The sequence below is a fragment of the Scomber scombrus genome, chromosome 23 (genome assembly GCF_963691925.1).
Source record: "Scomber scombrus chromosome 23, fScoSco1.1, whole genome shotgun sequence".
Lineage (NCBI taxonomy): Eukaryota > Metazoa > Chordata > Actinopteri > Scombriformes > Scombridae > Scomber > Scomber scombrus.
The window spans coordinates 2841505-2912620 of record NC_084992.1 but is presented as its reverse complement, the minus strand read 5'-3'; the positions used below and the strand labels follow the sequence as shown (position 1 = coordinate 2912620).

The 71116-nt window shown below is 37.0% G+C and overlaps 6 protein-coding genes across 7 annotated transcripts in view; 5 read left to right on the top strand and 1 right to left on the bottom strand.

Moving 5' to 3' along the window:
* Positions 1 to 15943, top strand: part of LOC134006308 (CD276 antigen homolog) — an 18106-nt gene extending 2163 nt beyond the window's left edge. The window contains exons 4-12 of the mRNA XM_062445394.1: positions 11509 to 11637; positions 11868 to 11986; positions 12257 to 12379; positions 12638 to 12667; positions 13148 to 13246; positions 13951 to 14049; positions 15159 to 15275; positions 15549 to 15656; positions 15803 to 15943. Coding sequence (XP_062301378.1) covers positions 11509 to 11637; positions 11868 to 11986; positions 12257 to 12379; positions 12638 to 12667; positions 13148 to 13246; positions 13951 to 14049; positions 15159 to 15275; positions 15549 to 15656; positions 15803 to 15943 — 965 coding nt within the window. The remainder of the gene's footprint in view (positions 1 to 11508; positions 11638 to 11867; positions 11987 to 12256; positions 12380 to 12637; positions 12668 to 13147; positions 13247 to 13950; positions 14050 to 15158; positions 15276 to 15548; positions 15657 to 15802) is intronic.
* Positions 15944 to 24229: 8286 nt separating this feature from the next.
* On the bottom strand, positions 24230 to 29706 carry LOC134006160 (type-2 ice-structuring protein-like). Its single transcript, XM_062445252.1, has 8 exons — positions 29653 to 29706; positions 27000 to 27075; positions 26834 to 26912; positions 26136 to 26177; positions 25924 to 26024; positions 25397 to 25543; positions 25195 to 25294; positions 24230 to 24729 (listed from the first exon to the last, which is right to left on the bottom strand). Exons 3-8 carry the CDS (start codon positions 26892 to 26894, stop codon positions 24653 to 24655), a joined length of 528 nt encoding a protein of 175 aa, XP_062301236.1. The 5' UTR covers positions 26895 to 26912; positions 27000 to 27075; positions 29653 to 29706; the 3' UTR covers positions 24230 to 24652.
* On the top strand, positions 29699 to 35544 carry LOC134006105 (selection and upkeep of intraepithelial T-cells protein 5-like). Its single transcript, XM_062445186.1, has 6 exons — positions 29699 to 29745; positions 31013 to 31097; positions 31238 to 31579; positions 32394 to 32672; positions 32767 to 32910; positions 33235 to 35544. The coding sequence occupies exons 2-6, from the start codon at positions 31022 to 31024 to the stop codon at positions 34227 to 34229; spliced, it is 1836 nt and encodes a 611-aa protein (XP_062301170.1). The 5' UTR covers positions 29699 to 29745; positions 31013 to 31021; the 3' UTR covers positions 34230 to 35544.
* A 1224-nt stretch (positions 35545 to 36768) lies between these two features.
* LOC134006307 (low affinity immunoglobulin gamma Fc region receptor III-like) lies at positions 36769 to 39476 on the top strand. Its single transcript, XM_062445393.1, has 7 exons — positions 36769 to 36793; positions 37066 to 37155; positions 37844 to 37900; positions 38070 to 38330; positions 38592 to 38843; positions 38925 to 39059; positions 39469 to 39476. The coding sequence occupies exons 1-7, from the start codon at positions 36769 to 36771 to the stop codon at positions 39474 to 39476; spliced, it is 828 nt and encodes a 275-aa protein (XP_062301377.1).
* A 9044-nt stretch (positions 39477 to 48520) lies between these two features.
* LOC134006106 (selection and upkeep of intraepithelial T-cells protein 6-like) lies at positions 48521 to 56520 on the top strand. 2 transcript variants are annotated; one of them, XM_062445187.1, is made up of 6 exons: positions 48521 to 48555; positions 50672 to 50756; positions 52291 to 52629; positions 53644 to 53931; positions 54026 to 54169; positions 54498 to 56520. In XM_062445187.1, exons 2-6 carry the CDS (start codon positions 50681 to 50683, stop codon positions 55475 to 55477), a joined length of 1827 nt encoding a protein of 608 aa, XP_062301171.1. In that variant the 5' UTR covers positions 48521 to 48555; positions 50672 to 50680; the 3' UTR covers positions 55478 to 56520. The 2 variants fall into 2 exon arrangements, with proteins under 2 accessions (XP_062301171.1, XP_062301172.1); XM_062445188.1 differs by lacking the exon at positions 48521 to 48555 and adding an exon at positions 49250 to 49304.
* Positions 56521 to 57436: 916 nt separating this feature from the next.
* On the top strand, positions 57437 to 67309 carry LOC134006111 (butyrophilin subfamily 3 member A2-like). The gene is made up of 10 exons (XM_062445192.1): positions 57437 to 57467; positions 59257 to 59351; positions 59920 to 60261; positions 60884 to 61168; positions 61258 to 61386; positions 62216 to 62367; positions 63899 to 64006; positions 64469 to 64552; positions 64712 to 64807; positions 66618 to 67309. Exons 2-10 carry the CDS (start codon positions 59258 to 59260, stop codon positions 66789 to 66791), a joined length of 1464 nt encoding a protein of 487 aa, XP_062301176.1. The 5' UTR covers positions 57437 to 57467; position 59257; the 3' UTR covers positions 66792 to 67309.
* Positions 67310 to 71116: the final 3807 nt, after the last annotated feature.

The following is a 71116-nucleotide window of genomic DNA, read 5'->3' as shown; positions in this document are numbered from 1 at the left end:
GTACATATTTAGTGAACTCTTAATTACTTTTTATAAAATTGTTATGATCACTGTAGTGTATGGTTAAACTAATAATGTAGAAAAGTCATAAACTGGCTGAAGAGGACAAAACAAATATTCAAAGTTTACTGCAGGCAGGGTGAAACACTGCAGAACTCAAAGTTCACTTTAAAAATTGGTTGAATGACTACTGCACAAATGGGGAAAAAGGTTTATACATTTTTATACTGTGTGTACATTTTTAGGTATCTGCCTTCTTTTGTATGCCTTTATTTATGTGTCCTCAATTACATGGCCTAATGGTCCTGCATCCTGTCTCTTTCATCTCTCTTCATCTCAAAACTGAGCAGCATCAGATAGAAGAAGCTGAGAGTGGAGTACCATTGGATGCAAAGCTGGATATCAAGGATAAGAAGGTCCATCTTATTGTTTAACTCACATTCTTAACATTATCTATAGTGCAGACAAACACAAACAAATATCTGCAAGTCCAGACTGAAACTGCTATATTTATCTGTCTGGAATAGCACAGGTGGAAACAATAACATTAACGATGACTTCATTGTGTAAGTGAGTGAGCGTGAACAATACTCAAATAGATGCAATGAGATTTTGTGGAGAATGGGTCTCAGAACGTCTGTTTGTGGAGGAAAGACGCTCAGCTGCCACTTGATGATTTTACCAACAGGAAAAGCATCTGAACCTCTGTGGTTAAAACATCTGTATTAATCTGTTAATGAATGTGGGTGATTCTTACAGTGTCTGTTATCCACAGCTGTTTATACTGTAGGACTGATATGTTGATAAATAAATCTCATGTTTATTCTTGAATTGCATTGCTTGGCAAATGCGCCGTTATAATAGCAATCTGCCAAAGTGACAGCGCTCCTGGATATTAAAGGGAATGGGAGATGACACTCTGATTGGTTTACCGCGTGTTATGCCAAAAAACGCCTATGATTAATGAGGGTACAACACTTTTGGACCAATTTTTCCGCTGTTAAAATAGCAAAAGTGGATTTGGGCACGCCCCAAAAGCACTTGCACCACACGTTTCCTGCTGTGTACTATAGATCGTTCAAATGGGGCCCTAAATGTTGATACATGAACATTTCTCTCATCTATTCTTTCCTAATCCTCCAGTTTAAAAACAAACAAGCTGAATGTGATCTCCTCAATAACCTGCTGGAGCTCCGCAAAAGGCTGCAGCAGCTTCACGAAGACCTGCTGAAGCTCCATAAACAGAATCAGAGGACTATGAAAGACCTGCTGACCCTGAAGGAGAATCTGGAGACCAAGAACAAAGAGGTTCATCTCTTCATCTTCATTCCTTTGTCTTTATTTAATGTCTCATCATCTCTGCTGTTTGAGGCAGACTGAATGGATCCATACATCATCTTAACTTTATTAAACTTACTTCTTCTCAGTAACTTGTTGCATATAAAATCCTTTAGACTATATATAAAGTTAGTTTTCTTGATTGGATTTAGTGTAACTGTGTCATCAGGTTGTTTAATTATTCACATGCTTTAATATTGTAACCATGTCTCTCTTTATCTCTCCCTCCTCCAGCTGGAGAAAATAAAAGGTGGTTGGTTTGAGGTAAATGTAATGACACACTCTGACATTTCAACAGTCTTCTAAGGAAACACCTAGGAACAAAACTAGTTCATTATTGTAATATATCCATTATGTTTGTATAATGTTGCCTTCTCACCTTTTATCAGCACTAAATGCTGACTGGATTCTCTGCTGCTCATTAATGAGTTTCTTCATGAACCTCATTAACAAATAACATTTTGCAGCAATGAACAACTTTATCAGAGCAGAAGAGCAGCAAAGAATTTGAATTTGTACAATTTCATTTTAGGGGAGATCACGTTAGCTCTCACACATAAAGCTACAAAAACAAACAACAAAAGTCAGATGTTTTTTGTCATATGGATCATTGAGTAGTATGTTCAGTCACATGTCTTCATACTGTCCAGAATCGCAGGAAAAAGGAGGAGCAGAATAAGGAGAAAGAAGTGGAGACACTTAAGAATGAGCTGGAGAGACTGATGAACGAGCTGGAGACACAGATGAAGGAGCTACAGATCAAGCAGAACGAGTTAGAGACCAAGTTGAAGGAGGTTTATATTTTGATATTTTTCTCAAAAAATGTATTTTCAGTCACTAATGTTTTTTGTTTTTAGTTTCCCTTAATGTCTTCCTGCCACACTCTTTTCATCATAATATATATTGATATTCTGTTAATGTGAGAGATTGCTGGGGATCATTAATCAATGCATTATGGCCTCCTTTCCACATTTTCTTGCAAAAGTAGTGTTTCTTTTTTAAATTCTAACCATATGTGTTATTATACTTAAATAAAGAAGCAGCATTTGCATTTTCCTGTAAATGTATACTTTATTGTTCCTGTAGGACAATACAATTTGTCTCCAGTTACAGTTAAAGAAACTACACATGAACAAAATAGCACTAGCTGTTTCTATCACAACAATAAATTGTGTTGTTGTGCATTTACATCTTCTTCATCTCCTTGCACCTACAGTATATGAACCAAAACAGAAGGTCTGCTGCTCACCTAAGACCTGCTGCTTTGTACTGGATGTTACAGCTGTGTCATTAAAAGAGAGTCCCAGCAGTTACTGCAACACCTTCACAGATGTTTATCTGATGCCAGCAGCTTAAACTAGACACACAAATAAAACCAGAACATTACACAGGCTTCATTGTTTCTCTGTTGTTGTATTAAATTATAAAATGTTGTATCTTGTCTCTCTCCTCTCAGATTGAAATAAAGCAAACTGAACTTCAGCAGCTCTGTGTTAAAAACAACAGGGAGGAAGCGGCTATGCAGAAACTGGTGGATCACAATAAGGAGGTTCATCTCCCTATTTTTCTGTATTTTTTAAGATTTTTTGTATACTAGATAATAATAAGTATGGCCTGTTGTCCCACTACATCAAAGTCAAAAGTGCTCACAGTTGTTCCAAATAGACACACTCCAGGGTAGACTGAAAGGTCTCCACCATAGAGAGGGAGAAGATATCATTTAAATATGAGGCCAGACAATTTCTCCTGGAAGACGTTTACACTGTTATACTCATTTGTTCACATCCAAAGTGACAGAAATAGTTGTTAAAAGAAAGAAAAGAGGGCTGATGATGGTAGTTTTGAGATTGTCTTAGATTGTTAGTCTGTCACTGTTGTAGTTGTAGTCATGTTGTAGTTTCCTAATGATTGTTTCATTTATTTCTTAATCAACCAATTATTCACAATAAAGTACAAAACAACAAACATTTAAACACATCTTACACCCAACAGAGAACTGTATTCTCACACATATAGAACATATGTTTATGTTCTCTGTGTGGTCCAGATTATACTTAGTGGAGTCCAAATCAAGACTGAGACCAAAACCCAAACATGTACTTGTACTTCAATTCAAATGCTGAATGAATCAGACCTTTAAGTAGCCTTGAGTTTCTATCTTAGCTGTGATTGTGTTGTATAATTAAACCATGTCTTAAAAAACAGCATGTCTCTCATCTAGTCTTTCTCCATGTCTCTCTTCATTCACAGTTGGAGAAAAAACAAGCTGATCCCCTGCAGGAGAAATTGAACAGGGAGAGAATATTGAGGAAGCTGAGGTCCGAGCAAAATGAGGTTAATCTGTTCATAATTATTTTCTGAATGTAGATGATTTATGTTAATGAACAACAGTTTCTCAGTGTAATACATCATTGTAATGTCATTGATGTAATGTGTATATTTACCTAATGAAATAAAATGTCTTTCTTGTTAGATGGTAATTGAATTGATCACTGCTGTGATTTAGATTTTGTTAACTTAAATTACAAACAGTAGAAACAGATATTTGAAGTCCCTTTCTTTAATGGCTGACAAGTGTACGGAAAACACTTTAACCACAGTTCTCAGTTCAGGTAATCAGCTTACACTTATGGCGCTTTTCCACTATACAGTTCCAGCACGACTCAGCTCGACTTGACTCTACTCGTTTTTTTTAGCGCTTCCACTAGGGATAGTACCTGGTACCTGGTACTTTTTTAGTACCTGCTCTGTTGAGGTTGTAAGCAAGCCGAGCCGATACTAAATGTGACGTCAACAGACTGCCAGCCACTGATTGGTTAGAGAGTCACTGGAAGAGTCATGAGCCGCCCCACACAAGAATCAAACCATTTTTAAATACATTTTAAATACCAACAACAGTGTTACAGAGATTCGTTTCTCTTTTCTTGCTTTGTGTGTGACAGAAAGCCTCATACAGCAACAAGTACACCATCGCCTCCATGTCCTCCATTGTTTATGTGTTTGTGCCCACGTTGACCATTCCTGGTACCAAATCGAGTCGAGTCGAGTCGAGCCGAGTAGTGCTAGAACTGTATAGTGGAAAAGTGCCATTAGTATGTAGTTTTGCTAAAAGTCTAACAATGGAATCTGAGGCATCCTGATATAAAAAAAAATAACACATCCAGGAAATACAACAACACAAAGTAAGTCTGTTATTTTCATATATCAGAATAGCTCATTGTGTATTAATATTCAGTGTGTATTGTGTGTATTTAATGTCAATGAGGACAAATACTGAGACAATCTTCTCTTCTATTTTCACTCTTTATACAGACAGAAACATGACTTTACTCCACCTAAAGTTTAAGGGAACTATCACATTAATATCCAGTTCATATTTAATTTCCCACAACTTACCTTTTTGTTTAATTAAAAATCTGTTTTGTTCTTGTTTTTTTTGTGTGCTTAATTTTAACTTAAGTTATAGTCATATAAAAAATAAAAAAACACAAAAAAAGTTCATCATTATAGTGGTTATTCAGGACAGCTCATTACTCAAGTGACGACTGAATTTATGTCACATTAATTTTGCCCTTTACTACCCAGAGTGTAGAAAACACTTAATTGAATGAGTCCAACAAAATCATCTTCTCTCAGCATCTAATGTTAATTTTGTACCCTTCATTTTCAGAGTCAGAATTTCATTCAAGTTATGTCTTGTGTGAATGAGGAGAGTCAGAGACAGCTGACCGAACCAGAAGCTCAGCACACCTAAAGGTCAGTGTCTGTTTATATTTTCTGCTTTCACTTTTAGGTGCAGGCAGCCACACATGTTATGTTCACAATGTTACCACAGTTAACATGGTGACTGACTGAATTTTCACATAACCTGCTTTCAGGAATACCCTCCTGTTCTAGATCAGGATGAAAGAGTTGTCATTTTTGTGCCATGTGATCAGTTGTAATTTTTGCTGCCCCACTTATGGGGAAAACAATGATCATCTGGTTGTTTCCAACAGGCTTACAGCTGAGCTCCCAACAGCAATGGCAACTAAGGAAACTTTCATATTCTACATGGAACTATTTGGGAATCCGTCACACTCTGGGAATGCAAATCCTGTGATGTAGCTCTGTGTCTAATTGTTAAGATAAACTGTTATGAAGAGTGGCAAAGCTGAAAACAAAAAAAAGCTTATGGCCGCAACTGTTTTTGTTGATTTGTTTGTTGTTGATTTTATCACAGTTTTACCAATATGTGTTCACATTTGCAACCTGTTTATATTTTGCAATCTTTAAAATGCTTTTTTGTTTGTAGTAACCATATTTTCTACATCTGATTTCATGTATTTTTTGTGTTTATGTATCTAATATGTTGATACAGTAATCAGAGTAAATAAATAATTGTATGGTATATTTGATGTTGTGCCTCAAAAAAACATAAACAAACTAACAAACAAACAAACAAAAAAAACAGAAGGGTTTCTGGACTATGGATAACAAGCTTTTTGAAAATACATTAAGGGTTGGTCACTAAACTCTCTATACATACTATATTGTTTGTCATGAAATAATGATCTCCCAGATATTAAGGGAACTGCTTTGTCCACCAGATGTCCCTGTAGAGTGTGAACCTGTCCAATCAAAAAGCAAATAAAGGAAAATTCCATGCTTAAAAACACCAAGGTAAGACGAATGAATGATTCAAGTAAAATAAAAGGTAATTCACTGCAAAATGAAACAAAAAAACAAAATACACTTTTTGGGGGTTTGAGTTTCTTGTGTATCAGACTACTGACAGGTTCCATTATTATTCACAATTATTCAAGTCTGTCTTTAAATAAGAGTCAGGTGCCCGGATTAACAGTGAAACATCTCTTTCTAGCTGTAATCATTCCCCCTGACCAGACAAAACTCCAAACAATGGATATACTTAATCTGAAGTACTGAGTACTGCTGTGTCATTGTGGCTCCAAAAGCTCAACAGTTGCTGTATTTTGAAACTCACAGAAAAATCACACTGACATCAAATACAGCCATTGTTCACAGCTATGAACATTTTGGAATTTCCAACTTCAGCATCGGCAACAGTGAGATATGTGACAACCAATCAACACTGTGCTTTATGGCCCAATAGGAACCGTGGTTAAGAAAGCCTGAATGACAAAATAAATCATTGTAGATGTGTCCACCTTGTGACAGAAACTGTTTAAATTGGGTCTCTTTCTAAGACGCATTCAGGTCTTTACCAGCAACATGGACATTAATTGATTGAATTAATGTTTGAACCCGTCACAAGATCCAAAATTTAACACATTTGTAGGAACCTGAATTAAAATTATAGATTTAAAAACTGTAAAAAAAAAAAAAAAAAAAAAAAGGATTTTGTGTTTGTTACTTACCACTTCTCTGACGTTGTGTCCCCAGCTGAATGATTTGAAGCATCACTTGATAAACAAAGGAACAGAGTTGTACATCAGATAGAGATGCTTTGATGTAAAACATATAAAAAGAGAAGAAACCATGACAAGTGAGTACTCACACAGTCTGAAACAGAGAGCTGTGACCTCCATGATGTCTTGCTGCTGACTGTCTGCACATCAAAGTTTTGGAGGGAGTTTAGTTGTTTGTTGATCAGATAACAGTAGTTTAAGTCCGTCTTAAGACAACAGTGAAAGAGTGAAAGAGGGTTTCTTGCTGTAATCATTCCTCCTGTTTATACTGACCATTAGAATATCCCTTCATTAATGTCCTTCTTTGGCAATGTCTCTCATTCTCTCACTTTACAGAAATGTGTCATGCTTTCAAATTTGTGAGTATCCGGTTCCAGAACAGCTGATCTGAATTAGTTCAATCAACTCTGAGTATGTTCACCTTGAGTTTAGCACGTGCACCACCACTATAAAAAGCCATCATCAATGGAGCCCCGATACCTTGATTCACCATGGCAACTACTGAGAAAAAACCTCACTGGAGCTGGAGCTCCCCCTGCAGGCCTGTGGTGAGTATGGCGTTTGGTGTTACTTTCACAAAAAAGTAACACCAACGCTAAGGAGAGAGAAGAGGCATGGGAGAAAATCACTGCTGAGTCAATGCTTATGTTTAAATGCACCACTCCACTGACTTAACATTCCTCACTTAAATTGTAGCATACAGGTGAAAAAGTGGTGTAACGTAATTGGAAGCAGCTAAAAATTAAATACAAAAACATTCAGAAAAGTAAGGCACATTTCGCTGGACTGTGATTGTACCTAGCTTTGATTTTATTCATATCCAGTCCAATCCAACTTTATTTGTTAAGCACTTTAAAACAACCATAGTTGACGTAGGCTATTAAACAAAGTCAATATTAATTCAGTGGCTACTCTGAGTTTCCACATAACCTGCTTTCCGGAATACCACACAGAAACAAACTCCTGCTCCTAAACAGACTCAAAGGGGAAGTCATCTCAGAAAAGCAGAGCCAATCACGATAATGCGTTTAATGTTTAACTTACTTTTACGTTTGCAAATGTATTATCCATTGACCTTTTATATGCTGTAACCACATTGCTCTGTTCTGTTTTAAGTAAGGTGTCTGGCACTTTGTTCGTGTAGAACAGGAAAGAAGAAATAGAGGGTTTTTGCAAGAATAGCTCAGGGAGCCCGTATGCATATGCTTAGGTAGTTTGACTGCAAAACAATACTATATGTCTGGTATTTAGTTGCCTCCTCACCTAACTAGCATTTCATACATTTCATTCATTGACAAAAAAGGTCTTTATTATTGGACGTGCAGGCTAAAACAAAAGGAACAGAACAAACACAACAGGTCATAACAGGAAAGGACAGATGACTCGACTAATACTGAACTGAAAACTGAATTTAAATACACATGGGATGATACACAAACCAGACACAAAGGAGTAAAACAAGACACAGGTAAAACATGAGGTTATCAACCAAGGCAGAAAAACAGGGATCAGAAAAATAAAGAACAAAAACACAAAGAGAACATATTTCAGAATAATACAGGAAATAAACTAAGAGATCAAACACAAACATATAAAGTGTTGGCGGGATGTGACAAGCAGGAAAAACCCTGAATGGCTACACTTCTAAGTCAAGGGGAAGAAAAACCTTGCAAATCATGTGCAGTCGGCAGTTGATAAACTAGAGCAAATTACACACAGGAGCCTGTCAATGATTTACAGACTTAAACTGTAGTAACAGTTACATAAAATGGCCGACACATCTCACGGTAGGTAAGTTGTCTTCAGTTTAGTTTAGCCTTTTCTACATGTTTCAACTTCTAACTTCTGTTTTACAACTCTGTATCAGCTTACACATGGTAAGAGTGGGTCTGTGTTCTGACTGCCCCCTTCAATAATACTCTGTAACAGATTATTAAGTATATGTTATAACCTTTGTGTGGAAAAAAACACATTAAATTTATCTGAAATGTTGAGTGATTTTAATGTGATTATTATTATTATCAAATTCAACCAGCCTATGGTTTATGAGGTTATTTGAACAGGAGCAGAGTTAGTTTTGATGTCACATTGAAACATGTTATCATATTATTATATATATATAGAAAAATATTGAAGACATTAGACTTTGTATCACAGAGAGGGCTCTAATAAAAGATATAACAAGTCCAGCAGTGTCTTAATATATTAAAAAGTAATTGAGAAACAGTCGTAACCATGCTGGCAACAAAAGTGAAAGTATACATTTATGTGAATTGCGCAATACATAGATAAGATGGCATGTGCTTGGACAGCTACAAAACATTATATATGTCCATCTGTGCTGACAGAAGAGAAAATATAACTCTATTAACCTTTGTGTCGTCTTCCCAGGTCAAATTGACCCCGTCTGTTTTGACTGTTCCTTCTTTCCTCCTTTCCTTCCTTCCATCTGTCCTTCCTCCTTTCCTTCCTTCCTCCCTCCCTTCCTTCCTTCTTCATCCCTTCCTTCCTCCTTTCCTTCCTTCTTCATCCCTCCCTCCCTTCCTTCTTTCCTTTCCTTTCCTCCCTTCATCCCTCCCTCCTGTCCCTCCTTCCTCCCTCCTTTACTTCCTTCTTCCTTCCTTCCTTCCTTCCTTCCTCCCTCCCTCCTTTCCTTCCATCCTTCCTTCCTCCCTTCCTTCCTTCTTCCTCCCTTCCTTCTTTCCTTTCCTCCCTCCTTTCCTTTCTTCTTCCTCCCTTCCATCCTTCCTTCCTCCCTTCCTTCCTTCCTTCTTTCCTTTCCTCCCTCCCTCCTTTCCTTCCTTCCTTCCTTCCTTCCTTCCTCCCTCCTTTCCTTCCTTCTTCCTTACTCCCTTTCCTTCCTTCTTCCTTCCTCCCTCCCTTCCTTCCTTCTTCCTCCCTTCTTTCCTTGACTCGAGGACAACAGAAGGGTTAATGGACATGTTGCCAATAAATAAATATGCTGCCAGTGAATGTTTGAATTCAAACAGAGGATCAATGAAAAGAGAACATATCATATAGAAAATTGTGGTTATTTTTGTCTTTTCATGTGTAGTCCACCCATGAGAGGAGTTTTTAATATTAGCCAAATCCAAAAAACAGTTGAGATAAAAAAGTATCTTAAGCCTTATTATTCTTGACCAGACTGATTATTTTACCCAAACACTAATTCTAAGGCATGTACTCAATTTAATGTATCACTGACCTCTTTCCAAATTTCAGAACTGCAGGATGTTTCACCAGATGAACAGAGCGTCCCTTCAATCTCCACCCAAAATCCTCTGTGTTTTGCTTCTCCATCTTCTCCCAACACACTCGATCTCAGGTACATTTTGATTTCATGGTGATGTAGATGACAACTTAGTAGATTACCAAAATGATTACAGTTTATCAGACATTTTTGCTCAAAACTATAAATATGGCCCTCATGGTGGCACTAGAGGACAAGTCACCAAACTCAGTGGGATTCATCTTATGTAGACAGATGTCCATGTATTAAACTTTCATGCCTGCTTGACTGATGTTGCTATTTCTTGAACTAAGCCTATAATGTGACCAACAAAAACATCTCTACATACAGTACATAGATGCAAAACGTGAACACCTTTGACACATGGATACTTCTATATCAGCAAACCACTCGCTGTCTCTCAGGTGTCCAACTGCACTTCTGATTAATTTTAAATGAACAGATAACCTAATGTACAGATTTAGTTTTCTAGCTCTTACTGCAAGAAACAAGATACGTTTGCGCACTGCAGCTCCCATGCAGGTATTTATTAGGATATCACCAGCATGACATTTAGAGCACAATGCTCTTCTTCAGACTCTGGCAGCAATGAACATTTGGGTTTCTTTCCAGGTCAGTTAATTGGTCCATCTCAGCCAATAGTTGCAACAGATGGTGATGATGACACAATTTTGCCAGTTTGGAGAGGTCAAAACATCAGCCATGAAAAGGATCTATTGCTGTTTGGGTTAAAGTTTCAATGATGGTCAATTAATGAAAGAAATAACAGACAAAACTCCAAATAATGGCTATAATTATTCTGTAGTTGTATACTATTATATGACTGAACTTGTGGCTCCAAAAGCTCAACAGTTATTTCTAAAAAAAAATCACACTGACAATACAGCCAGGGTTCACAGCGTTCAGTGTTCACGTTTTTGATTTCCAAACTTTCATCATTGGAAACAGTAAGATATGTAACAACCCATTAGCACTTTGTGAACCATCTGTGTATAACGGCCCAATAGGTTTTAAAACGCTGAGTAATCATTAGATACAGAACACATATGCTTTACTGTATGGCATTAGCTTTGTTTTGCTTGTTTTCCACAGCATCAGGTGCTGTCTGTTCGCCTGTCATCAGATTAGCAGGTATTGACAGAGACAGAGGAACAGTGGTGTTGCAGTGTGAGTCTAAAGGCTGGCATCAAGAGCCTGATGTGTTTTGGCTGGACGGTGAGGGAAACCTCCTCTCTGCTGGACCTACAGAGACAGTAAAAGGTCCTGATGGTCTCTATACTGTCAGCAGCAGAGTGACTGTGGAGAATAAACACAGCAACAGCTTCACCTGTAAAGTCCGACAGAACAACATCAACCAGACCAGAGAGACAAACATTGATGTTCCAGGTAGAAGAGGCCATTTCTTGCCTAAAACATTGGTTTTACTTCCAAATGGCTCAACTCCAGCGTTAAATAACTCTTATGTTATTCTGTATGTTGTATAATTTGCAGATGATTTCTTTAAGGTCCAGTCCAGTTCTTCTCCTGCCGTCATCGGTTTGGCTGTTAGTTTGGTTGTTTGCATCGTGGTTGTTGTTGCAGTTTTCTTTTTTGGGTGGAAATGGAGAAAAAACATGATCAGTAAGTTACAAATTAATTGTAGTGACTCTCACAGGGTTTGATGAGAATAGTTACAAAAATGTGTAATTGTGTAAATTGTATTATAAAAGTTATTATAGTCTATTACAAAGTACTTATGAGCAGTCAAATTGTTTGACTTTTTGTATTTCATGTCAGACTGACATCAAACTTCCTGAAATAAAAGTAAAAGGCTTTTATACTTTAAGGTCACTGCTTTTATTGTTACACAGAGACCAGGAGAAGCTGCAGGGATGAAACTGATGGAGGAGGAAACAAGAACCTTTCTAAAAGTGATGATCCTGTAATGCAGCCTCTCAATGTAGTAGACACAGATGGAGAGACGTTCATAGTAACTACAGCAGTGTCAGAACAGAACAAGGCAGAAAAAAAAGAGAACAAATATGTGAGTAAATACACAACAGATTAATTTGCAGTGGAGGAAAAATAAACCAAATACTTCAATATTTACATAAAGAAACAAGACTAGTCAGACAAATGCAAACAACTGTGTGAACGTCGAGACTGAAACCTGATTATTTATCTGTCACAAATGTCAGTTTTTTGTTTTAGGGTTTAAATGTCAAACATTTCTCTCATCTTTTCTCTCTTAATCCTTCAGGTTGAAAACAAACAGGCTGAATGTGATCTACTCATGAAGCTGCTGCAGCTCCATGAAGAGAATCAGAGGAGGGAGAGAGACCTGCAGACCCTGAAGGAGAATCTGGAGACCAAGATCAAAGAGGTTCATCTCTTCATCTTCATCGTTTTGTCTTTATTTAATGTCTCATCATCTCTGCTGTTTGAGGCAGACTGAATGGATCCATACATCATGTTAACTTTATTAAATTTACTTCTTCTCAGTAACATGTTGCATATAAAATCATTTTGACTAAAGTTACATGTTCATATTGGATTTAGTGTAACTGTGTCATCAGGTTGTTTATTTATTCACATGCTTTAATATTGTAACCATGTCTCTCTTTATCTCTTCCTCCTCCAGCTGGAGACAATAAAAGCTGCTTGGTTTAAGGTAAGTGTTCATTGTATAAATTTAATGACTCTGACATTTCAACAGAGTCTTCTAAGGAAACACCTCGACACAGAACTAATTACATTACATTATTGTAATATATCCTTTATGTTTGTATAATGGAGCCTCCTCACCTTTTATCAGCACTAAATGCTGACTGGATTCTCTGCTGCTCATTAATGAATTTCTTCATGAACCTTATTATCAGATACATTTGTGCAGCAATGAACAACTTTATCAGAGCAGAAGAGCAGCAGAGAGAGTTTGAATTAGTACAGTTTATTTTGAGGGGAGATCACATGTTAGCACTCACACACCTGAAATAAAACTACACAGAAAACTTGAAACAAACTGAAATGCAGCCTCTCTACTACATGTATAACTGAGTTTACTCACTTGTTATCCAACAAGAGTCAGATGTTTGTTTGTCATGTGGGTCATTGTGTAGTATGTTCAGTCTCATGTTTTCATACTGTTCAGGGTTCAAAGGAGAAGGAAGCTGAAAAAGAAAAAGAAGTGGCGACATTGAAGAAGAAGCTGCAGACCAAGCAGAAGGAGTTTCAGACCAAAACCAAAGAGGTTCATATTTGTATATTTTACTCACAAACTTGTTTGTTTTTAGTTCCTCTTAAATATTTCCTTTGTTTTTGTTTTTTTTAAACATCACATTAGAAAGCAAGCTGCCACAATCATTTATTCACAGTTTAACTTGATATTCTGTTCATGTGAGCGATTACTGAAGATAATTTCATCATTTAATGTGATAAAAGAAAAAAAGAAAAGAACTTAGACTGAAGTAACTGAATTAAAGCAGTGATTTACACATTTTAATTTTAAATTGAAAGTGGCAACATTAGAAACATGATATAATATAAATATATATAATATCAGTTTGTGGTGCTGTGTGTTCACATGTTGCTTCTCTGTTTCAGAGCTATGAGACCAGTGATGTGACAGAGAGAGTATTAATTAATCACCACACACTCTGATCTATATTCCACCTCTCCTTCCTTTTTCACCTACAGTATATGAACCAAAACAGAAGGTCTGCTGCTCACCTAAGACCTGCTGCTTTGTACTGGATGTTACAGCTGTGTCATTAAAAGAGAGTCCCAGCAGTTACTGCAACACCTTCACAGATGTTTATCTGATGCCAGCAGCTTAAACTAGACACACAAATAAAACCAGAACATTACACAGGCTTCATTGTTTCTCTGTTGTTGTATGTTCACTAAAATATGTATTCAAATATAACATGTCTCATCTTGTCTCTCTCCTCCCAGATTAAAGTAATAAAAGATGAACTTCAGCAGCTCCGTGATGAAAATCAGAGGAAGGAAACTGACCTGCAGAGACAGACGGAGGAGACCAACAACAAGGAGGTTCATCTCTCTAATGTTCTGTTTCTATTGAGATTTCTGATATACTAGAAAATAATTATTAATAAGTGTGACATGTTGTCTGAACACATCTGAAACAGATGATGCAAGCAAATAAGATAAGAAACAAATGAGTAAACTAAATATAACAAATAAAAGTACAGCAGTTACTATCAATTAAGAAAAAGCTCTTTGATGAAAGTGATTGACAAGATGATGCTGAGTTTGTCTGACCGAGATCTTCAGACAGGAAGTTCCACAGCTGAGGGTCTCCTCTAGTGTCCGAGTCTTTACTGCTCCAAACAGCCGAGCTCGAGCTGTCATTTACACTTTAATCATCATAAATGTCGTTATGAAAGCTTTCATTTACACTCTCTTTTCAGGAACATATTGATTTTGATTTTTTTTCAACGATCTAGTTACATACAGCAATAGATGATGATGAATATCTGAACTTTATTTAAAATGCTGCACAAATCACTTTTTTGTGTCATATTCATGTTTAACTCAAAGGTTCATCCAGTTAATATTGATTTTATTTTCTTCCCACTTATTTTTTTAAAATTATAAATCTATCTCCAAAATGTTTTCATGTTTCTGCTTCATTTATCATCGTTTATCATAATTTTTAAATAGAACATACACAATAAGACCTCATCTATACATAGGCCTAATAGGTAAAATAAACCCACTGGAGAAAAAATGTACAAGTAATATTTTATTAAAACCTTATCTCAGAGAATAAAAGGATTGAACAGATATTCTGGAGATAATTAATTTGAATTTATGATATTTCAAAAATGACAACAAGAGCCAAAAATTATGCATGAAAGGGTTAATCTAAATCAATAACTGCAGTCATCTCCCTTTTTTAACTTCCAACACTGATTTATTACTGAGAACAAACTAAACTGTTACTGACCATGAGAGAAAATCTGAGACATAAGAAATAACTCTTTTCAGACTGAACTCAACTGTGTGTGTGTGTGTGTGTGTGTGTGTTTGTTTGTGTTTGTGTGTGTGTGTGTGTGTGTGTGTGTGTGTGTGTGTGTGTGTGTGTGTGTGTGTGTGTGTGTGTGTGTGTGTGTGTATGTGTGTGTTGTCTCCCACAGAGGCCAGATGTAAGCCAACATAATGACACCAACCCAGCTGGCAAAAACTCAACAGAGGTCTTTGTGGAGGTCGACCCAGATGGAAAACATCTCCGTCTCACCACTAAGTCTAAAGAGGTGATGGTGTTTGTGAGGATGAACTGTGTATAAACATGAGAACATGTACTGTTAGGTTTAGTAGCTCTACATTGATGAAGTGTATCCAGGATTATTTTAAATGGACCATTAAAGCCAAGCTAACGACCCTCTACAGTATTTACCTCAGAATCTACTTTCTCTTGTTTTCATGTGAACAGTTTAAATGTCACACACTCATGGATTTAACACTGTAACATTAACTTGTTTGTTTTTCCTTCATCCTCCTTCTTGTGTCCAATTTCTCTCCTGCAGGAGCTGAAACTGGAAGGCTGGAAGTTACGAGTGACGCTCAACGATGAAAACCCCAACATGTTCACATTTGGGAAGTCATGTAATCTCAATGCTGAGAATAATGTCAAGGTAGGTCTTTGATTACTCAATTTATAATGTCACATTTTCTTTTTTTTTCTTTTTCATTCATTTATCTTTGTAACTTTACATGCAAAACTTTTTTAACTGAAATTATGATAATGTCTGTTATTATCTGTGACCTTTGGATTTTACAGATATGGGCCAATGGTCGTGGTGTCGATTTTCCTCCCTATGTTCTGCAATGGAAGGACCTGAAGTGCTGGACCAAAGCAGACAAACTCCTCATTCAGCTCATCAACTGTCATGGAGAGATCGTGAAAACCACTGAAGTATAATAATCAGCCCAGCTGCCACACAGTGTTTTAGTTTATCTTACAGTCACTTTTTTTTTGCTCTTTTTAAACTACAATGTTCTCCCTGTTTACCAACTTTTATCACCAACTGTGAGATGTCAGTGAGGAATTTATAATGTCAAATACTTGAAAACACTAAAATTATTTTGATTGTTGGATTAAATAAAAGCAGTCATCTCTCTTTTTTAAGGTTGTGTGCATGTGGTTATGGTTCTTGAATTTCCTCTGCTTGAAATATAAACATGAGTAACTGGCAACATTTCTTTTTAGTATGATAATAATCTGATTGGCTGGCGAGTGTACATGCAAGTTTAACTAGTTCTCAGGTCAGTTGATCCATCTACACTGATCCTTTGGTAGTCCTGTTATAAGCCGAATAATGCAATCTGAGATGTCCTCATATAGAAAATAATGGATCCACAAAGTGAGTCTTTTAGTTCATTGTGTATTAACAATTACAGAAAAGCCTGTTTAATGTGAATGCAGATAAATACTGTCATACTGTACCAGTCATGTTCAGACAGTCTGTGTTTACTTTTCAGTGTGTAGTTTTGTGTGTAGGACATTTCTCATCTAATATGCTAAGATCTAGTTTTTGATACCGTATACCAAAATACAGTCATTTAAAGAACTGTCAGCAGTCTACTGTATTAAGATTTTTTGCAAACTGACAACAACAAACCCAAATATAATGCATTGGTACTACCAACTTCAGACTTTTTTCTGTTTTTTAAAATAATTTGTAAAAAATTGAACCACTCTTTGTATTGAATCCCCTAAAAATGAAACTCAAATTACTCCAGGAAATTAGTAAAAAATGAGTGATTTGCAAAATAAAGCATTACTCATTAAATCTATATATGTATAAACTAAACATAACAATTTATATAAATATCACATATGACACATATCACAATTTAATATGAATTGGAAGTTCTTTTAACCATTGAAATGTATTTACTTAGTTGCCATAACAACATGTGTTATTCAGTGTTGACCTTTTTTTATTGTTTTGGATCTGTCCCAGAGAGAAGAGATTAAGACTCAGGATCATAAATACACCTCCAAGGTAAATATTATTTGCACCTGGATTGAACATCCTGTGCACTGACACACCTGCACCTGGAAGCTGTTGGCCTCTAATTGGCTCCACAGAGGGAGCTAAAAGATCAGTCCACCAAATGTATGTGAAGCTTCGTAGCTTAGTTAATGGTATGATCTGCATCTTGATTGTGGCAGAAATGACTAATCTACAGATAGATTAATGATAGTTTTTTTTCAATGTCAGAGCATTTTATTCTTGCATACAGAAAGTCGTGAGAACAGGCATTCATTTCATAACACGTCCAGTCTTCTCTTATAAAAGCCAAAAGGCCAAAGAGACAATCCATCTTGTTTATGTTACTTGTCGCTTCATTCCTTAACTTAGCGTTACAGATACAGAAGAGAAATATGTAAAATGCGTTATCAAGCCTTCAGGTTACATGGCTAACTCATCCAGTCATGTTTCTACAGATGCATTAAGTTTCTGTTTCAGCTCAGGAATCACATGAGGATCACGCCACAGACAGATGGGAGCTTAGTCTCACAGTCCATGTCATCCAGGCATCCCGCCTCTTTTTCTGTAAGAGGCAAAAACACAGCAGTCAGTAAACACCACACTGTGATGGACTGTAACAAAGTACATTTACTAACATAATGTACTTTATTACAATTTGAAGGTACCGTACATGAGTATTTCTATTTTATGCTACTTTATACTTGTACTTTTGACCCTTATAAAGTAGTTAAAACTAGCTCCACTTTGAGCTGCCCCAACAATAAAATACTACTTACTTGCTGACTCATCATTATTAATAATGAACTTTATTAAACGTATTTATGTATAGTGAAAAAGCATTTGCTTTGAATACTTCCAGTACATTTTGTCAATAATACCATTTTTATGCAAAATTTTAAATGCAAAAGTTTCTCTGAATACTAACTGATTCACATTATTTATACCATCTTATGCCGTCAAGGTTGACTGGTTTACCTTCAAAGGTAAGGTGCAGGCAGTGATGTTTATGGTCTAGAGAACAGAAGTCATAAAAGTGAGGGAAATCCAAAATATCAGTCCAGGACCAGGATGGATTCTGGGAGGCAAAATGCAAAAGAATGTTGTTTGATTTAATATTAATTAAAATAATATTTCCTTTAAAATATGGTCAGACCTTGTTCAATAATGATTTATGTACCTGTGTTGTTCTATGGCCTCCAACCCATACTTTTCCATGCTCATGACCGGCACTCTTAAGCATCTCACGAACGTCATGGGCGGCCTCAGAGTCAAACACGGATGCAAGGTTTGCCGGCCAGGAATGTGAACTTCTCCTGCAGTTAGTCTAAATAAGAGAAAAACACAAGAACAAAATAACCCCAGGGCACTGAAATAAGATCCTAAGTGAATACAGAGTTTACCAGAGGTGGAATGTAATTACATGTGTTCGGAGTGTCCACTGAGTTCACTGAAGCCCTGCCCCCTACCAATTGGCACCTGTCAATCAAAGTCACCACCTCTACCAGAAACATGGACGCTATGTCTGAGAGCTTTCTGCAGCTAACTCAGCGGGTAGCTCAACTAACTGGCTAACTGTAGATTGTAGTAGTAGTAGTGTTAGATATTAACAATAACTAGCCACTAGGCAGGTTAACCACTGAGGAGAGCGGACTCTCTGTCTTATATAGTAAGGGAGGGACCAAGGGTACGCCACTACATCAAGAGGTAGCCCTTTTTTGCAGGCTCAGAAAATCAGGAAAAATGAGAGGGTGAGAAACAGTTTAAGGCTCTATCTCCACAATTCAGTGCTGCATAGTTATCAGTTATCGGCCTTTTCACATGTTTTCTGTAACCATTTTCCAACATGTATAATGTGTTTAGAAGTAAATCAATGATTTGACTTGACACAGACTTTAAGTGTTGTACTGTACTTTAGTAAAAGGTACTTAACTTGAATATTCATATTTTATGCTACCTTATACTTTTACCTCATTACATTTCAACTGGAAACATTGGCATTTTCCTTCACTACATTTATCCAAAATTATTAAATTAAGAAACCATGATGAATTTACAGAATCCAACACATTAAACCAGTGTTTCCAAACTTTTGGTCTTGATTTAAATTTATAATGAGTTTCAGCTCATTGTTTAGCTCTTCAACAGAAACTCTTGGACTTGGACTTACATTCACTAGGTGGACAGAAACAAGACTCTATATGAATAATACTATTGATATGTAGCCACTTCAGAATGTCAACTATGGGATGATATGTCAGTGTTGTATTCAAAACTTGTTTTCACTGCCCCGAAGTGGCCCAAAATATAATTTAACGTCAATTGTAATCATTTCACCGCTTTAGTTAAATTAGTGTAGAGACATTTTGCTTTGATTGAAGTATTAAGCACCATTACCTCAGCATCATCCCAGGTCATTTTTGTTGGAACATAGAGGAGACAATACATGCTGAACATAGTCCATCCATCAGGGCAAGAAAAATGATGATGGTCTGAAGTAAAATAAACAAACAAGAACATAGATGCAAATCTGTGGTTTTGCAGAACATTTTGTTATTTATGTTTATTCGTTGTGAAATTCGTATATCTGCTGACCTGTTGGGGCTGGCGAAGGTGTTTCTTCTGTGGTTGTTGTTGTTGTCCAAGGAAACCAACAGTCTGAAAAATGTAAAATAGCAGTAAGATTGATAACACAAACAGGCATCAATACACTTCTGGAGAAATAAACTGTACATTCACTTTCTACAATCATTTCCTCAGTCACAAGATCATCCTTCGTGTGTGGATTAGCTACATGGACAGTTTAATACAGCAGTGGAAGAAGTAACCTGATCCTTTTTTGACCTGTGTGTTGACAGAGTCAGGCTACTGTTTTTCTAGTGTTTGTGCTAAGCTAAGCATTCTTTCTTAGCATTCCTCCTGCTGTAATGTAAGTGATGGAGGACAAAAAACATAGTCCTTTGTGCAAAAACACATTTAAAAGTAGATTTGAAGCTTTTATGAGGCTTCAGAAGTCTGAGTTAGTCATATCAAGTGGATATCTGCCAGTTTTACAGTCTTTTTAGCATAAAATTCCCTCTTTGTGTTTCCTCGGGCAGTGTTGCCCTGTTGAGCTGCAGTGGAAGTATAATAACGTTGGCACTAAAAAGACTGTAATGTTGAAAATACTTGATTTGACTCATTGGGACGGGTTAGGGTTAATATTAGCTTCAGATCAACTTTTAAATACAGTTTTGCATTTCAAAATCCCCCATCACTTACCTTGTAAGTACATTATGCATTATCTACTCACCAGCAGTTGGGGTCAGAGCCATCATGACACAAATGAAGAAAAACATAGTCGGCATCTTCATGGTGCAGAGATAATGCAGACGTTGAAGAGTTTGTAGTAAACCTGCAGAAGGATTTTCTTCTCTTCTTACTTCTCTGTCACCTCCTGCTTAAAAAGAGCAGCTTTTATACACAGTGAATTATCATCATTTGCTTTAAACAAATACCTCTACCTACTCCACCCCCCACTGCATGATAGGATTATAGGATTATAAAATGTATGACTTTATGACCTCTTAACAGGTAACTCTCTTGTTTGATTGTTATTGCTCTGTGCCACACTTTTACAACAGAGCTCTATTAGATGTTTTGAAGATCAAATTATATTATATAGCATTTTTAGTGGTAGCTTGTAGACAGGCGAGTTTCTCATGAAGTCATGCATCTCTTATTGTCTACGCCACACATACATAATTCTCTCATGTAAAGTTATATGTTATGATTTACCTCCATAGTTCATCTGTAAACAGTGCTAGTAGAAATTGTTATTAGGCTCTCCTCTGCATCAGTCCAGATCTCAAAACCCTTCTAGAAGAAAGAGTAGAATAGAAGTGATGCATTTAAATGAATATAATATAAATGTAAACACCACTCTAAATACTAAAATGTTATATATATGGTCACATTTGTTTAGATTCTTATTAGTTTACACGTAGACGAATGATACAAACTTTGCAAATACAGACAACATAAGATGTGATGGAGAAGTGCAATCCTCGGCACTCCCCAGTTTGAGGACGACATTTACCAAAGGAAAGAGAGAAGACTAAGATTGTTAAAAGGAACGTCAAAAAAGAGATTAGATTACACAAGAGATTAGATAACACATTTACATGTACAAACACATAAACAATGGAGGACATGGAGGCGATGGTGTACTTGCTGCTGTATGAGGCTTTCTGTCTCACACAAAGCAAGAGAATTGAGCCGTATGGCTGTAACGCTGTTGCCGGTATTTAAAAATGCCGGGTTTCTTGTGTGGGACGGCTCATGAGTCTTCCAGCGACTCTCTGACCAATCAGTGGCCGGCCGTCTGTTAACGTCACATTTAGTATCGGCTTGGCTCGCTTGGAACATCACCAGAGTAGGTACTAAAAAAGTTCCAGGTACCAGGTACTATCCCTAGTGGAAACGCAAAAAAAACGAGTCAGGTCGAGCCGAGTCGAGTCGTGCTGGAACTGTGTAGTGGAAAAGCGCCAACAATGATATACATCTTGATATCCCCTAAATTTTAATTTGTTCAGATTATCAAACAAAATGTAACAACCTGAGTAAAGATAAAATACAGTTTTTAAGTGAGGATTTTATTTATTTCAACAAAGAATTATCCGACACCAACATGGCCTGTGTGGAAAAAGTTTTTACCCTCGTAATGACTAGATCTACTAATCCAGCAAACCTCATTGAAACTTGGGTTCAGAAGGGCTAAACGCACCCAGGCCTAATTACTCCTAGCCCTGTTCAATCTATATATCACTTAAATACATATACTTAAGATCTCAAACAGTTTAGAATGAAATATAGTATAAACAAATAGGAGATCTTAGAAGGAGCAAATACTTTCATGGATTTGTATTATGGCAAAAAATCACAAAAAGCACGTTATGTCCCCTGTAAATGTGATTTCTACTACAATGGAGAGTATATTTCACATTTACTTAGCAGAATGGAAAATGGAGTGTGTGTACATGACACTTTACTGCCTAAGTAGGGGTTAGGTGTCTTAAACATGATGACAGAAGGAGCCGGAGGTTGAACAGCTTGTGACTGGTAGCTGACCGTTACCCCAACCTCCTGGACCACAGCTGTCCCTTTAACCACCTGCAATAAAAAAAAAAACATCAAGTAGATGCCGCTCCAAACTTGGTAAAGGTAAAATATTGATAAAACTATAATCTAGCTCACAGTTTAAAGGATAGGTTTACAAATGTTCAAGTCAAGTATCTCAAATTTGAAAGTTTAATGGTTCCACTCTGTTTTTCAGGTCCCATATATAGTTCCAGGGTAATTTGCAGGCATAACTGTTTAAGTTTATGACATTTTGGCAAAACAATTCGGTGATATTTGATGGAAATTGTAAGAAAAAAGTTGGTTTGTAAAATGATTGATATATTATTCATAATTTTCCAAACTTGTTAGTAAATTCTACTTGTTAGTGGAAGGTTAGTAGGTTAGTAGAGTCTTCATATTTAAAAAAGATTAATCATTTACTTTTCAGTGTGTAGCTTTGTGTGTCAAACTGTATATTTGCACATTGCATCATTTCTTAAAAACACTGGTGAGGAAGCATCAATGAACAATTTCGGTAACACTTTATTTTTTACAGATTCTTTACTATCTGACACATTTCTAGAAAATGTCTACATTTATATGTTAAAATCTAGTTTTTGACATACCAAATGACACATTGAAAACTGAGTATTTTCTGTCAGTTAAAGAAATGTCAACAGTCTACTTTATTAAGATTTTTTGAAAATGAACAACAACAAACCCAAATATAATGTATTGGTACTATCAACTTCAGACTTTTTTCAGTTTTTTCTGGGGCTTAAAAAAATTGTAACCAGTATTAGCACATAACTCAGAAAATGTCCAGGAAATTAGTATAAAATGAGTGATCTGTAAAATAAAGCATTACCCATTTCATCTATATATGTTTAAACTAAACATATCAATTCATATAAATATCACATATAAATTTGAATTTGAAAGGTTTTTATTAACCATTGAAATGTATTTACTTAGTGTTGGTCCTTGGAAATGGCCCTGCCAGTACAAGGTATGTTATTCATAGCTGATGTTGTTTGATTGTTTTGGATCTGTCCCAGTTCAATAATTAATTTCCAGAGAATGGAGTCAGGATCATGAATACACCTCCATGGTAAATAGCATTTGCATCCGGATTGAACATCCTGTGCACTGACACAGCTGCAGAAACCTGCACCTGGAAGCTGTTGGCCTCTAATTGGCTCCACAGAGGGGGCTAAAAGGTCAGTCCACCAAAATGACACCAACCTAAAAGCCATTTAGCTGCATCAATGCATGTAGATAGTTTGTGATTTGTTTCTTGGTTCTTTTCTTTAAGAAAAAAGATGCCAATAGGCTGAGCAAACTGATACAAAAGGTCCAGTCTGTGGTTGGTCTGAAACTAAGCACTATTGAGGAGGTGACTGAGGACAGAATTAACACAAAATTCTTCAAGATCCAGGACAATACCACCCATCCCCTCCATAAAACACTAGAACATCTCAGGAGCTCATTCAGCAACATATTCAGACTCCCCCGCTGCTCAAGAGAACGTTACAAAAGATCCTTCATACCCCGCTGCAATACAACTGTACAATGCCTCACTTACATAAATACACCCTGACTCTAACTACTTTACATGCACTTTTATCTATATACTCATTGCGCTTTTATACTGGGTTCTAGCAATGCTGAGGGTGGGAGGGTGTGTTTTTGTGTTTTTATATTCTTAGGTATTTTGTGTGATTTCTATGTTTGTTGTCTTTGTGCCATGTTTGTGCCGTGCATTGCTGCTTGGACATTTTAAATTTCCCCTCAGGGATTAATAAAGTAAAATCTATCTATCTATCTATCTATCTATCTATCTATCTATCTATCTATCTATCTATCTATCTATCTATCTATCTATCTATCTATCTATCTATCTATCTATCTATCTATCTATCTATCTATCTATCTATCTATCTATCTATCTATCTATCTATCTATCTATCTATCTATCTATCTAGAGTTAAGTCTGTATGACTCACAGCACCAACATTTTGACATTTAAAGGACAGGTCTTCTTCTTTCTTAAATCAACATTCAGCAGTCCAAATGAAAACTGAAACATGTGATTCTTACTGTAATCATTCCTCCTGTTTATACTAGGAGATCCCTTCATAATGCACTAAGAAAGTGATTGGGGACAAGATCTGTTCTACGTTTGAGCAAAAATTTATTTAAAAGTTGATGTGAGGCTTATATTCAGAGTTAATTATATCAAGTGGATATCTGACACATTTACAGTCTTTTTAGCATCAAAGTTTATTCTTGCATACAGAAAGTCGTGAGAACAGGCATTCTTTTCATAACACGTCCAGTCTTCTCTTATAAAAGCCAAAAGGCCAAAGAGACAATCCATCTTGTTTATGTTACTTGTCGCTTCATTCCTTAACTTAGCGTTACAGATACAGAAGAGAAATATGTAAAATGCGTTATCAAGCCTTCATGTTACATAGCTAACTCATCCAGTCATGTTCCTACAGATGCATTAAGTTTCTGTTTCAGCTCAGGAATCACATGAGGATCACGCCACAGACAGATGGGAGCTTAGTCTCACAGTCCATGTCATCCAGGCATCCCGCCTCATTTTCTGTAAGAGGCAAAAACACAGCAGTCAGTAAACACCACACTGTGATGGACTGTAACAAAGTACATTTACTCACATAATGTACTTTATTACAATTTGAAGGTACCTTACATGAGTATTTCTATTTTATGCTACTTTATACTTGTACTTTTGACCCTTATAAAGTCGTTAAAACTAGCTCATCATTATTAATAATGTACTTTATTTAACTTATTTATGTATAGTGAAAAAGCAAACCAAGTACTTTGAATACTTCCAGTTAATTTTGTCAATAATACCATTTTTATGCAAAATTTTAAATGCAAAAGTGTCTCTGTGGTACCTGGGTTGTAGCTGAGCTAGTGTGTCGACTACAATAAATAATGTGATGTCAAAAGCATATATGATAATGGAATAAAGTGAATGAGAAGTAATTAACTGATTCACATTATTTATACCATCTTATGCCGTCAAGGTTGACTGGTTTACCTTCAAAGGTAAGGTGCAGGCAGTGATGTTTATGGTCTACAGAACAGAAGTCATGAAAGGAATTGAAACCCAACATATCATTCCAGGACCAGGATGGATTCTGGGAGGCAAAATGTAAAAGAATGTCGTTTGAGTTAATATTAATTAAAATAATATTTCCTTTAAAATATGGTCAGACCTTGTTCAATAATGATTTATGTACCTGTGTTGTTCTATGGCCTCCAACCCATACTTTTCCATGCTCATGACCGGCACTCTTAAGCACCTCACGAATGTCATGGGCGGCCTCAGAGTCAAACACGGATGCAAGGTTTGCCGGCCAGGAATGTGAACGTCTCCTGCAGTTAGTCTAAATAAGAGAAAAACACAAGAACAAAATAACCCCAGGACACTGAAAGAAGATCCTAATTGAATACAGAGTTTACCAGAGGTGGAATGTTACTACATGCTTTTACTTAACTGTTGTAATTTACTTTAGTAAAAGGTACTTAACTTGAATATTCATATTTTATGCTACCTTATACTTTACCTCAATACATTTCAACTGGAAACATCCTTCAATACATTTATCCAACAGCTTTAGTCACTAGTTAGATGATATGTCAGTGTTGTGTTCAAAACTTGTTTTCACTGCCCGAAAGTGGGCAAAAATATAATTTAACGTCAGTTGTCTTTCTTTCACCACTTTAGTTAAATTAGTGTATTGATTGAAGTATTAAGCACCATTACCTCAGCTTCATCCCAGGTCATTTTTGTTGGAACATAGAGGAAACAATACATGCTGAACATAGTCCATCCATCAGGGCAAGAAAAAGAAGGAAGATGATGGTCTGAAGACAAATAAAGAAAAAAACAAACAAGAACATAGATGCAAGTCTGTGGTTTTGCAGAACATTTTGTTATTTATGTTTATTCGTTGTGAAATTCGTATATCTGCTGACCTGGCCAAGGTGGTACTGTGGTTGGTGGTATTGTCCAACAGTCTGGAGAATTTATCAAAGCAGTAAGATTGATGACACAAACAGGCATCAATACACTTCTGAAGAAATAAACTGTACATTCACTTTCTACAATCATTTCCTCAGTCACAAGATCATCCTTCGTGTGTTGATTAGCTACATGGACAGTTTAATACAGCAGTGGAAGAAGTAACCTGATCCTTTTTTGACCTGTGTGTTGACAGAGTCAGGCTACTGTTTCTAGTGTTTGTGCTAAGCTAAGCATTCTTTCTTATCATTCCTCCTGCTGTAATGTAAGTGATGGAGGACAAAAACCATAGTCCTTTGTGCAAAAATACATTTAAAAGTAGATTTGAAGCTTTTATGGGGCTTCAGAAATCTGAGTTAGTCATATCAAGTGGATATCTGCCACTTTTACAGTCTTTTTAGCATCAAATTCCCTCTTTGTGTTTCCTCGGACAGTGTTTCCCTGTTGAGCTGCAGTGGAAGTATAATAACTTTGGCACTAAAAAGACTGTAATGTTGAAAGCTATGTCCTTGAATGTGACTCATTGAGACGGCTGGAGCTTCATATTAGCTTCAGAACAACTTTTAAATACAGTTTTGAATTTCAAAATGAGGACTGTGGATTTTATCCCCCATCACTTACGTTCTAAGTCCATTATGCATTATCTACTCACCAGCAGTTGGGGTCAGAGCCATCATGACGCAAATGAAGAAAAACACAGTCAGCATCTTCATGGTGCAGATGATGATTTTCTTCAATAAAGAGAGAAACACATGTTAGAAATAATTCTGCAGGGAAAGGTAGTAAATAAAGAAGACAATAGTTGATTTGTTGCAAACCTGCTGCAGAGTTAATTTCTGTCCCTCTCCGTGTCAGCTTGTAGTTTTGGCCGTTCTGTGCAGAAGTGATGATCAACTGTGGAGGGAAAGCAAAACCAGCCCTTAAATACACTTACATCTCCGTGCAACTCATTTGCTTCACACGGACAGAAAGGCAAACATAAATTTGACCTGCATTCCAAATCAAACAAAGTTAGCACGGACAGAGCAACTTGGCTCTACTGATAATGCTGTATGGGTTCAACAATCATCCATTATGAAGAACATCCGGGTATTTTCTTCACACCTGGAAGCCGATTTCTTTGGCCTTGTGCCACTGTGCAACTTTCATAGGACAAATCTTTGAGTCCCGTCCCAGTCCTCTTTACCACATCCATGAGACAAACAATAGTTGTCAAATTTCAGTTCTTTTTCTTTGTTCTTTTCTCAAAATGTCAACTATGTATATTACTATAAATAATGTCCTTTTAACCTTCGTGTCGTCCTCCCGGGTCAAATTGACCCTGTCTGTTTTGACTGTTCCTTCTTTCCTTCCTTCCTTCCGTCTGTCCTCCCTCCTTCTCTCTTTCTTTCCTTCCTCTCTCTTTCCTCCCTTCCTTCTTTCCTCCATCCCCCTTTCTTCCTTTCTTCCTTCCTTCCTTTCCTTCCTCCCCTCCTCCCTCCCTCCTTCCTTACTCTGTCCTTCTTTCCTTCCTTCCTCCCTTCCTCTTTTCCTTTCTCCCTCCCTCCTTCCTTCTTTCCTCCCTCCCTCCTACCTTCCTTCCTTCCTTCCTTCTTTCCTCCGTCCGTCCTTCCTTCCTTCCTTTCCTTCCTCCCTCCTTCCTTCCCTTCCTTCCTCCTTCCTTCCCTCCTTCCTTCCCTTGCTTCCTTCCTCCTTCCTTCCCTCCTTTTTTTCTTCCCTCGTTTCCTTCCTCCCTTCCTTCCTTCCTTCCTCCTTTCCTTCCTTCTTCTTCCCTTCCTTCCTTTCCTTCCTCCCTTCCTTCTTTTCCTTCCTCCCTTCCTTCCTCCCTCCTTTCCTTCCTTCTTTCCTTTCCTTCCTCCCTCCTTTCCTTCCTTCTTCCTCCCTTCCATCCTTCCTTCCTTGACTCGAGGACAACAGGAGGGTTAATGTACCAGTTAATCTACATTCTTGCTCTCAGAGGTGATTAATTATGAGTTACATTTACTGCATTTCATGTTCTCAAGTAAATTGTACTCAAGTAACATTTCACCCATGAAAGATGCTGTTTAAAGCAGTACTTTTCAAAAAATGTATACTGCTTTTAATAACCCTAACCCAGTATAAAGTATAAAGCTGAAAAAAGTATAAAATTGGTAATGTTAGGATTTGTCGTGTCATATTTTGTGTGCTATTTTTATTTCTTTTTTTAATATTGTGTTATTTTAATTAAAAGTCTGCTATTTTTGTGTTTTGTGCCTTTCTGGCTGGTGTTGTGAGGCTCTTGGTTAACGTTTGTAGCCACACAGATTCAAATTGTCTCATTTTAAGGTGGACAGCACAAGATTCGGGTGGCATAACTGCACCTTTTCAGTATTTCTCTTTCAGATTTCAAACAGTGATTGCAGATGAGCGGTGTTTGTGAATGCTGTTTTGAGGTCAATAAATTAGAGCATGTTGCAGACTCTGAGCTGCCAGAGAGAGGCTTCGATGTTGTTGTCGATGTTTCAACCACTGATAGTCTTCCATTGGTTAAAGAAAAGAGAAGGGAAGGGAACTGACCATGCAACACCCATAATTTGATATTAGAAATTGTATTTGTCAGGAGTGCAGTCAAAATGCAGTGGTGCAAAAAAGAAAAAAGAAAAAAAGAAATAGGCAGTGAACTAAAGAGATGTTGAAAAAAGTGATATGATCAACTGAATCATTCTTCATCTTATTTTAGAAAAGTGGATGCACAGGTCTGAATGCTTGACCTATACAGTGAGCTGATCGGCTGGCTCTGTTGCCATGATTCAGGTTCACTCTTCCCTTTAGAGGGAAAGATCACTCCAAATCAATACAAAGTTTAAAAAATGAGTCAAAACAATCAAGTTAATCCAATTTAAATCAAACTTGAAGGGTCACTGATACGCAGTAGGCATAAAGGTTTAATGTATTATTGCAAACAAGGAAAAGAAAAAAGAAATCATGTCTCCTGCTGCCTCTGTTGCTCTACAGAACATAGATCCCTGCCAAACATCCTCCCCCCAGGTGCATGCTGGTCCCCACACCTGAAATGTACTAAACAAACCTGCTCCTGGTATCTCATACATCTACTGTAGATGTGCTGAACATTCATGAGAAGTCCAACACTGCCTCCCACAGTAAACTAACCAAAGTACCATGTTGTGAGGTCTCCCTTTTTCCCACAGATATAACCGTATTAAAGAAAATAATTGGAATGGAATTTTCTAGCGAGACATTTTAGACAGGCTCAATTTTAAATATCAACAAAAAACATTTATACAACCTGTAATTCTATCAGCTTCATCCCTTCCTGTAACCCAGTCTCTGCTTTTATTATGATTATTATTCTGATTATTATTATTATTATTATTATCATTATTATTTTATTGTATGAAGGAGTAGTTCTATATTCGCAGTGAAAACCAAAGTTGTGGGCTCAGATAGATGTTGATTATTACATGAAAATAAAGTTGAACGTGAACACACCATTCAATGCGACCAGAGGCTGCGTCGTTCCCTGTTTTTTTCGGACTTTGGACCCCGCAGCTCCTGCCAAAGAATATCAGAGACACACAGCAGGTATGACAAAAGAAGATTTCATAAATGTTGTGTCATCATGTGTTTGACTTGCACTCTATATCGATATTTATATTGTTTTCTATTTACTTAAAATAAAAAATAAACACACACAGACACATAACCCACTCTGTGGTCTCCTCCTAGCCGCATGTTTCCCCCCTTCTCGTGTCACTTCCCGATTTTTTTTTATTCCTTATAATGTTTCAAAATCTGCAATATGTAAGAATTTGTACAGTAAATGTAATTCAATCATTATACATTTGATTAATCCACATTTAACCCAGATAATTCCACTATTATAGCATGTTGATTATTATGAGATTATTTTTAAAGGATAATTAAGTATGAGCTGCGTCCGCATGCCTTGTCCTTTATGAAGATCAAACAGCCAACAGTACGTCACTTAAAACAACAGCTTTTAATTAATATGACGATAAAATCAAAGTGTGCGCTTCCAATCTATTCATTTTTTATCCATATTATCATGAAGTTGGTCATTTTTTCCTTCGTCACATATGAAAGTGAAAGTGAACTCTCATGCGCCATTAAGTGTTCCTCTAAGGACACACAATGCACACAGTGGAGGAGAGTTCTTTAAAAAAATTGTATTAAGTGTTAAATACAACACATTTTGACGAAAAATAGTCACTCGAAGTCAAATAACGTTTGGATTCACACGGTTTAATTCATTATGAACATGAAGATGTAGCTGAGCGACCAGCGGGGGGCGCAGTTGAGCAAGTTCACGGTGCACAGCGTGGATGTTTATGTATATTAATATCATGTTTAAATTAGGAGAACTCCTCTATGACACCTGTCTTACAGCTGAGAATTTATTTTTGTATCTTAAACTTTATTTAAAGATACATTAAAACAGTGGAAGTGTCTTTATTATGTGTAAAAAACAAAACAGTAATAACATTGTTTCAGTCACATAAAGATATATATTCTACTTTTCTTTAATTTACTATTCTTTTGATGATGCATTAACAAATATATATTCCTTTGTGTGCCAAAAAGTAATTCAAATTTGAAGAAATGTGCATTTTATTATTCTACACTGGTCAATTAGACCTCAGTGAGGCTCAATTTAGTTGATTAATTGATTTTTAAGAAACAATGACCAAATTCTTTGATTCAACATCTTAAATGTGATGTTTTTTTAGGTATTAAAGAGGGAAAGTGGTCTCCAGGACCCTAAACTGAACAATGTAACAAACTCTTTGTCTTTATTACCATCATCCTAAAGTTTTATTTCTATTTTCAGACTTCCAGGATGATTCATATGAAGGTCAAATGGTGCCTCGGCTTTGTCCTGGTTATTTACCTCGCCTTGATACACAGAAGTCAAGGTAAATTATTCACATTAATAACAATCTGGTTTATGCTAACATGTAAACTGTTGATGTTGTACTGGAAATGCAGTACTGTATGTATATATATCCAGATGCTGCAGAAATAACTAACACAAATGTACTGTATGTCTTCTCAGGTGAATCTCAGGTGATTTGTCCATCTCAGCCGATAGTGGCAACAGTTGGTAATGACATCATCTTTCTGTGCCGCCTGGAACCCCCCATAAGTGCTTTGGAGATGACAGTGGAGTGGGCGAGACCTGACCTGAACCCCAGATTTGTCCTCGTGTGGCGTGACGGAGTGGAACTGGAGAGTAAAAAACATCTTTCCTTCAAGGGAAGAACATCAGTGTTCATCGATGATCTGGAACACGGAAACATTTCACTGAAACTGTCAAAAGTGAAACTTTCCGATCAGGGAACATACAGATGCTTCATTCCACAATTAAATAAAGACTCTACTATTAAGCTTGATGTTGGTAAGTGAGCATGTTTTGTGTTTGTTTATAAACTTTTTTGTAAGGTTTTGCTAATGCATTTATATGAGGCTGCAACTAATGATTATTTTCACTATCAATTAATCTGCAGATTCATTTCTGGGCATATCAAGCATTTAGTCGATGCAATTTAACAAAAAAAGGGGAAAAATGTCATTCACTATTTCTCAGAGCCCACAATTATGTCCTCAAGTTGCTTGTTTTTCGTCTTTGTTTGTCTGACTAAGAGTCTAAACCCAGAAGATCAATTTACGGTCATATTTGAGAAGGTGTAATATAAGAATATTTGGCATGTTTGCTTGAAAAATGACCGAAACAAAATCAATTTCTCGAAATAACTGCCGAGTCATTTTCAATTAATTGTTGCAGCTCTACAGTATACCTCCCACGCAGAGGATCAGTGATTCAGTTCATCTGCTGTGACTTGATTGATATCAGTATTAAAAGTGCACAAAACTGAACACACCTTAAACTTCTCAAAATTGACTTTCAAAGTAATTTACACAAGAGAAAAACAATTCAGTACAGTACAATTATATCAAATCAGGACACCAAAAGTACAGAGAACAGATAAAATACCCAACAACACAACATTTTTATGGAGATAAAAAGGGGAAATAATCAATACAACAGTGAAATTATTTTGAAACTAAAACGCATAAGCTGAAAAAATTTATTTTAAGAAGATATTTTACTGATTCTGTAGGGTTATGGTTATTGCAGTGTTAGCCAAGCATGCTAACATAGAACAAATTGTGTATGAAACTCAGTATCTCTAAAATCTTTCCATCACCAGGTGCTGTCTCCTCACCTGTTGTAAATATGACCAGAAACAGCAGCATGGTGGTGTTACAGTGTGAGTCTAAAGGCTGGTATCCACAGCCTGAGGTGTTCTGGCTGGACGGTGAGGGAAACCTCCTCTCTGCTGGACCTACAGAGACAGTCAGAGGTCCTGATGGTCTCTATACTGTCAGCAGCAGAGTGACTGTGGAGAATAAACACAGCAACAACTTCACCTGTAAAGTTCAACAGACGAAGATCAACCAGATCAGAGAGACACACATTATTGTTCCAGGTAGAAATATAATTAAAACCATCTTAGCTGAAGAAGCATATAAATCTGTATGTTTCATACAAATACATTTCTGTTCTGTGTTTTATTATTTCAGATGATTTCTTCCCAGTCCCGGACCTGCCTGATCCTACATCCAGTTCCAGTTCATTTGTTCCTACCATCATTGGCGTGATTATTGGCATTGTCTTCATTCTTGCAGTTGTTTTTGTCGTGTGGAAATTGAGACAAAACAAACTCAGTAAGTCTGTAACTTCTTTAAAATGACAAGCTGTCTGTCACACTTCTTATTGTATAGAAATGTCATACTACTTACTTTACTTAATGATCATATGCCTGAGATCTTTAGTTTTGAAATGTAGATATCTCAATAGTCTCAAATGTATTTCTTGATTGAAATGGTTCTTGTGTCATTTCCAAATGATGGTACTAGTTAAACTTTCCTTTATATTTAAATGTTACAGATTCTCTTTTCCTTCACAACCCTGTTGGACCTTTACAGGAAAGCATCAGTGAGCACAGAAAAAAAGTTAATGTAAACATTTTTTATTGTTTCTGCACACAGAGAACAAGAAGAACAACGAGGATGAAGAAACACAGAGAATGAGAGAGACAAGCAACTCCACAAGTAATGATCCAGAACAAGAATCCCTGATAAAAACAGAGAAAGAAAGAGAGATGATGAAGAATGAGGACAAGAAGATGAACTCCTTTAGTGAAGAAACAAAACTTCAATGTGAAACAGGGAAGGAAACACATCAAAGAGAAACTAACAATGTTCTGGTCCAGACACAAGAAGGAACAGTGCAACAAGCTGTTAATGAAGTAGCAAACCTTTCTGTTCCAGTAAAGGAAGAAACAGACAAACTACTGAAAGAAGGAAGGACAAAAACGGGTTTGGACAAGAGAGAAAAAGAGACTGAACCAACAAGTAAAAGAGCAGAAGCTACAGCTTCAGCAGAAACATACCAACAACAGTCAGAGCAACAGTCTGTAAATAATGATGGAGAAGGACAACCAGTGGGTATCATAGCAGGAGAAGTAAAGAAAAATGAGGAAGATGAAGAAAAGAAAAGACAATCTACAACTGAAGCAGAAAAAGAGAAGGAGACAGAAATGGACAATGAGAGGGAAATACTTCTGAAACAACTACAGCCAAAAGAAAGAGAAGAGAAAGCATATGAAGAAAAGATTTTAAAATATAATAGACTTATGAAGGAACAAGAGTTTAAGATAAACCAACTCAGAGAACAGCTGGAGGAGGTGGAGAAGAAGCTTCAGTCAGTAAACAGTGAAAAAAACGAGATGGATGCGGAAACACAGAAAGTTGCAGCAGCAGCAGAAGAAATACATATAAAGAATGATCTGGAGAGGAAGAAGGCAGAACTTCAGAAAGACTTACAAAAAACAGAGAAAGCACTGCAGAGAAACAAGAGAGAGTCAAATAATGCAACACAAAATAAAATGAAAAAATCAAATGAAAAGAAAGAGATTATTGAAAAATTAGAGGAGATTGAAAAACAGAACACAAATCAGAGTGATTCAGACGATGATCTTTGATGCTGTGAAAGTCAAAAGAGGTTCAACAGACAAACTTTAAATCTTCATTTGAACAGCCTTCAGCTGTTTAGAGGCCCAATGAAACGTTTGTATGTGAAGCATTTACATGTTTAATGTAATACTAGAATATGTAAATCATTATCAGCAGATAAACTGACATTTATTGTGCTAATTAAGAGAAGATTTAAATCTGCTGAAATAGTTTTACTCAATTAAATGTTCATGAAAAAGTTTGTTTTCTGGTCAAAAAAGAAATGAAAAAGATGCGATAGTTATTCATGTTGCAACTAATTTATGAAATGTTACCAAACCTTGTAGCCACACAAATACAAATATGTATCTTACATAAAAATGTTACACAACAGTTATACACAACTGTGACACTCTCAGTTTGCAGTGTTGCCTGAATTTGTCATTTTTATATGATTGGAACTATAACGTCCACATTTCTGCCTTTTGCAACATCTCAGTGGAAAATATGAGTACAGAAAGTCGACCCTCTTCTCAGCAATCAATACCAGAGGTGCAACTAATGATTCATTTTATTATTAATCTGTCCATTATTTTCTGGATTATTCAATTAGTTTGTTTCCTAAAGTGTTCTCAAATGTCTTGTTTAATTCATTTCAGCTCTGGTTCAGACTAACTTTATGTGATTGTGATGTTGTAATACAGTCTCCTAAACATCAGAGCTGATGGATCCTAAAACTTGGTGCTACGTGATGCTGAGTCTGATAGTAGCCATATGTTGCTCAAGTGTAACAGGAAACTGATCTAATTTTCATATAACTGAATGTTGCCTTTAGTAGTGTAAACATGCCATCAATACATTGTTTCTTTTGTTTAAAAAAGTCCTGTAATTTTGCTATTAATCTGCTGAAGAGTTTATTTTACAGATATACGGATATGTTTTATCCTCAGTGTATTTTTCAGTTTTGTTTTTATAGAGGTGGATTATTAGTTTGAAACAGACACCGAGCTTTCTGTTCATCTAAACTTATGATGCAGACTAATTTATGTATATAGATTATTTTATATTATGTCCTATCTTTTTCTTCTCTCTCTCTCCTTGTTTTAAATATACTTTTAAATACTTATCAGTCAGTCTATTTAAAAATATACTTGTAAATATTTACCACCAGGTACTTCATTTGAACCTTTAGCCTGAAGAAGTCAAATTGGACTTCATTCAATGTCACCTGCTGTGAATGTGATAATAACAGCTCTTTAATCTTTACTGTGGTTCATCTGTAAATTGTTATTGTTGTGAGATTATTGTTTTGTGCTGTGTGAATAAATTTAAAGTGATATCAGTTTAGAGTCCTCTGTGTTTAAGATTTTTTTCTTTGCTACACCTTTATAATTTATAATAACTATAAAATAAAGTGATTGATGAAATATACAAGAATACAACAAATATGCAAAGCACATAATATATTATAATGTATAACATATGTATTATATGTATTATATATTATATATATTAAGTATTTTACATTTGAATTATACAATCGTGTATTTGTTTGGATCACCTTCCTAGTATTCCTGATTTCCACATTTAAAACCATACATTAAACCTTAAAGTCAACCCAATTGAAAAAAATAGGACATTAGAGGATAACATTGATATGTATGAGTAAAACTTACACTGCAAAAACTACAAATCAGCAAATGTACAGCATCCAACAAAACACCACTCCAACATTGATTTCTGTGTTAATTCAGTCAGTATCACAAACAATTCCATGTTTTCATTGATCTATATACTTCTGTTCTTTTTTGGATATTTCTCAACTTTTAGGACAGAAGTACAAGTGTATTATATTGATGTTTGTGCTGTATGGACACTGGAGAACAAGGCGTTAAATGTTAAACTCACCATGGACTGCTGCTCGGAGGCCAATAGTATCGGATCTGAGCAGCGCCATCTTGAAAATTTCAGGTGCATGCTGGGAAAAATAAAAACACGGATTCTACTTATATGGGCATCAGGAGGGGCATGAGGCGCCCTCCTGAACCTGTGAACCAATCAACCTGTCGATCACGACGTAGCCACGCCCTAATGCATACCCTGCTTTATCGTCAAATATAAAATCAGGGAGGCCAAAATTTCACAAATGAACATCATACTGCATTGAAGAAGGCTTTAAACTAGCGATTGAGACCATACACACATTTTGAAGGTTAGAAATCAAGTGAGAAGTTGGTGGATTCTCCATTGACTTGTATAGAGACGGAAGTCCTTTTGACACCAAAACGGTCGCCCCCTGGTGGCCTTTTGATAGAATGCAGTTTTAAGTTACTTCCGCGTTGGCCTCATTTCAGAGGACCGTAACTCCCCGCCTGACTGTAACCCGTGATTCTATGAGAATAGATGTAGCCCTCTTAGACCCAGGCCCCTCTGCCCCACCAATGTCAGCTGAAAAAAAGCTGGCTTAATTGAGAGCAGATCTTTGGTTACACTTGTATAATATTCCATAGTTATGGACCTGAGAGATGCAACTGTGCAAGGCAAATATGCTCACCAATCAATTGCACCATGGCTTCATCCCCACCACTGATGGGTATCTCTTCTGCCCTGCCTCAGTCGGGACTAGGCAGAAAGTGGCATTATGCAGCCACCACTCTGCGTTTACTCCTGAGGACTTCCTCCATTTCATTGCTGGCATCGTTAGGACTGTTTCAGCAGTGTGACATCTCAATCCAAGTCCCCCACTTCATCTTGTCCTCAACTGCTGCTGCTTCCAGGTGCCTCAGCTGAGTCTGTCCCGGCAGCTTTGCAGATAGATAATGACTTCAACCATTTGTCTGTGTCTGTAACATTGCTCACCTTCAGAAATCCACCACCACGATGATACTACCATGATGGCAGAGCATGTAGGGCTGGAAGAGGCCCTCACAGCCCGCCTGATACCTTACCCAGCTGGTAAGTGCAGGATGGGGACACCCTGGAATATTTGGAGAACATTTTCAGGCTTGTTGTGCAGCAGGCCAGGGAGTTTTTTCCGTGTGGTGTCACTTGCCATACTGGGCTCACGTCATGTGTAGCTGCGACTCACTGCCCTACAGAGAATTGACAGAGAAAACCTCTGGAGATCTCCCATAGCTCAGTATGTTTTTTGGGGTTCATTTGCTCTGTTACTCAGCACTTTAAGAGTCTGGAAGCGGTAAGGCGAGCCGCTATGTAATCAGAGAGGTGACGAGGCACATCGCTGCCATTAGTCCTCACCATATTATTGAAGGAGTATTACCCATAGAGTCCAGCAGAGGCCTCCGCCTGTGCTTATAGAGCTATGGTTACAATATCTTAGTCTTTGCGCTCTCTGTTGATTAAACCTGTGAGTTTCCTCTGTAGCAAGTGAAGCTTCTCATAGATATTTGTAGAATCAGACCTGCTGCTGCATCAACACCAGAAATACTTCAAACAGGAAGAGGAGGTTCTGACCTACATTGTGTTTTAGTTGCATGTCAGTCTGATACTCAGACAGTCAGCAGCAAGACATCATGGACGTTACAGCTCTCTGCATCAGACTGTGTGAGTATTGTCAACCTTCCCTCCGTTCATTTGTACAGCCAGCATATTTTATATCAGCTGTCTTCTTTTGTCTCTCCAGATGTTGTGGCGCTACTGATTGTACAAGTTCACCACGGTTACTTTGCTCAGAAAGCCGGTAAGTTGGGTATTGGTAATTAGCTGTTGTAGAGTTAAAGTCCTTCTAGAAAGATATCCACTAGAAATGGAGCACATCATTACATTTTCATTTAGTAACCATAAATTGTGTATCTCTGTGAGTTTTGTAAGTAGTGAATGACTAATTTGGAAAAAAATCTCTTACTCAGATGCAGCTTTTCCACGTATTGTTCCAGACAGACTGCAGTTCTTTCTATATGAGAAAGTGTCTGTACATTGTGATGAGAATGATGGCTTCACTGAATGGAGGCTGAAGATGAACCTCAACAAAATCCACCCAGCAAACTCTGGCTGCCACTTATCAGCTCCATCCTGCACCATGTATCCTATCCTTCAGTCACACAGTGGAGAATACTGGTGTGAAGATGAAGAGGGTGGAAAAAGTCACGCTGTCAATATCTCTGTCACTGGTATGATTTGCTTCTTTTTTTTTTAACAGGGACGTGATTAGTGATTCATTATATTGTAAATTTTGTTTACGCATGTACTTGATGCTAATGCTTAACAATACTGCCACTAATAATTACATATACAATTGCTGTTTGTGATAAACCAAAGTATGTGGATCTACATTTTGACACAACATATATACCCATGGTACATTACTGATATATAGATATACTATATACACAGTTTAATTCCATCAAGTATTCTTTTATCATATTGTTCAGCTGGTTCTGTGATCCTGGAGAGTCCTGCCCATCCTGTGTTGGAGGGAGAAGATGTGACTCTTTATTGTAAAAACAAGAGAACTCAGTCAAAACACATAGCGGATTTCTACAAAGATGGATCCAGTCTCGGCACCCGGTATACGGGCAACCTGAGCATCCAAAATGTTTCCAAGTCTGATGAAGGACTCTACAAATGCAGCATCTCTGGAGCTGGAGAATCACCAGAGAGTTGGCTGAAAATTTCAAAACAAAGTAAACAGAATTTGTTCTTTGTGTGTTTTTCTCTCTGAATTGAAAATATGAATCATAATGTTAAAAAAATGCTCTTTCCAGCACCTTATGAAAAGACCACCGACAGTCCCCACAGTGTCTCTCCTCACCTCCTCACCCTGCGGTGGATAGTTGTCGGTGCTTTATTGGTGGCTCTGCTGCTGTGGGTGATGGGACTACACTGTAGGAAACACAGAGGTACAAAAACATTTCAATACATTTTTTTTAAAACTTCAACAACTATAAACATTAAAAATAGATTAATTCAGCAGCTTTCTCTTGCTACATTGGTGTTTGTAGGTGGTGACCCACTATTATACTATAGTAGACTTTTCTAATATCTGTCTGTAGAAGCTAGTGTCTCATTTCGCGTAGATGCAGGTGATAACTTGATCCACTCAGTTATAAACCATATGAAAAAATATGTACACAAAGGGCCTCTCAATACGTTTATTTAGCCATCTAAATTGTAAGGTTTGACTGTGACAGATGGAAAGCTAAAACTCAATTGAACATGCACACACACAACAGTTTAATATAATCTACAGCTGTATAATATTGAACTGCTGCTTGCATCATCATTATTTTTTCTTTTCACCTTTACTAGTCAAATGAGCTTCCTCCGTAGGGTGGCTGGGCTCTCCCTTAGAGATAGGGTGAGAAGCTTGGTCATCCGGGAGGAGCTCGGAGTAGACCCGCTGTTCCTCCGCGTTGAGAGGAGCCAGATGAGGTGGCTCGGGCATCTAGTTAGGATGCCTCCCAGACGCCTCCCTGGTGAGGTGTTCAGGACACGTCCCAACGGTAGGAGACCCGGGGGAAGACCCAGGACATGCTGGAGAGACTATGTCTCTGGCCTGGGAACGCCTCGGGATCCCCCGGGAAGAGCTGGACGAAGTGGCTGGGGAGAGGGAAGTCTGGGTTTCCCTGCTTAGGCTGCTGCCCCCGCAACCCGCCCCCGGATAAGCAGAAGAAGACGGTACGGTACCAAGTCTTAACAAACAGTCACGTCGGCTGGTTTCAGATTAGTTTATTGGTATTAATGTAATTTATTCCTCGTTTCATGCCATTTTTCTATGTCACAAATTTTGATTTCACTTCACATCCAGCCACTTCCTCTTGCCCTGCAGTAACCTGTTTTGCTGTCTGTTGCTACTAAACACTTTTCCTTCCAATTCCTTTATTAAGTCCCTTAACTTTATCACTTTGCCTGATGATTTTATTTACTGCCTAGTCCTTGCATTCCAATATTCATTCCTGTTACCAATCTCTTGCTATTCCTACCTTTCCTGTTTTTGTTTCCCCTTACTGACTGGTTGCTTCTCGAAGATCGTTGCCTGCTTGAGTGAAGAACTTTGACCTTTTTTTGCCTCATTGAGTCTTTGAGTGTTCAAAGACGTGACAACAACTAAAACTTGCAGCACCAAATTATAAAAAAATATACATAAAAAGTTGAAAAGGTATCATGGAAATGCCAAAAGCAATACAAAGTAATTTCAATGCTTCACAAGTAATCAGAACCATACAAAGCTTTTGAATACCATGTTTTTCCCCAAACAGAGCCAGATGTGTCCAAAGCAGACATCAAGTCACTGTCATCAGATGAGAGTGATATTCTATCATCGTCATCTAAAGGTGAGGCTGAGGCTTTCCTCTATAAATTGCAGTTAACTTTCTTGCACTCATCCAGGTTACAACCACAAGTTAAGTTTAATGCTCATCACTGTCAATTTAGGCCCCTCCATTTTGCCCTTTTTGACAAACCTTAATAGGCCAAATATAAGTTAGTAATTGTTTGCATATGATGTGTCTTTTACAGGCCACTGACACTGACTGAAGGACTAAGGAGACGGTCTGTTCAAAGCTCTACTGCTGTATTTTCAACCTGTTCTTGTCCCAAGCCGCCAAGTACCACTGCTTTGTCTTTGAGTTTCGGGAGGCCAAACAGTCACAATCAGTGATGTTACAGCAACTACTAATAATAACAATACAGTAACTTCAGAATTTTCCAGATATTTTTTTTTTAAATCTGTCAGTTCCCTGGAGTGAAAGAACCAGGTCTTTCATATGGAGCCACAATCACAAAGAGACAGAAGTTAGTTGATCGTTATACAACAAAAAGCAAAGAAGTAGTAGACAAGCCAAGTGGTTAAAACAAAAAGTGGAAATTTAAACACTGCACAGGGTGGATATTTCTTTTAAGGAACATTTTGACAAAATGACAAAAATTCAGTCAATATGATTTTTTTAACATGTTCTCCTTTGTATTTGCGCTGTAAAAGAAGCGTCTGAGTAAGTTTGTCATTAAAATCGGTTCATGTTGTTTTGTTTTTGACAAGTTGATGGTTCATACATCATGTCTAAGCAGTCTCACAAACAGTCATTGAATACGGACTCATTTGTACTTTTATTGCCACAAGAACAGAAACAGAAGAATAAGGTGAGCATAATCTTGACTCTGTACATTAAATTGATTATAACTGATCGTAGAGTTTATCCGAAATATAATTAAAAGCAGTTTATAGACACTACACATTAATTGTCACTACTATTTGACCTGCTGTTAGCATTTGTAAAAAGGTCATGGTTTATCTTGGCTATCTTGCTCAGTTGCATAATCAATGTCTATTCTTAACAGCGAGCAGTTTATTGAAATGAGGCAGTTAAACCACCTTGTCATCAGTTCACATACCTAGAGACGTTGTTTTCAAGAAAAGAGCTGCTGCTGCAGATTGTAAATAAACTCACTGTGGTTGAATACCAGCATGATTCTGTTTCATTGGTTTGAGCTGAAGCAGTAGCACTATGATACACGTATAGTGCAACACAGTAAACCACAAACATAATACATGCTCCCTTTGAGGCCCGGTTGCAGGAGAAACTTCACACTACAGGAAGATCACATATAAATCCACACAGGCCACATGAGTTCAACTTGAGTACATTTTGATACAAGTTTGAATTAGATTTCACTTTCTGTTTTGACAGCACACTAACACTGAACTTTGCAGGTCGTTTTCACTTGCTCTGTTCTTCTGCTGAGTTGAGAGTCCCCTATAAAATATATACTTTTAAATATTTTTAGCCTTTATTATACTGACAGTAGAGCAAGAAGACAGAACACGGAGGGGGGAGAGAGAGATGAGGGGCAGACATGCAACACAGGTCTGCTGCTGGAACTGAAGCACAGACGTTGCCGCTATGTGACCAGGACACGGCCAAGTTTTGCACACAAGGCTGTGCACGTTAAAGAAAAACTGTGTCAAACTTGGGCTCCTATGTGATATTGAGCCTACTCTGATGTACATGTTATAGGTACATATACATTTAAAAACGGTATTTTAATTATTACTGTCTTGTCCGTCAGACTAGTGGATCATATCAATAATGTGGAAGCTGTTTAAACTGAATTCAATTTTCAAAGTGGTTGAAGATTGTTGGAAATAACTGTGGTAAGATTGACCCTGGAACTTTATATGATCCTATGTATTGGTTAATTTAAAGCTCTGCATTGGTCACTTCAAATGTGTATTAAACATGTTAAATTGATGGATTTCTGTTAATTATCTATATTCTTTTAGTGTTGTATATTTGTAGTAATGCATACACATGTGTAACTGTTTTGTTGAGATGTGATTGGTTTTCATTTGTTGGCTACTTGTAGGAAAGTTTTTCTCACACTGGTAAAAATCAAGCAGGGGTGGAAATACAGCAATGAAAACAATTTCTGTTCTTTTGTTTTGTGGTTATCTTTTTATTTACTTGTATTTCAGGATACTTCCATTATTATTCAATAGGTTATATAATATCTATTGGCTACCTTGCTGTGTTTTGGAGGCTTATGTGATACTTTTCATTCTTATTAGCTCTCAGTCATTCTGAAAAGACATGTTTATTTTTATTTCAAAAGTTTGAAAATGTTCAGCTTCTCAAATAAAAGCAAATCAACACTAATAGTGATATCAACTGTTCAACAAGGAAGCCCAGGTTACATCAAGAAACATCCATAGATAACATAATGCTGACCCCTAGAGACCAATTATCATTACTATTGTTATTATGCTGCAACTACAGAATAAAACAACATGCAGAGATATCTGTCATTGAATAACATTCAATCACAAATATTATGAGTATTAAGTTAAGTTAATACGATTAATAAGTCTCTCTCACATGATTAGATACATCTCAACCTTCTCTATTTATTTACTTAATTAGTTTTATTAATTCATATATTTGACACAGACAGTGCACATTAAAGAACATTGCTGTGAATATGCCAGAGGTAACAAAAAGCCTAGTTTTCATGCCAGATGTCAAACTAAGACAATCCATTAGTGATCAATTCACATCAAATCAAGTTTATTAATAAAGTACACAGCAGTTGGCCAAAGTGTTGAACAATCAACAACATAAAAGCAACACAGCAAGAATACAAAAACTGGTATAACAGAAAGAAAATAAAACTCTCATACTGTGAGATACATACATATAATAATTTCTTATAGACACAATTTTACCTTTTAAGCTATCAAACAAACTCTCTTCTACATAAATAGATTGTCTCACGTGGTTCGTTTCTGAGAAGCTCAAATGTGAGTGTCTAAAATAAAACACAGGCAACATATGCTGAGAAAAAACGTTTTAAAAATAGCTGATGCGTATGCAAGTACCTCTGTGGTTTTTAACCTTTTTGGCTTATGAAAGAGTCTTACAGCAGCCACTGCAAGCATGAACACGTAATGCAGAGAACTTACACTGGACTGAAGTGAATTAATGAGCTGAAGAAAGTACGAAAATAAAAATCTTATTGATTGCTTTTTAAAATGTGTCTGTAGCTGCAAGAATTTACTAGATCCAAAGCATGACGGGACATTTTCTGCTTCATTATCGTAATGACCAAACTAGCTGCCACCATACTCTATCGATAACGTATCAGAAAGTTTCTCTCATACGTGACTATCAGTTATTTTTGTGTAACTCTGAGTTTCCCACAGTGAAGTAGTCCAACCAGTAGCAGCAGCAGAGCCACCATCACAACGGTGAACACTGTCCTTAAGATGAGGTAAACATTGAAGGACTGATCTGGGGAGGGACACGTCTCTCTGATAAGTACTGCAAATAAAAGAGAAGATATCTGCTGTAATATATTGTTATTAGTATGTAACACATTGTCCCCAGAAGCATCAGTAAATTAAATAATAAGAATGAATAGTTGAATTCGTACTCTGCAGCCATCTAAAAGTTACCTCTGACAGTCAGCCAGCTCTCTGGTGATTCTCCAGCATTAGAGATGCTACACTTGTAGAGTCCTTCATCAGCTGTGGAAACACTGTGGAAGGTCATTTCTCCTGTAGAGCTGTTCCCCATGAAGAGGCCATTTTTATAGAAATCAGCTGTAAGATGGGAAGAAGTAGTCTTGTTTGTGCAGCGCAGAGTCACACACTCTCCCTCCATCACAGGGACGGCAGGACTCTCCAGGATCACAGAGCCAACTGAAAAAAAGGGTATCATACCTTTTGCTGAACTATACTTGTTTGCTGACTTTATGGTAGTTTGATGAGAAGAGTTTAATCAATTCAATCTCAGTGAAAACAATGAGGGTTTTTTTTCTTAGCTCTATCAACTTCTTTTTTGTAATTTCCAAAGATAATCACATGGATTTCAGCCATTTTTTTATAGTGACTTAAACATACCAGTGACTGAGATGTTGACACTGTTGCTTCTCTGTCCTCCTTCTGTTTCACACCAGTACTCTCCACTGTCTGTTGGATAGGCTCTCTGAATGGTGCAAAACATTGTTGGCGTTCCTCTATTTCCACAGTGTGAGATTAAGCTCTTGTTATTCCGGATTCCTCTTAACTGATCAGAGCTTTCAAGACCATCGCAATGAAAAACTACAGACTGAAATTCAAAGAGCTGCAGTCTGTGTGGAATGATACGAATAGCTGCAGCTGAGACAAAAAGACAGAAAACAAAGATTTCTCTCAAATTAAACATTACATTACTCAAAAATATTGTCATATAATGCACAAAATCTTATCTTATCCATCTTGTGACAGATACAGTTTGAACATAGTCAGGCACACTCTGATATTCCTTATATGTGGACATTAATTTGAAACAGAAGTCAAGCAAATTGTCATTCAGATTCATTCATGCATCAAATTGAGAATTTAAACAATATCATGCCTTAGATTAACCTTTGTGTTATCAGTATGGATGTGGAGACTGGAGAGAAATATCTTTAGGATTGATTAAGTGAAACTTAACTTACTATTGCTCTGAACATGTGCACCCAGCAGAATTAAAACAAGAATCACTGGATAGACAAAAGGAAACAAACCATATCAGCCATAAACTCATTCACTGTAAAAGAATATGTCAAACTTGAGAGAAAACAGAGAAACCTGAGACTCTGTACTCACATAGTCTGAAGCTGAGTGCTGTAACCTCCATGATGTCTTGCTGCTGACAGTCTGAACATCAGACTGAAATACAGCTGAAGTCTAATGTAGATGCAAACTTCCTCTTCCTGTGCAGTTAATCTCTGATGTAACTAACTGTGACTTCGTCTGCAGTGTTGATGACACTGACCTTAAACTGCAAAAGCAAGTCTAGATAGTTGACCACAATTAAATCGATGTTTGAGAATCTTGAGCCTCAAGTGAAAGTTGACATTAATTCTAGCTGGGCCTTTTCAAGTAAATGCCACTTTATTTAGCTGTGTTGATGGAACCCCTCCCCCCTCTGGTCACAAAAACAAGCCATCTCTACAGCCATGCTGGTGGCTCCGTGACACAGCACTGAAGAATAGTGGTGATTTGATCTAAATGCTAACATTACAAGGGGCTATCCGTTAATACATTTGTTATAAATGTGTTATTAGTGTGCCAACATGTACCACCAAATTTCCTTCCTAGAATGGTGATGGTGATTGGTGTGTTTCTCTGCCTCTCGTACTAGTACTTGTTGCCATTGTTGGTTGGGTTTAGGCATGAGAAGTGAGACTGGTTTAGGTTTAGGGCAAGAATATCAGGGTAAGCTAATCAGAAGCAAGGTAGGGTGAGTGGGAAAAAAATACCATGCTGACGGTGACTTTGCTAACATGGTATAGTAGCTGACACACTGTATGGTTTATAATTATATTATACTATATAAGTATTTTATCTCCATTCATAAATAAAATCTGATCTGAAATATGGGTGGATAATGTGAACAACCCACAGAACAACTGCCAACATTCACCTTAAGTTTGGTCATGTCATGTTCTCTTTTAAAATAATTTCTTATAGACACAATTTACCCTTTAAGCTATCAAACAAACTCTCTTCTACATAAATAGATTGTCTCACGTGGTTTGTTTCTGAGAAGCTCACATTTAAGTGTCTAAAATAAAACACAGACAACATATGCTGAGAAAACACGTTTTAAAAAGAGCAGATGTGTATGCAAGTACCTCTGTGGTTTTTAACCTCTTTGGCTTATGAAAGATTCTTACAGCAGCCACTGCAAGCATGAATACGTAATGCAGAAACATTTGATAGCTCAATAGCTTGCACACACCGGCGCACCGCGCCAAAGGGAGGAGGTGTTTCATGACATGATTGGGCCAGCCCTGTGTCACTGAAGAAAATAACCAATGGGCCGCAGACCAGCGTGTGTCAAGAGCCGGTGGTTAGGAAACAAACTCTTGTGCTGACTTTTTATTTGCCGAATGCATTATGCAGGCAGGACCAAAGCGAAAGGGGTCGGTGTTTAACAATGTGATTGGGCCAGCCCAGTGTCAATTGGGCCGCTGGTCTACTGGTTTTATGGGCAGACCAATATATAATTTTTTGTTGGTTTTTTGTTGTTGTTGATATATTAAGTGTTGGGACTGTCGGCCCAAATAGCACGTCGGCCCACCGGGAAAATGCCCGGTATGCCAGATGGCCAGTCCGTCCCTGGACACAATGACAGAATATGCAGAGAACAGGTTTTTTCCACCTGGATATTTTTGGAAAGTCAGCATTGACTTTGTCACAAATACTCTCCCATATAGCAGTTTTTCCTGGTAATATTTTTTGTTTGCTGTAACTTAATATGTATGTTAAACACTTCTAATTCCATGGGATCAATTTTCATTTTGCACTTGCGGGCTTTCTGCTCATCCAAACTCCTATCACCATTCATTGGTTTGTGTGTAGTGTCTCAAGGGCATGACGCTGATTAGTGCCAAAGAGTCTGGATCAAGTGAAGTGTGGATGCACTCCATCAGGTTTAAGCTTTGTGTCGTCCTCCCAGGTCAAATTGACGCTGTCTGTTTTGACTGTTCCTTCTTTCCTTCTTTCCTTCCTTCCTTCCTTCCGTCTGTCCTCCCTCCCTCCCTCCTTCTCTCTTTCTTTCCTTCCTACATCCCCCTTTCGTCCATCCTTCTGTCCTTCCTTCCTTCCTTACGTCCTTCCCTCCCTCCCTCCTTCCTTCCTGCCTTCCTTTCGTTCCTCCCTTCCTTCTTTCTTTCCTCCCCCTACCTTCTCTCCTCTGTCCTTCTTTCCTTCCTTTCTCCCTTCCTCCCTCCCTCCTTCCTTCCTCCCTTCATCCCTCCTTTCCTTCCTTTTTCCTCCCTTCCTTCCTTGAATCAAGGACAACAGGAGGGTTAAAGCAATCTTTACAGTTCCAAAAGATGTTGAAATTGTTTTACTCCCAAACGTTATCCCATTAGTGAGGCAGGCTGATGATAGCCATATGTTCAGGCTAAGGAGTCTACTAAAAGGTTAAATTCCTTTTTCAAAAGTTGGTATCGATCCAGATCTGTGTAAATGTTGCAGCTGACAGTAGCTTAGTTTTTCCAACAGCAGGGAAATGTCTTTTTTCAGGATATCACAGCCAGTTTTTCTCCTCATGATGTGGAAAGATCCAGTGTGGGCAATAATTTTCATGTCACTTGGATATATAGATAGGATAGTTGGCAACATCTCTGTTAACTCCCTGACAGATGCAGATACAGATACATGTTTGATAATGGATTCCTCAACCAGACCAGCATCTGGCTTAGGGGCAAGGTTAGCTTTTCTTCTGGCTTGTGACCAAACAGTGGATTCAGATTCAGATTCAGATAATACTGTACCCTTAGGTAAATTTGTTGGGGCTATTTCTCAGATGTTGGCTTGCCTTAGAGTTACCGGTGTCATAATTTCCCTGTGTCATCGTGAATAGTAGTCAGGGGATTGTACGTGGCACCTTGCGCATGGTGACCCTAATTCTAAAGTGATGGTTAGAAAAGGAGAACAAAATGCAAGAACTGGAAGCTGTACAATAGACATGACACCATGGAATAGTTATCCTGCAGGAAAGAGGTTACAACAGACAGAGACGTGTGAGTGAACACAGGATGTTTGTGTTAATGGTTGTGGTGGGCGGAGGCTGAAAGTATAAACTGTTTATGATAACTGTTCAATGGGCTTCTCTCCTGCTGCAGAGGTCAAGGAGCATTTCATCTGCAACATCACCAACAACAATACAATACCAGCAAAAACACTGAATGGCTACACTAGTAGCACAAGTAAAGGAGGAGATAACCTTGGCCATTACTACCTTGCAACACATGAGCAGCTGGCAGCTGATAAGCCAGAGCAAATTAAACAGAGGAGCCTGTCAATGATTTACAGACTTCAACTGTGCAGTCTAAAGAAATCACCGTCACATATCGCAGCAGGTAAGTTGTCTTCTGAATTCAACTTAGCATTTTCTACATGTTTCATCTAAAAATCTGTGTCACCTTACAGACAATATGAGTGGGTCAGACTGGCAGACAGTTGTGACCATACATAAACTGTATTTCAAATGTTATGTGGGGGTTATTTGAGCAGGAATTGTGTTAGTTTTGGCATCGCACTGGTGGATATTGAAAAGCTTGAAGACACTGGACTTTGTATAATAGAGAGGATTCTAATGAAGACTGACAGATTAAACAAGTCCAGCAGTGTTAGAATATCTAAAAATTCAGTAAGAAACAGTCTTAACCATGCTGGAAACAAAAGTGAAAGTATAGCTCTATTTAAATTGCAGAATGAGATTGCATATGCTTGGACAGCTACATAACTCTCTCATCCATCAGCATTGACAGAAGTGAAAGTTTAATTCCATTAATGAATGAATGCTTTGCCATTATTTGAAAGTTTTACTTCACTATATTGGAATGAAGTATTATAGTACAGGGGATCACTGAGAAAAGTATATATCATGTAGAAGATGGTGGTAATTTTTGTTTTTTCATGTGTAGTCCACCCATTTTTATTTTTAAGCAGAACTTATTTTTGGTTGGACTGATTATTTTGACAAAACATTAATTCCAAAGCATATTTTCCATTTATTATATCACTCATCACTGATCTCTTCCCAAATTTCAGAACAGCAGACAAACAGACCGTCCCACTCAAATTCTCCTAATACACTCTTGTAGAGGTAATTTAAACACTAACATTGTATCAGGTAAATTTTGACTTCATGATGGTGAAGTAGATCACCAAAGTAATTACAATTTATCCTCCGTGAAATATATTTTTTTCAAATTTCGTGGCAATCCATTCAACAGTAGCTGAGACATTTCACTCAAAACTGTATCAGGTCCAATTGATGGTACACTGTAAAAATGAACTTGCTGGATTAATTTGTAACCTGGCTGCCTTAAAATCTTGAGTTTGGCAAACTAAGAAACTTTCCATAAAAACTGGTTAATAAGACACACCTTTGAGACTATCTTTTTCCATTTAAAAGTGAGGTGCATCTTATACATTATACCAGTAAAATGCAGAGAGGTTGGATCTGGATTTCCTCAGATATATAAAGTTAGTTGTTCTTTTAAAATGTTTAATTGAAACGCCATACCCCGTTAGTATTAGTTTTATGGTAAGTTGTTGGCACATAAATCTTACACACATAAACTTAGAATAAATAGTCCGGATAACAAAGGCAAAGCTGGCAAAATTGTCCTATGAACTTTATACTTAAAAGTTCAATCAAAGTTTTTTAGTAATACCAACAAGATATTTCAAGTTGAACAAACAAAGTTGAACTCAGTTTCAATAACCATCCCAAAACAATTGAACATAAACGGCTGGATACCAGTGCTCTGTGAAATAGTAATTATTTAATGCCAATATTAATACCTTGAGGCATTCTTATACAAAACATAAATAGCATATTGCACAAACACAAGTTTAGAACCAAATTGGAAACAAATAACTTATTAGGTTTACACATTTTTACACACAAAGCTGTTGACTGTAACAGCAGTGCCCCCTGGTGGCAGAGACATCATATCACAGCAGCAATGTCACAAGAAATCCCACTCTCTCTTGCGCAGCTGCGAACTTGCCTTGCCTGTAACTAAAGGAGCATTTCAACTTTTTAGCTACCACAGGAGCACTACATTTCTAAATACATTGTATCAGTTCTTCATTGAGGTGATGATAAACGTATAACTATTACATTTAGAAAAGTCATTACATAAGTGGTAATGAAGGAGAAGGAGGGCTTTGTTTAATTCAGCATATAAACAGTTTATGTTTTAATAAACATCAGTAAAATGTGTTTTATATTATTATGTTATTTAATAACATATAAATAGGAACTTGGTTATGTGTGTGTTTGCCAATTCTGTTCAATGTACAGGGTTTGATCTGAATCCATACACACAACTTGTTCCTTTTTAATCTTTACAGAGGTGAAATTTAAATGAGTGGGCTGCTCCTTTAAGCCTGTGAAAGAATGACTGGAGCAGTTATTTTAGCATATTTCTCATAAACTGTCTTTCTGGTTTTCATTTTCAGAACTGCAGGATGCCGTCCCTTAAATCCCCGCTCGGACTCCTCACTGTTTTGGTTTTCCATCTTCTGCAAACACACTCTTCTAATGGTAACTCACACACGTTTTTTGCTTATGTTTCACAATCATCAATATAAGCTATTAAATTCAAAGACTGCTCACTGCTGTGAGTGTTTTGGGAAACTGGCATGTTGGTTATTTAATCAACACAATATAATGTTATCAGTTGAGTTGACGCACAAATGGCAGAAACATTTCAGAGGCTTCCTCTACCACATTTACAATATTTAATTTCCTCCTAATTATTATCATCACTAATTTACATCTGACATACAAGTAAATAGGGTCATTATGATTTGCTGAAGATGATGAATCTAGATGTGCCACTCCATGAACTCAAGTTACCCATTACAAAGCCCTTTCCACACTGTCCTCTAGACATTATGTTTTTATACTACAAATTACAATTCAAAAGAAACATAACTGGTGCCTGAATAATGTTTATTGGCAATGTTTATTCTAGCCAAGGAAGTACAACTTTCTTGTACTGCACATACTTCATAAAGGGGTGATATAGGTGCTGATGGGCATACAAAGTGCAGGATTTTAGCACCAGAGATTGGGGTCCATGTACCCTGCTTTAGGTCTAAGTAACAAAAACAGTGTGGGTGGTAAAGAACAAGCCTTAAACGCCTTGTCTTGACAGCACTGATCAAGATGATCTTTCCCAAACTTTAAGTGCTTTGTTTGTTTATTTGTTTTATTAGTACAGTTTCACGTAGTTTAGTGGTTACTTTTTTATCCTGTGGATATTTTATGTGTGGCTATCTTGACTGTGAATGTAGCTGCTGTACTAAATGTAAGTAATCTTCTGAGCAGGATCAATAAATTATAGTTTTTTTCTTTGCTTTATAGTTCCTATAAGCATATACAGTGGGGCAAACAATTGAAATACACTGCAGTGACCATTTTGCAGATATACTACTATGTTGCTAAAAATGTGATTAGGTCACATTCCATTTCTCATAATGTTTTTCAAATAGTGTCAGAGGGTTGATTGTATGCCTGCATGGAGGATAGTTTTAATTGAGGCAGCGCACTGAAGAGCACTTGTATTGATTGACTTTAATTTGCCATAGCTGTTTCTCATTAGCTTCGTTAACATTCAGTCACAGCTGCATGACCCGTCACATCCAATCACATTCATGCAGGATATTGTGACCTGACATTATTACTGCTGGAGCTCGACCACCTCAACTTTTCCTGTTGTGGTACATATTTTTGATTTATTCATGTACATGCATGTTTAGCATTAGCATCATGCATCAGAGAAGATTCTAAAAACATAAATATTTAATAAACAATTATAGTCTAAGTCAAAGTCTCAAAGTTAATGGGATTTTGAATGAGGTCTTCTTACTTCTGTAACAAAACCTGGAAGTTCCTGTTTCACTTCAACTCAGCAGATTTTCTCAACAGTAAATCTCTTGATGTAATTGTTTCTGACTGAAAATGTGTTCTTGTCTTTATCACACTGGTTGTAATACGGATGAAAATCATTGATCTCACAGAGTCTTAGTTACTTCCTATTGCAATAATTAATAATCAGTCTGTTTTATTCCAGGTCAGTCCCAATTAATTGGTCCATCTCAGCCAATATTGGCAACAGTTGGTGATGACATCATTCTGCCATGTCATCTGGAACCTGCAGAAGATGTTACTGTAAAAATATTGGAGTGGACAAGATCTGACCTGAAGCCCAGTTATGTCCATGTGGCGCGTTCAGGTCAGGACCTAAGGGAACTAAAACATCCATCCTACAAGGACAGAACATCACTGATCATTGAAGAGCTGAAGCACGGGAACATTTCACTGAAACTCTCCAAAGTGAAACTGTCTGATAAGGGAACTTATAAATGCTACATTCATGAAAATAGACAGTCTTTTGTTAAGCTGGTTGTTGGTAAGTAGAAAACATACTCTATGGGCCTGATTTACTAAGATCCCTAATAGTGGGTACTAAATTGCGTGCACAGTGCATAGATTGCGCGTCTCGTTTGAGTGCGTTTTGCAGCTGATCTACTAAGAATAACTGCGTAAATGAAAACAGGTGCAACAGGGTGCAGACAGCAGTATTTAAATGAAGGTTTTGTGTCTTAATGGAGAGTTTGGACGAGCAGAAAGCTGGTTAAGAAATATATTGAGTTATAACAAAATAAATATTACCAGAAAAAAACTGACATATGGAAGAGTATTTATGACGAAGTCAATGCTGTAAGTAAAACCAAAAATATTAACTAGGGTGGAAAAAGTCCTGTGTGTATTCTGTCATTGTGCTTCCGTCTCCTCGTTTCCATAGTAACAGCTGGTTAATACCTGCCCTTCAAAGGTATTATTTATAGACACAGTTACCGTCAGTAAAATTACCTTTCAGTTTGGTGAATCACAATGCGTGTGCTAAATAGCATATTTGCCTTTTCTCCTCCCTGTATTTTGCACACTGGGGTTAAAACGCCCCATATTACATATTAATTATGGCAAACTACTAAATGGACAGCGCGTACTATCTTACACAGTTGAAAGACGCAAACCTCAGTGCGCTGCGTTAGTAGATCAGCTTGCACATTTTTTGCGGGTGATGTCAACTTTGCAGAGATTTTTACACACGCAGACCTTTAGTAAATCAGGCCCTATGTGTTCATAGTACTGTTTGGTGCACAGTAGAATCCAGTGTCAACTTCTGGTATGAACAGTTTCAGTTTCAAAATCACAAGAATGTCAGTGTGTCTTTATTCCTAACTACACTATAAATAAAATTACTGTAAATATAAAAATATTGTATAGTATTTATACTTTTAACAGCCGGGCACCCATTTTATTAGGTTATCTCCCTGTTTTTTTTAATTAATTGCTGCTTTTTGTCCAAAGTTTCTTTTTTTTCCAATGACACATTTGTTCTAAACTTTTCTGTTTTCAGTATCAGATGCTGTCTCTTCAGCTGTCATCAGGTTAGCAGGTACTGACAGAGACAGAGGAGGAGTGGTGTTACAGTGTGAGTCTAAAGGCTGGCATCCACAGCCTGAGGTGTTCTGGCTGGACGGTGAGGGAAACCTCCTCTCTGCTGGACCTACAGAGACAGTCAGAGGTCCTGATGGTCTCTATACTGTCAGCAGCAGAGTGACTGTGGAGAAGAGTCATAACAACAACTTCACCTGTAGAGTCCGACAGAACAATCAGACCAGAGAGACACACATCTATATACCAGGTAGAAATGAAATGATCATCTAAGCTTTAGACAGCATGCAAGCCTGTATGCATCTCTTGAAAAATTAATTCTGTTCTGTGTTTTATCATTTCAGATGATTTCTTTCTGATCCCGGACCAGCCTGGTTCTAAATGCAGTTCCAGTTCATCTGTTCCTACCATCATTGGCGTGATTATTGGCAACATCCTTATTCTTGCAGTTGTTTTTGTCGTGTGGAAATTGAGACAAAACAAACTCAGTAAGTCTGTAACTTCTTTAAAATGACAAGCTGTCTGTCACACTTCCTTACTGTACTGAAATGCTGTATTTACTATACTTAATAATTATATGCCTGAGATATTTAGTTTTGAATTGTCAGATTACTCAGTAGTCAGAAAATGTATTTCCTGTTTTAAATGGTTGTTGTATAGTTTCCAAATGATGGTACTAATTAAACGTTTATTTAAATGTAAATGTTACAGAATCTTTTCTCGTTCACACCTCTTCAAACATTTACAGGAAAGCAACTCAGAATGAGCACAGAAAAAAAAGTTCATGTAAACATTGTTTATTGTTTCTGCACACAGAGAACAAGAAGAAAAACCAGGATGAAGAAACACAGAGAATGAGAAAGACAAGCAACTCCACAAGTAATGATCCAGAACAAGAATCCCTGATAAAAACAGAGAAAGAAAGAGAGATGATGAAGAATGAGGACAAGAAGATGAACTCCTTAAGTGAAGAAACACAACTTCAATGTGAAACAGGGAAGGAAACACATCAAAGAGAAACTAACAATGTTCTGGTCCAGACACAAGAAGGAACAGTGCAACAATCTGTTAATGAAGTAGCAAACCTTTCTGTTCCAGTAAAGGAAGAAACAGACAAACTACTGAAAGAAGGAAGGACAAAAACTGGTTTGGACAAGAGAGAAAAAGAGACTGGACCAACAACTAAAAGAGCAGAAGCTACAGCTTCAGCAGAAACATGCCAACAACAGTCAGAGCAACAGTCTGTAAATAATGATGGAGAAGGACAACCAAAGGGTATCATAGCAGGAGAAGTAAAGAAAAACGATGAAGATGAAGAAAAGAAAACACAATCTACAACTGAAGCAGAAAAAGAGAAGGAGACAGAAGTGGACAATGAGAGGGAAAGACTTCTGAAACAACTAAAGACAAAAGAAAGAGAAGAGAAAACATATCAAGAAAAGATTTTAAAATATGATAGAAATATTACGGAACACAAGTTTAAGATAAACCAACTCAGAGCACAGTTGGAGGAGGTGGAGAAGAAGCTTCAGTTTGTAAACAGTGAAACAGACGAGATGGATGCTGAAACACAGAAAGTGGAAAAACATATAAAGAATGATCTGGAGAGGAAGAAGGCAGAACTTCAGGAAGACTTACAAAAAACAGAGAAAGCACTGCAAAGAAACAAGTGTGATTTAAATCATGCAACAGAAAAGAAAATGAAAATAATAAATGAAAAGAAAGAGATTATTGAAAAATTAGAGGAGATTGAAAACCAGAGAACAAATCAGAGTGATTCAGACGAGGATCTTTGATGCTATAAAAGTCAAAAGAGGAGCAACAAACAAACTTTAAATTCTTCAGCTATTAGAGGCTCAATAAAAATGTTTGTATTTGAAGCATTTACATGTTTAATGTAATAACTGAATATGGAAATCATTTTCAGCAGATAAACTGACATTTATTGTGCTAATTTGGATTCAGAGAAGATTTAAAATTGCTGAAATAATTTTACTTGTCTATTAGGAAAAGTTTGTTAAAAAAGAGGTGATAGGCATTCATACAAATACAAACATGCATTATCTTAAGTTAGTTACACAATAGCGGTTTTATACAGAGGAAGAAAAGACACTCAGTGTGCAGTGCTGCCTGAAGCATTTTTATGAAGAGCTGAACTGTATTGTCTACATTTTCTGTCCTTTGAGTACAGGAAGCCGACCATCTTCTCAATTATGTTTTCAATCATTCAATTAGATGTTCGTTTCATAAAATGTCCTCAAATGTATTGTTTAATCTATAATACAACACATTCAGTTCACAGAAATTTTACTTTTATTTTTCTTAAAATGATCAATTGATTGTTAAAATACTTGGCTAAAAATTAAATTCTTGGCTTGGATTAATTGACTAATCGTTGCAGACCTAGTTAAGTGAAACAGGAAACTGATCAAATTTTAATTTAACTAAATGAACCGTTGCCTTCAGCATAGTGTAAATATATATCCAAACTTAAGATATAGATTTTTGTCTTTTTATAGAGTTTAAAATTAAAAAAGAAAACATGTCTCTCTCTTCTCTTTTATCTTCTCTCTCCTTTTTCTTTTTAAATTTAGGTACTCTTTTTAAAAAATAATACATACCTTGAGCCTTTAATGTCACCTGCTGTGAATTTGACAATAACAGCTCTTGAATCTTGACTGGGGTTCGACTGTAAAAACCTAATTCTGCCGTCAGTGAAGTGGTTCAGGTTGAGTTTATTGGTGAAAATGTATTGTGTATATAATGTATATATTGTGTTCAAGACTTTTGTAGCTGTAATAACTGTTATAATAACTGTAAAATAAAGTGATTTACCTAGTAAGAATATTGTGCTTTGTTTGTTTATGTTTTACAATGATGTTGTAATAGGTACAAATTAACAGTTTGAAATTTAAAATACATATGTTGTTAGATTGTAGCTGCTAGATTAGCTTAATTAATTAGTCACAAGTAGATATATTTCAACAAGTCTTTTTAGTGCCATAGTCCCTCTTTGTGTTACTATACTTCCACCACATGATGCTAAAAAGACTTGTGGACTGTATGGGCACACTGTGGATTTTGTCCTCCATCACTTCCACTGAAAACATATTTGAAGGGGATCTTTTAAAAGTATTAACAGGAGGAATGATTACTGGGAAAAAAAAAATACTGGAAAAGGAAGAGGAGGAAATCAGAAAAAGGAAGGGAAGGTGAAGACAGCCCTCTAAGTCTGATTTTATTTTAGTCACTGAATTGCTTATTAGCTATTACATCTTCTTATCAGCTCTTTGAATATTTAAGCCACATCTTGCAATGTTACTTCCTGTATTTTTAAGGCCTCCTAAAAAACACACACTATTCTAATTGGTGAGTTTCAGGAAGCTTCCTACAGCTCTTGAGGCTGCGTCAACAGATTTCCTTTCTTTTGTCTTGTTCTTTACCTGAAATAAAAACGTAAACACACAGTAGTAGCCAAATCAGTGGTCTGGCTCATGTCTTATTGAGGAGAGCCAAGCCTGTGAAATAACTGTGTTACTTTTCAAAATAAGTTCACAGGCATGTTTACATTTGCAGATAGTCCTGTTTTGTTGGAGAACTGTTTTTTCTTTCATAAGCAGTGCAACAGTAACATATTTTATCACAGCATTCAGTAAAATCTTTTTGCCCAATAGGAACACAGCATATGAGGACACTATCAAATAAAACAGCTGTGTGTTAGAGGCACAGGAAGTGCATTCAAACCATTCAAACACAAAGCGAGCAGGAAAAGAAGACGCTCGCCAGGTATGTTGACTTTGAAAACATTTCTCGCCTTGCCTTTATGTTTATTTAGGATCTACACAAATAGTTAGGCTATATCCTATCGTATGATAATTTAATCAGCCCACGTTATGACTGAGTGACCTTTAAAAGAGTCTACAAGTTTTGTTGTTCTTCTGTAGTAGCGGATCCCGTATGAACACAACTTTTACTATCTGAGAGGTTTTAATGGGAACAACTGGACGCGGTCTGTGTTACAGTGGTAATAATTTACTTGTTGCTGTGTTGGTTCACAAGAAGCGCCGCTTAAATATACAACAGCTGGAGTTTTATGAACGTGTTTACTCAAAACGAAGAGAGAGAGAGAGAGAGAGAGAGAGAGAGAGAGAGAGAGAGAGAGAGAGAGAGAGAGAGAGAGAGAAATTCATTTTAATGGCCTCCACGTTTTCTTCATTTGCGTCTTTTCCTTGTTTTTAGAGAAATGATTCGTCCTTTCGAGTTGAAGCTAGGCTAGTATGTTTCTGGTCACAGCTGATCAGACTCATCAGCAGGTTTAACAGCTGTAGAGACGTTGATGGAGTTTTGTGGAGCAAAGGCAAAGGTATCACTGACAGAGCAATTGCTGAAGAACTGGAGAAATTAAACATCGTGAAAAGAAAAATAATATTTTGAGTAAGTGAAGAAATTTGTTTAGGTTGATCAGACCCACAATTAACAAAATGTTATCTAGATGGAGAATCAAAAACATGAAATATATGGAGTGATACACTTAAGATTAATTTGTAATCTGTCTCCACTCTGTCATGTTATGATGTGTCAGATCAGTGTGATCAGCTGCAGTTCCCAATTAATAACTGTTCCAAGTGAACGCTGCTCATTTATCATTGCTCATGGCTCCTCAGGTGCCCTTGTTGCTCCCTAAAGCAGAAATAAGTGCTTTGGGGAGCAAGATTATCAAGAACGTCACTTTTTTCTCCCAAACAATAGATTGTTCAAGGAAAAACGTTGTACCTTGAAGCTGCTGTTGTTTGTTATTATTCTTATCATCTTTATTTTTATCATCCCCAAGCAATTTCAGGTGTGCACACACACACACACACACACACACACACACACACACACACACACACACACACACACACGTTTACATTGGTAGAAGACAGTAAAAGTAAAGTTAATTTTGTTTATGTAAGGTAAATATGAAAAGGCCTTATGCTTTTACTATATATTTTATGTAAATTCAACGACCTTAGTATGATATTGTCAACCCACCTTTAATCATATTGTGGCATGGAGGTTTCCTACACGGGGTCTTGAACCTCGGTCTCTCAGACCATGGACAATAGCACAAAGAGTCAAATTGTTGGCCAAGGCCCAGTGCGTCTCGTCGTCCAGGGCTGATTCATGATTCTTTGATTCAAACTTGAAAAAATGAGGCACTGTTAATTTATGTTCCTTATAGTTCATGAGGTATTACATTAATGAAGTAATGCTTTTTTTTTTTACCTTAAAGTGTTACTTGTTACTTTAAAATTTAAAATGTTGTCTACCTCTTTGTTATTTGTGAAAGAAACATGTCATCCCAATAGAGTGCACAATCTTTGAGACCTGACATAATTATACTGAGATGCTCACATCCAGCACATTTGTTGACCTCTTCAGTGCTTGCCTGAGGTGAAGTGTGAGTTTGCCAAGGCAACAAAATCAAAGCTGGTTTCAGTATTTATCTTGGCCATTTTTAAACTCACACATTACGTCATTTTTCATTAACTGCAAACATGGACATTTAACCTCTTACTTTTTCTAATTCCAGGATGTTTCGCCTGAATGATGGCCACTTCGTCAGGGAATTCAGAACTTTGCTTTTCCATCACATTATCTTCCTTCCTCTGATACAGTCTTCTATAGGTAATATATGCATTCTACATTTTACTGGGTGTTTAATTAGACTGATCAAATTTGCCTTTCTCTTTTTCTATGCCACACATAAAGTGTAAGAGACATTTTTATTAATGTTTCATTTCACCTACCACCACTTGGGGGAGTGGTGCCGCTGTCAATTAGGCATGTGTTAACATAACCAAGGGCTTATTTGTCACTGGTGTTGCTAACTAGAAAGTAACTGTGCAGCAATGGATGTAAACAAATTATAATACATTTTTCTTTGTCTATGTTTGAAAATGTACTTATTACAGAGGAAGTGGGTGTACTCTGTTTTATATTGTAATACATAATATATATAGTAATATAGTTTCAATTAAAACAAACCTACATTTTATCTAGGTTATACAATGCTGTTTTCAAGTATATTGAAAACAGAATTCAAGTATATTGCTTACTTGAAATGACGAAAAACATTTTAGATATACAGCAGAAAAAGTTGATGTGTATGTGTTGCTGTCATGTTGACCAGAACCTGGTAAATAAAGTTTATTTTTATATTGGCAACGTGAACTAACACATTCTTTCTTCACAGGTGAGGTTCAGATTATTGGCTCATCTCAGCCAATATTGGCAACAGTTGGTGATGACATCATTTTGCCGTGCCACCTGAAACCTGCTGTGGATGCTTCAAACATGCCAGTGGCTTGGTTGAGACCTGACCTGAACCCCACAGTTGTCCATTTGTGGAAGGAGGGTGCAGAACTTGTATTTACAAAACACATAGACTACGACGCAAGAACATCTCTGTCTCTCAGAAAAATGAAGCAGGGAGACATTTCATTGACACTACATAAAGTGGTGCTGACTGATAATGGCACATACAAATGCTACCTCCAAGTATTGAATATTTCATCTTCCGTAGAGCTTGTTGTCGGTAAGTGGTTGTAATGCTTATGTTGTGCAGGCTTAATTTATCCATTTTAGCATCACAGTTCAATTATGAAAATGAACTAAAAGTAACTGAAAAGCAGCTAGTCCACATAATTCATCCTGACCTCCTAAAATATCTAGTATAATAAACTAATCATTTTAAATACATGCAATGTGATATCTAAAATCCCTTTTACAATAATCCAATATGCCAATCCATAAGAAAACTATGAATTAATCATTAAAGGATGACTAGCTATATTGTATACATTACCAGTCAAAAGTTTGGACACACTTTCTCATTGATGTGAATGGGAATGTGTAATCAAACTTTTGACTGGTACTGTATGAATAACTCTTTTTCTGGTTGCAGCTTAATCCTTCTGTTTTTATTCTTCAGCAGTGTTGCACAATATGTATGTCTACCAAAAGTATAATAGTACATAGTTGTTTTCTAAGATGTGCAAAGCTGGCACATACACACTCAAACAAATGCAGTCAAATGGACTTGAAACCTAATAGAAAAAAACACTATATATTCCATATTGAAACAATGCTCCACATTTAACTGCATATAACTTACAATGATACTACTTTTTCATGTATCTCCTTTTACTCATTGTCAGGTGCTGTCTCCTCACCTGTCGCCACCATAGCTCAAATGATCAAAAAATCCTCCAGCAAAGTTATTTTACAGTGTGAGTCTAAAGGCTGGTATCCACAGCCTGAGGTGTTTTGGCTGGATGATGAGGGAAACCTCCTCTCTGCTGAACCTACAGAGACAGTCAGAGGTCCTGATGGTCTCTATACTGTCAGCAGCAGAGTGACTGTGGAGAAGAGCCACAGCAACAACTTCACCTGTAGAGTCAAAACAAACAAACACACCAGAGAGACACACATTATTGTTCCAGGTAGAAATTAAATGAAATTATTATATTTACATGTTGTTGATTGTATCTCATATATAAATATGTTTTTGTTCTGTGTTTTATTTTTTCAGATATACTCTCAGTCTCGGACCAGCCTAATTCCAGTTCTTCTGTTCCTACCATCATTGGTGTGATTGTTGGCATCATATTTATTATTATTGCAGTCCTTGCTGTGTGGAAATGGAGACAAAACAAATGCAGTAAGTCAGAAACTTTTAAAAGGGGATATATTATGCTTTTCATGATTTTCTGTCCTTAATATACTTGATGTAAAGATGTAATAATGCTCACTGCTAGTCAATTATGAGAGCTTAAACCTGGTCTTGACTCTCCTTTGTAAAGTTACCTCTACTTCGTCCTCATAATGACGTCAGGTTATGATTTAATCAGTCTTTCTGGACTAGATTAACAGTCTCAAGAACAAGCATCTCTTCAGGTTGGTACAGGCAGTTTAAAACAAGTCCGTGCAGAGTTTGTGTAAGGTTAGGGTTAGTCTTACAAAATAGAGTAAGAGAGGTTTAGAATAATAATACATAGATGTTCTCACATGCAATGTCCGTCTTGCTGATCGGCACGTCAGAACAGAAGCTGGGTTGTTTTTTATGTCGCAAATAGGAAGTGGAGCAGGTGGACCAAAATGCAGAGAACGCAAACAGGGCTGAGTGAGGCTAAAGAAAATGTTTTTAATAAAGGCTTCCGTACAGGCAAACATAAAACAGGACTAAAATATATGCAAATCAGGCAGAGAATCGAACAGAGACTGAACTGAAAACCAAAACCTATATACAAACATATACAAACAGGACACAGGTGAAACACAAGGAAATTAACTAAGGCAGGAAAACATGGGAAATAAAGATAACCCCACAAAAGGAGAAAATCTTTAAAAAAAAAGACAGGAACTAAAACACAACAGAAACTACAGATAGGACATTTTTAAATATATTTTAATTGTAATATCTTCCTATAATCCAATATATAATCCTATAATATATAATCCTATAATTTTCGTGTTTTTTCTTCACACAGAGGCAGCTAACAGAGTGAGAGAGAATAATCACTCTACAAGTAACAACCCATCGGTTCAGTATCACGCTGTGGCACAAGGTCCTCAAACAGAAAAAGAGAATGTGAGGTGTAGGATTCATCTGCCAACCCAGGAGGGGAACTGGAACAATGAGGTTCTTATCTCCTTGATCTTTCTGCATTCATTGTGATGTCCATTATTACAGTAGCACACTGCTGCCACTACCATTTCAGAAAACAAACTCAATTTCTTGTAGAATGGATCATTTAATCTTGTTATATCATGGAACTTTAAGTTTTTCACAAAATCAACGTATCTAATTAGAACAATCCTCAGCCTAATGTGATGACCAGTAGCAAACATGTTATATGACCATTGTTCAAACGCCCTATTATGTTTAAAAACCAATCCCAAAAGGAAAGTTGTACCAATGTGGACTGGACGTTACCTAGCCTTCAGCTGGACATCTTCCCAGGATGTCAAAATATGTCATTATCATCATCAATGTGCCTATTTAGCTGCTCTGCTAAGGTTTATGTACATTGCAGCCTTATACATCCTATATGTCTAGAGTAACAAGTCAATATGCTCTACTTTCTAAAGTGGTCCCACTTATGTCCTGGTCTATTTGTTATACATGTTAACAAAGTGTCACTTTTAGGATATTCCTGATAATAAATTATAAAACCAAACACACAGCAAAGATATCAAGTCTCTTAATTAATACAATTAATTATTTTTACATAAAAACACTGAGTCAATACTGACATGCAGAGAGAATAATCTCCAGTCTACAATTAATAACACAGAAGTTCAGGACCAGACTGCAGATATATTTGCTCAAACAAATGGTTTTTGTTGGCCATAAAGAGCAAATGGGACCAGACACATAAGCAAATACACTAAGGAAACCAAGAGTGGAAAAAGTGAACACATGACATGTGTGACAGTATGTTCTATATCATGAAATCATAAAATGCTGGTAGATACAGAACAGTTTATTGTTGACTCGCTTGTGTATTCTTTCATGACAGACTGAGGTGGATGAACAGAACGGGGGGGGTTGACATTCAACTGCCAAACCAGGAGGAGCAAGAGAGCACAAACAATAAGGTTTATCTTATCCCAGGACTTCCAACAATGTTTTTTTTTTTTTTTTTTTTTACCATTAATTGGCTTATTTCAATCAGGATAAGCCAGAGAATTAAGCAAAAAGAGTTGTTTATTATACAGATTATATTGATGATTCAGTCCTGAGCAGCAGCAATATAGATCCTCCATGGAGTCTAGACACTGATTGTTGTGTGGCTGATGACTTCTGCTGAGACTGATCAGGCTAATAAGGTTGATGAAGTGATGCACTGATGAACTTGAAGAACCTGGGTGGTGATGGGGAGGTGGTGGGTTATGCAAAACAGCATTAAGAAAGCACTAAAGCAGAGAGGGAGAAAACATATTTTAAAAGACAGCTGCAATATGATAGGCTAAAGATAAAAGTGCAAGGACATTATGAGCTGTGAGAGGGATCAGAATAACAGTAGGATAAGAAATAAAACTATAGACACGAGCATTCAAAAAGATGGTCTTCCTGGCTGAACTGTCACTTAGCTTCATTTAACTAATCTGCTATGGTTTAAATATATGTTTCTGTGTGTTGACTCACTGGTGTATTTTTTTCATGATAGACTGAGGTGGATGGACAACATGAACACATCCCACTCTCACGTCAGAATGTGAATGGAGATATTCAACAGCTGATCCTGGAGGAGGAGCAAGATATCAGGAACAATGAGGTTTATCTTATCCCCTTAATCCTTCTGGGTTCATTGTGCCCGTTACTACAGCAGCATACTGCTGCAGCAAAAAGAAAGGGGGAAAAATGCCAGTTTCTTGTAGAATTAATCATTTGTTTGGACGTATGTTTGCTTAGTTGTCAGCAGCTACCTCAGTACCCCCTTCCAACTAAAATGCCAATGAATACTATGGGAGGGAGACACTTTTGTCCCTGCAGTCAGATTATATCACTGTGGTTTAGTCTTATTGATTTTTAATGAATTATCTTATGTTTTTTTGTCCTACAGCTGTTGAATGGTCCTTTCGGAAACTGCTTTCCTGGCATTTTTCTGAGTCTTAAATACACATGCTGTACCATCAATGATATACAAATGACATCTAGCTAAAAAAAAATGGCCCCACTTGCCTTTTCAAAATAAAATGTGTCATCTGGTGTTTCTTCATTTTGCCCCTTTGCCCAGATGAGAAATGTCCTCGCAGAAACCTTGAGGAAGCTTGAGGAAGAAAAGAACAAGAGCAAGGCATTTGAGGATGAGAATAAAATGGTAAATCTTTTCATCTCAACCTTTCAAATGATTCTAATGACATTTGTTATTTGTGGTGAAATTGGACAGCTGTGATGAGAATTAATGCAGTCTCTGCTGTCTGACATCTCTCATGTTGTGTCTCTCTAAATCTCTCTATCTCTCTATCTCTCCTCCCAGTTGAAAGAGAATCTAGAAAATGTGCAATTGCAGCTCGAGGATGAGAAGGAGAGGAGTGACCAACTGGAGAAAAACCTAAAAAATGTCACTCTTCAGGTAACAAATACATGATATAGTGTTGACTAAGTACTAAGTGTTTGTTTGTCTAAGTTTATTCCATTAGCTCACACACACACACACACACACACACACACACACACACACACACACACACACACACACACACACACACACACACACACACACTCACACACAGCACAAAAAGTAAGGGCATTTATATATATATATAAACACAACAAATAGGGCCTGATTTACAAAGATCCCAAATAAAGGGTAATAAATTGCGGGTGCAGTGCAACGGATTGCACGTTTGGTTATTGTGTGTTTTGCAGATGATTTACTTAAAATAACTGCTCAAAAGACAAGAGGTGAAGACAGCAGTATTTAAATGAGGGTTTTGTACATCTTAATGGAGAGTTTGGACGAGCAGAAAGCTGGGAAGCGCAAAATGAAATTTGATCCTATGGAATTGGAGGTTCAAGTGGAAGAGGTTAACAAATATATTGAGTCATAGCAAAAAAATATTACCAGAAAACCCACCGTATGAGTATTTGTGACAAAGTCAATGCTGTTAGTAAAACCAAATAATATTCCACTTCCACAAATTATTAACACAGGTGGAAAAAATCTGTCCTGTGTGTATTCTGTCATTGTGCCTCCGTCTCCTCGTCTCCATAGTAACAGCTGGTTAATACCTGCCCTTCAAAGGTATTATTTATAGACGCAGTTAACATCAGAAAAAATACCTTCAGGTTTGGTAAATCACAATGCGTGTGCTAAATAACATATTTGCATTTTCTCCTCCCTGTATTTTGTACCCTGGGGTTAAAATGCCTCATATTACATATTAATTATGGCAAACGTACTTAGGGCCTGATTTACTAAAGGTTTGCGTGTGTAGAAACGTGTGCAAACTTGACATCACCCGCAAAAAATGTGCAAGCTGATCTACTAATGCAGCGCACTGAGGTTTGCATCTTTCAAATGTGCAAGATAGTACGCGCTGTCCATTTAGTACGTTTGCTATAATGAATGTGTAATATGAGGTGATTTAACCCCAGTGTGCAAAATACAGAGAGGAGAAAATGCAAATATGTTATTTAGCACGCGCATTGTGGTTTACCAAACCTGAAGGTAATTTTTCTGATGCTAACTGCGTCTATAAATAATACCTTTTGAAGGGCAGGTATTAACCGGCTGTTACTATGGAGATGAAAAGATGACACAATGACAGAATACACACAGGACGGATTTTTTCTACCTGTGTTAATATTTTTGGAGTGGAATATTTTAGGTTTTATTATCAACAACAACAGCTTTGTCACTAATAATCTCCCATATGTGGGTTTCTCTGGTAATATTAGTTGTTGTTATAACTCAATATATAAGTTAACCTCTCCACTAGAACCTGATCACATTTCATTTTGCGCTTGCGGGCTTTCTGCTCGTCCAAACTCTCCATTAAGACACAAAACTCTCATTTAAATACTGCTGTATGCACCTGTTGCACCTGTTTTCATTTACGCAGTTATTCTTAGTAGATCACCCGCAAAACACACGCAAACAAAACGCGCAATCTGTTTGGGATCTTAGTAAATCAGGCCCTGAGCGCGTACTATCTTGCACATTTCAAAGACGCAAGCCTCAGTGCGCTGCGTTAGTAGATCAGCTTGCACATCTTTTTGTGGGTGATGTCAAGTTTGCAAACGTTTTTACACACACAAACCTTTAGCAAATCAGGCCCATAGAGTTTAGATATTCTCCCTATTTGTTGATAGTTTGTGCTTATTCTTTAACAGACAAATCTTTTTGTGTGTATGTGTCTGTATCTTCCAAACTTCTGCAGCTGGTAGAACGCGATAACAAGCACAAAGATTCAGAGCTTGAGGTTGAGGAGCAAGACACTTCAGAGGAAAGTGATGCAGAGCATAAGGAGTCAGAACATGAAGATTCAAAGCATGAAGATTCAGATATGGATTCAGCAACTGAGTGCTCAGACTTTGATAATTCTAGGCTTTAGAATTCAAAATTCGTCCTACCTTTTAGCAAACCTCCGACTAATAAAGGACATGACAGATCTCAGTTAAAGCACTCTGCTGAAAGTCCTCCTTCCTGCACAGTCCAACATGAGCAGGACTCAGCCTCAACCAAACAGACCACACCTGAAGTGGTACAAGCCCATGCTGTCTATATGTGATAGTTGACCTTTTCTTCAGCTGACTGTACACCAAATGCATTATTTGCTGCCTCAGATTTTACTTATCAACTTTAATCTTTGATATTTGTACCTTCATCTCTATTAACTTTGTATGGATTTTTTAGGACTAATATTCTTCTTTTGGCATCTGTTGCTTTTTGACATTGCATTGTTTTTCTTGCATTTTTAAGCTCTTTTATTTTGCTCTGTGAAGCACTTTGGAATCCTTTCGTATAAGGTATAACAGAATTGTGTAAATTATAGATATTTGTTATTGTTATTAAAGTTTCTTTGTAAAATTATCATTAATGCTGAATTATTACTGTTCTGCACTGGTTAGAGTACCTTTTAGTTAGAAATAATCTGTAACAGTCAACAAGTGTAGTGGAAATCCAGACAATAAACAGCTGAATTGCTTGTCAAGACCAGGCGGGGAGTTCCGGTCCTACGCTGAAGTATCTTAAAACTGCATTCTATCAAAAGGCCACCAGGGGGCGACTGTTTTGGTGTCAAAACAACTTCTGTCTCTATACAAGTCAATAGAGAATTCATCAACTTCTCACTTGAAAAGTGGCTCCAGTCTGCCTGCCATGCTCAGCACAGAGGGTTTCTTTGTTTTAACACCCATTTTGGAAGGCAGTGCTTTGTTGGTCAAGCCTTGACAAAACAAACCTTGTTGGAAGCTACAACAGAAACGTGTGTAAGAAGCCAATCTGAGCACACTGACAGCTGGAAAAACTGACGGACAGAAAATGTGTTTTATATTAAATGTAATATCTAGGTGCATTAATTAAAAGTACTCAAGTTTACTGATAATCCCATGTCATTGACTTTATTTTTCAAACAGTTCAGTTTGCATTGATTGATTTATTTTGGTTGGTTGCTGGAGATATCAGCCAGTGACACCTGTGTTAACTAGCAGTAGGTAAGAAAGAGAACAGTAATAGGGATTTTAGAAAAAAAACAAGAGAGAAGAAGAAGAGAAACACTTTGACCGGTTGCAGAGAGACTTTAGGAAAGATAACCTGGTCTATGTTTAAGTAAATGGACAAAAAGTGTAGCTGTGAACAATACCAGTGTACCAGTGTCAATTTTCTTCACACACTGTAATTTAAACCCTGTGTGTGATCCTAATGTGTAAAACTTCAAACTGAGGAATTCTGGTCTAAAGAGATACAGCGAAAAAAGGTGAAAGAAAAGAACACAACAGAAAGTGAAATTCTGCAAATTCATGTTAGGTGAACTTATGTGACTTGAGTGTATTTACAATTTAACTGAATTTGGTGTGAAGTCTGACTGGACCCCATGAGGGTCAGTGGGGACCATGTGTAGTCTGTTAATGGAAAGTTACTGAACTATATGTGTATAAACTTAGTGTGTCTGCTTCAGCTCAAACCCACTTAACAGTCTCATGTTGGTCGACCACAGTGAGTTTATTTTAAATATGAAGCAGCAGCTCTGCTCTTGCAAACAGACACCAAGGTGGTTTAACTGCCTCGCTTCAATGAACTGCTCACTCTTAAAAATAAACATTGGCTCATGGTAAATTGACAACATTTACATACATCTCTATTCTTCTAACCAGTCAAAGAGCTTTTTATGCTACAAGCCACATTCATGTACGTATTCACACACTGATGTGCTAGCTATCACGCAGGGTGCTAGCACAACCATCATGAGCAATTTGGGGTTCAGTATCTCGCCCAATGACAATTTGACATGTGGACTGGAGGATTGAACCACCAGTCTTCAGATTAGTGGAAAACCTGCGCTACCTACTGAGTCACAGCTGCCCCCTGTAATCTGAACATCAAACACCCCAAATATAGACTGATGATGATAAACTACATCGTCCCTGTTTAAACATCTTCAGCTCGACTATTTAAAATTGTACACTCATTCCAGGTCAAATGCCACTTATTACTGGATATGATTGTTTACAGGTTTTCATTATGAACATATGCAGTCCAAAATGCTCTTAAATGCACACAATTTTAAGAGAAATGAAACTCAATCAAACAGCTGGAAATGTCTGGATTTTATGTCTAACATATGAATGATATCTGTGTGTGATATACATGATTAAAGGACTTAAAGTAATTAAATCACTGGCTGAGTGTAGTATTAACTTAGCAAAATATGCTCTGAATATAAATGTTCTTTCCTTCAGTCAGGTGTCTCTGCTCTTGTTGACCTGTAAACACAGAAATTACAATTATTACAAAATCATGGAGTCTAAAAGATCTTCACGCGAATAAATTCTGTTATTAGTTTTAATTCTAGACCTAGAAGTAGGACAAACAATTAGTGATTTTCTACTATGATAAGCTCATGTCCAACCACAAATGGGTAAATCATCCAGCTAAACCTGCATGTTAGATTCAAAAGTATCTCTAGTTGAATAAAAACACTGAATGTTACACTTTGTTTAGACTTTCCAGCAGCTATCCTATTTGTTGGATATTGGTAAACACTGCTATGAAGATATTTTCAGTCTCTTCAGTGCTTGTAACATGGTAAGTGTTAGTTTTTAACTGGTATTCCTCATAAGGCAGAAATTCCATTAAATACAGTAAATATAAAAATAAAGAGTTTTTGTACCAGCTGCAGTCTTACCCAGATGTTATACCTGTTGGGTATCTGCTCCAGACACATTTGGTTCTGTTTTGGAAACAAATTATAATAATAAAAAAAAAAAAGCAGAAGCATTCATTCTCCAACAGTTAATGAGACTTTGTGCAAAACATCACTTTTTTTTTGTTTGTATCTGTAATCTTGATGGAAAGTGACGTACAAAAGTTTGATCCCGAAAAACTAAAATATTGATCTTGACATTAATCCTTCCAGCCTACCTCTCTCCTTTGTTACATTAACATATATATCCTCTTCTGGACCAACCACACCATCATCACCTATGAAAACAAAAAAATTAACATTCGACTTTCATCTGCTTTCAAGGCCGAATTTATGTTTAATTTCTCAGCTGTTTTGCATGTGCATAAGAAGTATTGTATTTAAATCAAAACCTTTTACACCACTTATGGCTGCATGTGTTTAAGTGCTGTCGATTAGCTTCTTTAATAGCAAATATTATGTAAAAAAAAAAAACCCAGAAGCATTCATTCTCTAACAGTTAATGTGACTTTGTGCAAAACATCATCGTCATGTAAAGTGACGTACACAAGTGGGATCACGAAAAACTAAAATATTGATCTTGACATTGATCCTTCCAGCCTACCTCTCTCCTTTGTTATATTAACATATATATCCTCTTCGGGACCAACCACACCATCAGCACCTGTGAAATCAAAACAATTTGACTTTCATCTCCTTTCAAGGCCGTATTTATGTTTAATTTCTTAGCTGTTTTGCATGTGCATAAGCAGCATTGTATCTAAATCAAAACCTTTTACACCAGTTAAGTAAAAATGTAATAACAAATGAATAATTCTTACTTCTTCTAGTACGTCTCTTTTTTCTCTTTTTTCTGAGAACATCAGATGTTGGATGGCCTGAATTAACAGCACTTTCCTCTCCTGAGAGTGAAACAAACAGTACAATTAATAACAGACATTTACCTTTTTAATCAAAAAAACGTAATAATGGAAACACATTCTTATATCAGGAAGTAGCGTATATTTAGCTAAGACAAGAACAAAGCGTTATACACACAATATGTGATGTACTTGTACAATTAAAATCTATCTTTACATATAACTGTAAGCCATGATATACTCCATCTGGTCTGCCTCAGTGTAGGATTGGAGTGTTTAACCAGTGAAAGAGCTGAACCACAGCTAAAACAGCAGCTAAACAGGATGTATAATTACCTTACACACTCCCTACACAGATGATTTAGAGGAACACTGAATAAGACTATACATTAATGTTTCTCTGGCATTTGTGTTTACTGGAATTCATTTCATATTTCCTGGTGTCATGAGTTGAGGCCAATTTGGCACATTTTAAACATAATTTCACAACACTACATTAGTTTGACACCTATGATAGTGCTGCTTTCATTGGCAAAGCAGCTTTATTTATATAGCGCATTTCTGTCAAGCACAGACCAGGTGGACTCAAATGCAGAGACAGAGACAAAGGGATGAAGAGTTCTCAAGACATTTAATTGATCCAAAAGTCAAAAA

Coding starts and splice junctions, on each gene's coding strand:
- LOC134006105 (XM_062445186.1), top strand. CDS start 31,022: ATGATTCATATGAAGGTCAAATGGTGCCTCGGCTTTGTCCTGGTTATT. Junction 31,098..31,237: donor CTTGATACACAGAAGTCAAG/GTAAATTATTCA, acceptor ATGTCTTCTCAG/GTGAATCTCAGGTGATTTGT. Junction 32,911..33,234: donor ATTGAGACAAAACAAACTCA/GTAAGTCTGTAA, acceptor TTCTGCACACAG/AGAACAAGAAGAACAACGAG.
- LOC134006106 (XM_062445187.1), top strand. CDS start 50,681: ATGCCGTCCCTTAAATCCCCGCTCGGACTCCTCACTGTTTTGGTTTTC. Junction 50,757..52,290: donor GCAAACACACTCTTCTAATG/GTAACTCACACA, acceptor GTTTTATTCCAG/GTCAGTCCCAATTAATTGGT. Junction 54,170..54,497: donor ATTGAGACAAAACAAACTCA/GTAAGTCTGTAA, acceptor TTCTGCACACAG/AGAACAAGAAGAAAAACCAG.
- LOC134006160 (XM_062445252.1), bottom strand. CDS start 26,894: ATGAAGATGCTGACTGTGTTTTTCTTCATTTGCGTCATGATGGCTCTG. Junction 26,178..26,833: donor GGCTCTGACCCCAACTGCTG/GTGAGTAGATAA, acceptor TAAATTCTCCAG/ACTGTTGGACAATACCACCA. Junction 25,544..25,923: donor TGACCTGGGATGAAGCTGAG/GTAATGGTGCTT, acceptor TCTCTTATTTAG/ACTAACTGCAGGAGACGTTC.
- LOC134006111 (XM_062445192.1), top strand. CDS start 59,258: ATGTTTCGCCTGAATGATGGCCACTTCGTCAGGGAATTCAGAACTTTG. Junction 59,352..59,919: donor TCTGATACAGTCTTCTATAG/GTAATATATGCA, acceptor CTTTCTTCACAG/GTGAGGTTCAGATTATTGGC. Junction 64,007..64,468: donor AAGATATCAGGAACAATGAG/GTTTATCTTATC, acceptor CCCTTTGCCCAG/ATGAGAAATGTCCTCGCAGA.
- LOC134006307 (XM_062445393.1), top strand. CDS start 36,769: ATGGCTTCATCCCCACCACTGATGG. Junction 37,156..37,843: donor CCTGATACCTTACCCAGCTG/GTAAGTGCAGGA, acceptor TTGTCTCTCCAG/ATGTTGTGGCGCTACTGATT. Junction 37,901..38,069: donor TTACTTTGCTCAGAAAGCCG/GTAAGTTGGGTA, acceptor TCTCTTACTCAG/ATGCAGCTTTTCCACGTATT.